Here is a 72089-nt window from a genome sequence, read left to right on the forward strand (position 1 = left end):
GAGGTGGAGCAGTGGCTAACACACTGGACTCGCATTCGGGAGGATGACGGTTCAATCCCGCGTCCGGTCATCCTGATTTAGGTTTTCCGTGATTTCCGTGAATCGCTCCAGGCAAATGCCGCCATGGTTCCTTTGAAAGGGCACGGCCGACTTCCTTCCCCATCCTTCCATAATCCGATGAGACCTATGACCTCGCTGTCTGGTCTCGTTCCCCAAAGAACCCAACCCAACCCAAAGGGAAATACGTTTGACGACAGGGTCTATGGCGGGTTGCCTGAATTTGCGCTCGAAACGGCCGGATTGGCTAACTCTGATGCTAAGTAACTGAGAAAGAGGGCAAATTTTCGAATTATTTTCTTAGTAACTATTTCTCAGTATAAACTACGCTGCAACACGGTTACAAACTTTCCATACTGTATCCGGCCACCGTGTACGTGTATACTAAACAATAATGGTCCCCTAACGCTTTGCTAAGGTATGTATTAAGTTCAATCTGCGTGTGAAAGTGATCCTGAAGAAGATCCCAGCAAACTGTTCGAAACGTCGATCGTTCAAAAGAAATATGACGCGGCCGAACCACCCCAAAGATTTCAAGGTCATTGGTTTGATATTCCTTAGCATGTTATTTCGTTCATTAGGTGACTTTACATCTCAGCTACTACGGCTACACTGGAGTGTTACTCACCGGGCAGGGGCGCGGGTGCGGCGACCCTGGCGGGCGCGGGAGGCGGTGGTGCGCCGCCGGAGCGGGAGACGACGGCGTTGAAGCCGGCGCCGGGCGCGGCCGAGTACTGCACGGTGCGGACGGCGCCGTCCGGCTCGACGACGCTGTAGCTGCCCTGCACGGCGTCGCCGCTGCGGCTCTCCTGCTGCTGCTTGGCGTCGCCCGTCAGCGCGTCGCTCACGCTGTAGCTGAAGCTGTACTGCGGATTCGGGTCGTAGTCCGCGTCAGCCCTGGCCGCCGCCAGCGCTCCTGTCGGCAACGGCGGTGGTTATTCGATGCCATTCACTGCACGTGCCGGTAATCAACTACCGCTGTTGTTGCTGCCGAAGTGCCTGTTGACCAGCCCTCCAGAACACAACAGCGGATCAAAAAAATAACTATTACAAGGAGGGAAGGAAGCTGAGCCTGTGACGTACTTCGCTATAATTGAGCACTTTATGCACTGACTGACAAAAGACTGTTGCAGTCGCAAATGGAGGAGGAAACGAAATGGAACTGTACGGGATAAGCTTCTCAAATAATTGAGATTAGCTACTTTCGCTCTTCGTATAACTGCTAATCTTGGAAACAAACTTATCAACTTCCTGACAATATTTGCATATTTCCATTCATTAAAGTCGTGCGGAAAAATTTCCTTGAATAACTCATCACTTACAAAGGTAGCATAGACTTTATAAAGCGAGCAGTAAGAATTTATTGTATGATTATATGATAGCGGAACAAACACTGGTAGCAGTTACTTCTGTAAAATATCTGGAAGTATGCGTACAGAACGATTTGAAGTGAAATGATCATATAAAATTAATTGTTGGTAAGGCGGGTGTCAGGTTGAGATTCATTGGGGGAGTCCTTAGAAAATGTAGTCCATCAATAAAGGAGGTGGTTTACAAAACACTCGTTCGACCTATACTTGAGTAGTGCTCATCAGTGTGGGATCCGTACCAGGTCGGGTTAACAGAGGAGACAGAGAAGATCCAAAGAAGAGCGGCGCGTTTCGTCACAGGGTTATTTGGTAAGCGTGATAGTGTAACGGAGATGTCTAGCAAACTCAAGTGGCAGACTGCATGAGAGGCGCTCTGCATCTCGGTGTAGCTTGCTCGCCAGGTTTCGAGAGGGTGCGTTTCTGAATGAGGTATCGAATATATTGCTTCCCCCTACTTATACCTCCCGAGGAGATCACGAATGTAAAATTAGAGAGATTCGAGCGCGCATGGAGCCTATCCGGCAGTCGTTCCTCCCGCGAACCATACGCGACTGGAACAGGAAAGGGAGGTAATGACAGTGGCACGTAAAGTGCCCTCCGCCACACACCGTTGGGTGGCTTGAGGAGTATAAATGCAGATGTAGATGTATGTGGTCTTCACCCACGGTCTTCATGTAGGTACCTCTTCAAGAGCTGGGCATTTTAACTCTGCATATATATACACTCCTGGAAATGGAAAAAAGAACACATTGACACCGGTGTGTCAGACCCACCATACTTGCTCCGGACACTGCGAGAGGGCTGTACAAGCAATGATCACACGCACGGCACAGCGGACACACCAGGAACCGCGGTGTTGGCCGTCGAATGGCGCTAGCTGCGCAGCATTTGTGCACCGCCGCCGTCAGTGTCAGCCAGTTTGCCGTGGCATACGGAGCTCCATCGCAGTCTTTAACACTGGTAGCATGCCGCGACAGCGTGGACGTGAACCGTATGTGCAGTTAACGGACTTTGAGCGAGGGCGTATAGTGGGCATGCAGGAGACCGGGTGGACGTACCGCCGAATTGCTCAACACGTGGGGCGTGAGGTCTCCACAGTACATCGATGTTGTCGCCAGTGGTCGGCGGAAGGTGCACGTGCCCGTCGACGTGGGACCGGACCGCAGCGACGCACGGATGCACGCCAAGACCGTAGGATCCTACGCAGTGCCGTAGGGGACCGCACCGCCACTTCCCAGCAAATTAGGGACACTGTTGCTCCTGGGGTATCGGCGAGGACCATTCGCAACCGTCTCCATGAAGCTGGGCTACGGTCCCGCACACCGTTAGGCCGTCTTCCGCTCACGCCCCAACATCGTGCAGCCCGCCTCCAGTGGTGTCGCGACAGGCGTGAATGGAGGGACGAATGGAGACGTGTCGTCTTCAGCGATGAGAGTCGCTTCTGCCTTGGTGCCAATGATGGTCGTATGCGTGTTTGGCGCCGTGCAGGTGAGCGCCACAATCAGGACTGCATACGACCGAGGCACACAGGGCCAACACCCGGCATCATGGTGTGGGGAGCGATCTCCTACACTGGCCGTACACCACTGGTGATCGTCGAGGGGACACTGAATAGTGCACGGTACATCCAAACCGTCATCGAACCCATCGTTCTACCATTCCTAGACCGGCAAGGGAACTTGCTGTTCCAACAGGACAATGCACGTCCGCATGTATCCCGTGCCACCCAACGTGCTCTAGAAGGTGTAAGTCAACTACCCTGGCCAGCAAGATCTCCGGATCTGTCCCCCATTGAGCATGTTTGGGACTGGATGAAGCGTCGTCTCACGCGGTCTGCACGTCCAGCACGAACGCTGGTCCAACTGAGGCGCCAGGTGGAAATGGCATGGCAAGCCGTTCCACAGGAATACATCCAGCATCTCTACGATCGTCTCCATGGGAGAATAGCAGCCTGCATTGCTGCGAAAGGTGGTTATACACTGTACTAGTGCCGACATTGTGCATGCTCTGTTGCCTGTGTCTATGTGCCTGTGGTTCTGTCAGTGTGATCATGTGATGTATCTGACCCCAGGAATGTGTCAATAAAGTTTCCCGTTCCTGGGACAATGAATTCACGTTCTTATTTCAATTTCCAGGAGTATATATATATATAATTTCACTAGCATATATATAATTTCACTAGCATATATATATATATATATATATATATATATTTATTTATTTATATATATATTTATATATTTGCTAGTGAAATTCGTGATAAATAATCTATCACAATATGACAAGAACAGTGGTGTTGATACCTTCAACACGAGAGGGGAGAAGTACCTTCATTACTCATCCTTAAAGTTATTATTTAAAGAGCACAGGGGAGTTCAAAAGGCCGGAATTAAAATTTTTGATCATTTGCCCAAAAAAGTAAAATGTCTCCTGTAAACTGTCTCATTCCACATCATTTCGTTAAAAGAATCATTCAAATGATCTATGGAACATGTAACTAACTAACTTTCCCAAAATTCTCTAAAATAATCTTTAAAAAATCGTTTAAAATTTCTTTTGAAAATGAATAAAAAAATTTTAAGGTCGTATTAGGTGTATAGACGTCCCTTATCAAACAAGACAGCCAGTTTCATATCATTGTAGGCACATCTTCAGGAGAAAAAGATTTTCATAGGATAAGGCTCGAGAAAATGTGCGATGGTGCAAAGTTCAGTTTGTAAACCGATTATTTGCGTACACTCTTAAAATTTTGGTCATCGAGTCATCAAACTGTAAATTATAATCATAAGGTGAGCGAGAGCAAATCGCAAAGCTGTCTTATAATACATTCACGCTCTAAAAAGCGGACTCGCGTGTCCTTAAAATGCAGTCCCATAAAAAGAGGAGTGCAGTTAGCACGTACAAGGTTTCGGTCAGGTAGATAAAACCATAGTTCCTGTCGATCACCAATAAACGTATGCTTAGACACCGTGTGGGTGGAGAGGCTTTCTGGTGTTATTTCAGTGATTGTAGAATCGAGCCAAATTTACGAAGAAGTAGGCAGTACGCGCCTACTCATCAGTTTGATGTTACACTCCTTCTGGTCTGGATACAAGTACTGGCTCGCTGGAGAAGGTTGCCACAAGGCCATTGTAACGTCTACTGACGTGAAATGATCGATACAAAAACTGAGTAAATCAGTCTGTTGAAAATGACCACGGCATACGGTGGTTTACACGTTTTTCTTTCGAAAGCAAAGAATTCATAACGAACACTCGAAATCTCAAGTAGCACAAGATACGTTACTATCAAGAGAATGAATAAATGTGTGTGCTTACAGGAAATAATACAGGGAAACGATCAAGATAAAGAAGCAAAGAAAGACTGACCCCAGAAAATACAACTGCTTTATCAGTAAACGAAGGATATTTTCAACAAAAATCACTCTCGGGAAAATCAAAAGTAGAATAGTGTAAGTAGGCTGTTTAGGTTTTTATGTTGGTAACGCCACGTAGCACTATAAAATCACTGACTGTGCTATGTGCAGTCTGTGGCTGGTTTGCATTGTTGCAATTTTCTACTGTAGTGTTGGGCAGTTGACTTTCATAAAAGTGAAGCGGAATGTGTGCTTCTCAAAAAAAGGGAGAAGAAATGGAGATGGACAAAAAGGGAAGGAAGGTACCTTGCAAAATACTTAGTCCAATAAAAGAAGAAGTATGTGGATGAGAAGAAGTAATGAGAAAATCCACTCTCAAACTGGAAAACTATATTATGTCAGGGAAAGGTGAAGTACTTTTTGTGGGTACTTGGTTCGAGGGAACCGGGGAAGACTGACTAAGGAATAATATTTGGCCACTTCGACAAAAATCTCAAAACGCAAATCAATTGGTCCAGGTAAATGGAAAACGACTTAGCAGCAATTACAGACACAAAAGCAGAAATTCTGGAGAGGGCAACGTTTATAAACAAGATTAGAAAGTTCAGGGGTTTGGGCGAGAAAAAGCACATCACTGTGAAGACAAGTGAAAGAAGGAAAGAAGGAAAGAACAGAGTGAGTTAATGAAGAAACACTGTAAGGGCTAAAAATCATAAAAAAAGACAAAATCATTAAGAATTTACTTTACAAGCCCCACAGATGAGCGAAATCGAAGAAAAAAGAAAGAAGAAGAAGAAGAAACGAAAGTAAACTTTACGTAATGGCGAAATTTTGTTGATATCTGGGTCATTAACTGAATGTATTTGTAACTCATTAATTAAGGTTCCCATCAGCTCTGCGCATGCTACTTTTATTAGTAACCATTTTCGAACATTTTTTCATTATCAAACCATTACCTCTGTTTGTAATGTTTCACTGTAGATAATAAATTCCTTTTTACATCAGATCAATGTAACAATTCATATTTGACTGCGTTACTATAGTCTTGGTACATCCGGCATTCAATGGGCATCTTTAGCTGTTTATACATAAAAATTTTATGTGTAAACAACTAAAGATGCCTACCGGATTTTGAGTATACCAAGACAATCGTAATACAGTCAAATAACATTTGCTACACTGATCTCATGTAAAAAAGGAATTGTGTTATGTTATTATCATAATATTATTATAATAAAAACGTTATATGCAGCTCAAATGCGAGCCTCAATAAATTATTGACAAAGTTAACTTTGTTGTAGGGCTTGTGAAGAAGAGTAGTTATCAGTGGTGTCAGCTTGCAGACGAGTGCTGCTGCCTTACCTGGAAGCGCCGGGGCCGAGTGGACAGCGGGAGCCGCCGAGTAGGAGACGGCCGGGGAGCCGAGGAAGCCCGCGCTGGCCACGCCCACCGCCACACACACGCACAGCAGCACCGCCTGCGGGGAACAGAGCTTCTATCATTATGTGAACAACGCAAAAGCAGAGCTGTAAACCTGACCTCTATCGTCACTACAGTTTATACTTGGTATTTCATGGACGGCACACGCGCTTGCTGCGGCGTTGACAGTGTGACAGGTCGCGTACCGGTTTCAACAGAGAATAAACTAGACGATAGTTTAGCTGTTTCGGTACATCGTTCACACCGTTGAAAAAAGCGAGACACACTCAGGAAACAAATGAAATGTTATGATTAGGCCACTCTCTGTCCTTCAGTGCCATCGTGGAGCAAGGTGTGCACTCGAGCCTCTGTAGATTTTGGATAACGGGACAGATATACTAGTCGGCAGTCGGCAATAAGGAGTTAGGCATGCCCCTATTCAGCAACATCTTTATTCTGCTACAAATCTTCATTACTGCCGATTGTTCACATATTGTTATTCATCCGCGGAAATAATGTCTTCGCTACAAACTTCAGAGTTTCGTAGGAAACTTGGAGAAATTCCTTCGCTTGTGATAGGTCAAAATAGTTCGCCAGACGGGAATCTATGTGCGAGCTTTCACGAACAGTGCGGTACAAATATCACTACCCTAGCATGCTATACAGACCGTCAGAGAGACTCAGCTTGTTTGAAGTGTTTCCAGATTTCTCTAAAACTGCCCAGACGTTTGTTCATGAGACTGTAAGCCAGGTATAACTGATATCGCGAGGAATGAGGAGCCTGTGCAGACCCAGCGATATACATGAGATATAAGCCTAATGCCTTTGATGCAGTGTATTTTAGATAGATTGAAATTCGCATTCTAAAATTTACACTAAACAGGAATTATTAACCCAGAACTCCCCACTGGCCGACCGAGTGCAAAGTATTGTGCTAACCAAGTACCTCGCTAAGTTACAGTGGGAAAGGGCTGGAGTGTTCGGAACGTATGTACAAGGGCAAGTCAGAAAGTAATGAGGCCCATTTTTCTCCTTCCTTCGTTAACTTGGTAATATAGTAACCACGAATTTGGCACACTTCCGAAAACCTTCTTTTGCAGCCCATTCCAGCAGCAAGAATCCAACATCAACAGATGCCGGCTGTATACGACTAGAAACTGGCCGACAATGACGTACGTATAAGACAGCGTTCTGTGATTGAATTCCTTCGCGAATAAGGTGAAATGTCCATTCGCATTCATAAAGGGCTCGAAAGGTATGTGGAGATGCTACGGTGGACGTCAGCACCGTTAAACTATGCGGTCATCACTTCAGAGAAGCAACAGCGCAGGCACAACTGGCTGATGCACCGAGGAGCAGCCAGCCAGCGACTGCAGAAACTTTACACATCTAACGTGTCGACGAGATCATCTGCCATTTCGACATCAGACTTCCATCTTTTCGACCAACTCAAAGAAGGTCATCGGCTACATCAGTTTTAAGACGCACTGAGCTTGAAATAGTCTGTGCGCCACTGGATAAGGAAACAGGATCATAACTTTTACCACACAGGTGTACAAGGTACAACAAAACCGTGGACAAAGTTCGCGATAATATTGAAAAGTTACAAAGCAGTCGTAAAGGCTGTAGCTTTTATCTTATGTATAAGATGTCAGTTTCTCTTGGAAAATAAAAATAAAAAGATAGAAGGCATTTCTCTCTGATTGACAGTCGCATATCAAGCATGTACTGAGTTAGGCTTCCGGTCACTCTATATTGGGGTTTAGAGGATACTCACAGCGAAAGATAAAATTAGATATCCTATCCGGCACACACTTTCAAGGTTTCATATGTAATCAACGCACTGAATTGTACTTCGAGAATGAAATTCGATCTCATAAGTAAAGTATCTCTATTAAACGGTAAGCGCTACTACGCATGTTCTGTTAGCTAATAACGATCAAATACCGTGCCACACATCACGAACATTCTTTCCGATTCAGAATATTTTAATCTATAATAAGGTAATTTTAGTTTCGAAAAAAAAATTCTTTTTCGTCATCAGCCTTTTGACTGGTTTGACGCGGTCCACTATGAAATCCTGTACTGTAAGAACCTTTTCTCTCAGTGTAGCACTTTCAACCTACGTCCTGTGTCCTCGATTATTTCCTGAATGTATTTCAATCTATGCCTTCCTCTGCTGTTTTTACCCTCTACAGCTCCCTCATGTAGCATGGAAGTTATTCCCTTATGTCTTAACACATGTTCTATCATTCTCTCCCTTTTTCTTGTCAGAGTTTCCCATACTCTCGCTTCCTCGACTCATTGTTTACCTTATCAGTCCCTCTAACTTTCAACATTATTCTGTAGAACCACATCTCAAATGCTTCTATTCTCTTCTGGTCCGGTTGTCTCACAGTCCATGTTTCACAATCATACAATGTTGTGCTCCAAACGTACATTCTCAGAAATTTCTTCCCCAAATTAATGCCTATGTTTGGTATCAGTAGCCTTCTCTTGGCCGTGATAACCCGACATGGAGTGTAAAATAGCTCCCCGATACTTCTGTTTCGAAATTAGAATATCGCCTGCACATTTCCACATATGAACCTAATACATAATACTTGGAAAACAGCAAAGATTACGCAAAAAATTGTACGTAATACGCGAAGAGAATACCTCACCGAAAGCGAGTCCGTTGTTTTAAGTATTGAAAACTCCAAGTAATGTAGGGTAGGGACATGTTTGGTTCACAAACCGTCTCCACTGACATAGGCAGAAAGTCGCCAATCACTTTTCAGTGCGAAGACTGTGACGAGGATAAAACGAAAGAGTATGTATTACAACGTATGAGGATGAAAGACAAAATCTGATAATTATCCAGTCTACATTTTTAAGTAGATAAATCTAATGTGGCTGGAGATATCGCTCACGCAAAATTTCAGTTTACAAGGGAATTTGATGTGCTTCTCAGCCCTAATTTTCATCTATGACATATAGCACATTTTTATGAGCGTCCTAATGTAGCCAAGATGACTACTTTATCCTTATATTGAAGCATCGATCTTGGAGAAACGATATCTGAAGTTGCGTACGCATATTCATTTTTCTTAGCTGTAGGCCTACGCACACTCACGGTAGACAGGTAATGTCTATCTAATGTTTCTACAGTGAGGTATTCATTTCTAAACAGTGATGACTTTAGCACACATTTAGTGAAGAGAAAGACTTCAGAAACTATTATATCCCCTTGTACCCCGGTTTTGCGCCACAGAATTGTATGGGAGTCAACCAAAGACTGCGGAAAAAATTGAAAAGAGGGGAATCCAAGCGGTTGAGATGTGATGCTATAGAAGGATATTGCAAACTAGGTGCACTTATAGGGAATGAGGAAGCTCTCCACAGAATCGGCACAGAAAGGATCATATGGAAATACAGGGAATAAAAAGGATCAGGATCATAGGATATCCGTTAAGACATCAGGGAATAGCTTCCATGTTACTGTAGAGACTTGTAGCGAAAGGGAGAGATCTGAGTACATCCAGCATATAATTGAGAATGTAGCGGGCAAGTACTGTCTGAGACGAAGAGGTTGGCACAAGAAAGGAATTCGTAGTAAGCCACATCGATCCAGCCAGAAGACTAATGACTAAAAAGACTTCCGTTAAAAACTGCAAACGGTACGCATTTCCTCCAATTCAGTATTAAGGGACATTCTCTCGTAAGAATCTGTTTAATCGAAGGAATTGTGATCAAGTTACTAAGACAGCGAAAAGTAGCCTAACCTGCTTATTTCTCTCTCTATCGTTGTTTTCAGCTGAGCTATTTTCTATCCCAAAGATTCTGGTACCGAAATCTTATCGTTGAGATTCATAACGCAGCGCCTCGCTCACCTGAGAAGCCATGATGCGAGTTCTCTTCAGTTGACCGAGATGGGAGGGACTGACGACTCCAGACGAAGCGCTGGCCCCTTATATAGTCCACCAGAGCCACTCCCACGCGACTGACCACTGCCACATGTGATCCGAGAGCGCCCGCTCTGGAGCACAGTCTCACCTTGAGAAATACGCAGAATGACGAAACCCACCCGTCCAGTTTCTGGCAGTGGCATCAGACGCACCTCCAAATCTTCCTTCCCAAGTCGGCCTCTGCGCTGCATTACGACTTTACTTCGCCAATACGTCAGCTTAATGATCAAAGAGAATATGATGTCTGCCTCATTCAGTGCGAAATCTTTGGCAACCAGGCAGCCAGTCAGTGACAAAAATCTGCTACTAGCAACATGCTGAAACGTGAAATAAATCGTTAACAGTTTAAAACTTGCAGACTTAAGTTGGATTAAGTTTTTTTTTTTAAAAAAAAAAGGACATGATGGTCACTTTCGAATACAAAAAGTTTTCGTTTTGAAAACACAATATTACATTTTTAGCTTTTAGCTATTTTCAAGTAGAAGACAGCGATAATTTTGTGCCTTAGCGCGCATCACAATTTTAAAATATTAGACGTATTCTGAAGCACGTAAAAGATAAAAGCCGAAATTCCAACATTAAACTTTAAAAATAAATAAGTGTAACATGAACATTAAATAAATTTTCAACTGCCAATATCGCTAAAATTAATTATTCTTGCAGATCACCGCTTTTGGCAGTTCTCTATTACCATCTTCGGAGCTAATATTATATCATTACGTAATCTTCTCTTGCATTACAGTAAGTAGTACTTTACAATGTACGTCCAAGTTGTATAGCACCACTTACTGAACTGAAGAAGATGATTATGTAATGATGTAAAAATAGACCAGAAGATGGCAACACACAATTGCCGAAATCGGTAATCTACACTCCTGGAAATTGAAATAAGAACACCGTGAATTCATTGTCCCAGGAAGGGGAAACTTTATTGACACATTACTGGGGTCAGATACATCACATGATCACACTGACAGACCCACAGGCACATGGACACAGGCAACAGAGCATGCACAATGTCGGCACTAGTATAGTGTATATCCACCTTTCGCAGCAATGCAGGCTGCTATTCTCCCATGGAGACGATCGTAGAGATGCTGGATGTAGTCCTGTGGAACGGCTTGCCATGCCATTTCCACCTGGCGCCTCAGTTGGACCAGCGTTCGTGCTGGACGTGCAGACCGCGTGAGACGACGCTTCATCCAGTCCCAAACATGCTCAATGGGGGACAGATCCGGAGATCTTGCTGGCCAGGGTAGTTGACTTACACCTTCTAGAGCACGTTGGGTGGCACGGGATACATGCGGACGTGCATTGTCCTGTTGGAACAGCAAGTTCCCTTGCCGGTCTAGGAATGGTAGAACGATGGGTTCGATGACGGTTTGGATGTACCGTGCACTATTCAGTGTCCCCTCGACGATCACCAGTGGTGTACGGCCAGTGTAGGAGATCGCTCCCCACACCTTGATGCCGGGTGTTGGCCCTGTGTGCCTCGGTCGTATGCAGTCCTGATTGTGGCGCTCACCTGCACGGCGCCAAACACGCATACGACCATCATTGGCACCAAGGCAGAAGCGACTCTCATCGCTGAAGACGACACGTCTCCATTCGTCCCTCCATTCACGCCTGTCGCGACACCACTGGAGGCGGGCTGCACGATGTTGGGGCGTGAGCGGAAGACGGCCTAACGGTGTGCGGGACCGTAGCCCAGCTTCATGGAGACGGTTGCGAATGGTCCTCGCCGATACCCCAGGAGCAACAGTGTCCCTAATTTGCTGGGAAGTGGCGGTGCGGTCCCCTACGGCACTGCGTAGGATCCTACGGTCTTGGCGTGCATCCGTGCGTCGCTGCGGTCCGGTCCCACGTCGACGGGCACGTGCACCTTCCGCCGACCACTGGCGACAACATCGATGTACTGTGGAGACCTCACGCCCCACGTGTTGAGCAATTCGGCGGTACGTCCACCCGGCCTCCCGCATGCCCACTATACGCCCTCGCTCAAAGTCCGTCAGCTGCACATACGGTTCACGTCCACGCTGTCGCGGCATGCTACCAGTGTTAAAGACTGCGATGGAGCTCCGTATGCCACGGCAAACTGGCTGACACTGACGGCGGCGGTGCACAAATACTGCGCAGCTAGCGCCATTCGACGGCCAACACCGCGGTTCCTGGTGTGTCCGCTGTGCCGCACGTGTGATCATTGCTTGTACAGCCCTCTCGCAGTGTCCGGAGCAATTATGGTGGGTCTGACACACCGGTGTCAATGTGTTCTTTTTTCCATTTCCAGGAGTGTATATGAATAAATGAATTTAGCGATCTTGACAGCTGAAAATGTATTCGCTGTTGATAATACGAGGGCTGTTCGAAAAGTAAGATCCGATCGGTAGTAAAATGGAAATTACAGCGAAAATCAAAAATGCTTTATTAACTGCAGTTAGCTACATCTCCAGCTACTTCTCCACAGCCGCGAGGGATTAGCCGAGAGGTCTGAGGCCCTGCAGTCACGGACTGTGCGGCTGGTCCCAGCGAAGGTTCGAGCCCTCCCTCGGGCATGGGTGTGGGTGTTTGTCCTTAGGATAATTTAGGATCCACTGCAAGTACTATGCCAGATAGACGAGAGGTGAGAAAACTTAGATTTCATGGCCGAGCGGCTGCTCATAAACCAAACATCACGTCGGTAAATGCCAAACGTCACCTTGCTTGGTCTAAGGAGCGTAAACATCGGACGATTAAACAGTAGAGTGACGAATCACGGTACACAATGTGGCGATCCGATGCAGGGTCGGGCTATGGGGAATGCCCAGTGAACTGCATCTGCCAGCGTGTGTAGTGCCAACAATAAAATACAGAGGCGGTGGTGTTATCCTGTGGACGTGGTTTCCATGGAGGGAGCTTCCACACTTTGTAGTTTTGCGTGGCACTATCACAGCACAAGCCTACATTCATGTTTTAATCACCTTATTTCTTCCCACTGTTGAAGATCTATTCGGGGATGGCGATTGCAGCTTTCATCACGATCGAGCACCTGTTCATAATGCACGACCTGTGGCGAAGTGGTTACACGACAATAACGTCCTTGTAAATTGCCCCTAAAGGCGGAAGAACCAGCAATGATCAACGACATGAGGATGCAGAAGGCAATGTGAACCACTGCATTAAAGACACGTAACGTGTATCCACAGGACATGTGGTCTCTAATTGAAGAAATGTCATGATGATCTCTCCATTGGCAAAATATTCCGGAATAGTCCCCCATTCGGATCTCCGGGAGGGGACTGCCAAGGGGGAGGTTACCATGAGAAAAAGACTGAATAATCAACGAAAGGATAACGTTCTACGAGTCGGGGCATGGAATGTCAGAAACTTGAAGGTGGTAGGGAAACTAGAAAATCTGAAAAGGGAAACGCAAAGGCTCAATCTAGATATAGTAGGGGTCAGTGAAGTGAAGTGGAAGGAAGACAAGGATTTCTGGTCAGATGAGTATCGGGTAATATCAACAGCAGCAGAAAATGGTATAACAGGTGTAGGATTCGTTATGAACAGGAAGGTAGGGCAGAGGGTGTGTTACTGTGAACAGTTCAGTGACCGGGTTGTTGTAATCAGAATCGACAGCAGACCAACACCGACAACGATAGTTCAGGTATACATGCCGACGTCGCAAGCTGAAGATGAACAGATAGAGAAAGTGTATGAGGATATTGAAAGGGTAATGCAGTATGTAAAGGGGGACGAAAATCTAATAGTCATGGGCGACTGGAATGCAGTTGTAGGGGAAGGAGTAGAAGAAAAGGTTACAGGAGAATATGGGCTTGGGACAAGGAATGAAAGAGGAGAAAGACTAATTGAGTTCTGTAACAAGTTTCAGCTAGTAATAGCGAATATCCTGTTCAAGAATCACAAGAGGAGGAGGTATACTTGGAAAAGGCCGGGAGATACGGGAAGATTTCAGTTAGATTACATCATGGTCAGACAGAGATTCCGAAATCAGATACTTTATTGTAAGGCGTACCCAGGAGCAGATATAGACTCAGATCACAATATAGTAGTGATGAAGAGTAAGATGAAGTTCAAGACATTAGTCAGGAAGAATCAATACGCAAAGAAGTGGGATACGGAAGTACTAAGGAATGACGAGATACATTTGAAGTTCTCTAACACTATAGATACAGAAATAAGGAATAGCGCAGTGGGCAGTACAGTTGAAGAGGAATGGACACCTCTAAAAAGGGCCATCACAGAAGTTGGGAAGGAAAACATAGGTTCAAAGAAGGTAGCTGCAAAGAAACCATGGGTAACAGAAGAAATACTTCAGTTGATTGATGAAAGGGGGAAGTACAAACATGTTCCGGGAAAATCAGGAATACAGAAATACAAGTCGCTGAGGAATGAAATAAATAGGAGGTGCAAGGAAGCTAAGACGAAATGGCTGCAGGAAAAATGTGAAGACATCGATGAAGATATGATTGTCGGAAGGACAGATACAGCACACAGGAAAGTCAAAACAACCTTTGGTGACATTAAAAGCAACGGTGGTAACATTAAGAGTGCAACGGGAATTCCACTGTTAAATGCAGAGGAGGGAGCTGATAGGTGAAAAGAATACATTGAAAGGCTCTATGAGTGTGAAGATTTGTCTGATGTTATGTGATAGAAGAAGAAACAGGAGTCGATTTAGAAGAGATAGGGGATCCAGTATTAGAATCGGAATTTAAAAGAGCTTTGGAGGACTTACGGTCAAATAAGGCAGAAGGGATAGATAACATTCCATCAGAATTTCTAAAATCATTGGGGGAAGTGGCAACAAAACGACTATTCACGTTGGTGTGTAGAATATATGAGTCTGGCGATATACCATCTGACTTCCGGAAAAGCATCATCCACACAATTCCGAAGACGGCAAGAGCTGACAAGTGCGAGATTTATCGCACTATCAGCTTAATAGCTCATGCATCGAAGCTGCTTACAAAAATAATATACAGAAGAATGCAAAAGAAAATTGAGAATGCGCTAGGTGACGATCAGTTTGGCTTTAGGAAAAGTAAACGGACGAGAGAGGCAATTCTGACGTTACGGCTAATAATGGAAACAAGACTAAAGAAAAATCAAGACACTTTCATAGGAATTGTCGACCTGGAAAAAGCGTTCGACAATATAAAATGGTGCAAGCTGTTCAAGATTCTAAAAAAAGTAGGGGTAAGCTATAGGGAGATTGGTTCAAATGGCTCTGAGCACTATGCGACTTAACTTCTCGGGTCATCAGTCGCCTAGAACTTATAACTAATTAAACCTAAGGACATCACACACATCCATGCCCGAGGCAGGATTCGAACCTGCGACCGTAGCGGTCGCTCGGTTCCAGACTGTAGCGCCCAGAGCCGCATGGCCACTCCGGCCGGCTAGCTATAGGGAGAGACCAACAAGAGGGAATAATAAGAATGGAAGATCAAGAACGATGTGCTCGTATTAAGAAGCGTGTAAGACAAGGCTGCAGCCTTTCGCCCCTACTCTTCAATCTGTACATCGAGGAAGCAATGATGGAAAAAAAAGAAAGGTTCAGGAGTGGAATTAAAATACAAGGTGAAAGGTATATCAATGATACGATTCGCTGATGACATTGGTATCCTGAGTGAAAGTGAAGAAGAATTAAATGATCTGCTCAACGGAATGAACAGTATAATGAGTACACAGTATGGTTTGAGAGTAAATCGGAGAAAGACGAAGGTAATGAGAAGTAGTAGAAATGAGAACAGCGAGAAACTTAACATCAGGATTGATGGTCACGAAGTCAGTGAAGTTAAGGAATTCTGCTACCTATGCAGTAAAATAACAAATGACGGACGCAGCAAGGAGGACATCAAAAGCAGACTCGCTATGGCAAAAAAGGCATTTCTGGCCAAGATAAGTCTACTAATATCAAATACCGGCCTTAATTTGAGGAAGAAATTTCTGAGGATGTACGTCTGGAATACAGCATTGTATGGTAGTGAAACATGGACTGTGGGAAAACTGGAACAGAAGAGAATCGAAGCATTTGAGATGTGGTGCTATAGACGAATGTTGAAAATTAGGTGGACTGATAAGGTAAGGAATGAGGAGGTTCTACGCAGAATCGGAGAGGAAAGGAATATGTGGAAAACACTGATAAGGAGAAGGGACAGGATGATAGGACATCTGCTAAGACATGAGGGAATGACTTCCAAGGTACTAGAGGGAGCTATAGAGGGCAAAAACTGTAGAGGAAGACAGAGATTGGAATACGTCAAGCAAATAATTGAGGACGTAGGTTGCAAGTGCTACTCTGAGATGAAGAGGTTAGCACAGGAAAGGAATTCGTGACGGGCCGCATCAAACCAGTCAGTAGACTGATGACCAAAAAAAAAAATGGAGTGGCCTGCTGAGAGTCCTGACCTGAATCCTACTGAACACCTTTGGGATGTTTTGGAAGGTCGACTTCGTGCCAGGCTTCACCGACCAACACCGATACCTCTCCTCGGTGCAGCAATTCACGAAGAATCGCCTGCGATTCCCCAAGAAACCTTCCATCACCTGATTGGTCGTATACCTGTACGAGTAGAAGCTGTCATCAAGGCTAAGGGTGGGCCAACACCATACTGAATTCCAGCATTACCGATGGAGGGCGCCACGAACTTGTAAGTCATTTTTCAGCCAGGTGTCCGGATACGTTTGATCATATAGTGTATGGGACAATACTTTCTGAGCAGCCCTCGTATTACAAATGGCCCATACGCTAACGATGTCAGAAGTGTGTAATAAATGTAACAGTTGACGGCTACCATGATGTCATTTCAAACGTTCTCTTGTACCCCACCCAAGATGAATTATATGTCATATGTTGCTACGAATAAATACACAATTTATACTGTATCGCCAATAATCTTTGAATCCATATCGGTTTTCAGTGCCAATCAGATTTTATTTGGAAATTTGGTAAGTTCACTTACGAATTCAACAGCAAAAAAATTCAGGTTGACATACAAGAAGCTTCCCTTCAGCCTTGACTCCTCTACAGCGTTCGCTAATGCTAAGTCATTCTGCGACAGATCATTTCTTCCGAAGGGGTTAGTGCAGCAAGATACATAATGCGACACTTGTAAAGTTTAGAGAATTGATTGACTAAAGTTTTAAGTCGAGAGGAGAGATGTGTTTAGATGGCTTAATTAGGCTCGTATTGAGGACTAATATTTCAGTTAGCACTTTGTAGTAATTTATCCTTCAGACCCCTTTATGGCTCCAATTTCTGAAACTTTGCCCACACATGGGATTCTGACAATTTTCTGTAGGTTGGTCACTTACAAAATGATGTATTATTGATTTGATTTTAATTATTCGATTGATTTTAATAATGGTTGTTATAGCCAGTGCTGCAACCGCATTGACGAACAGAAATTGTGTCACAACAACAAGAATTATTTTCGTATTATTGTTAATACCATATTTTATCAAACACTGGCGAAAAGTTCGATTAATAGCAAGACCACTGTTACGGAAAACGGGCCTAGAAAGATAGAAAGTTGCACATTGTCATAGACGATTACTGTCACTAGAAGAATGAGTGAAATCGAACTAGATAACTTTCTTCATCACCGATTTAGTAGATGTGTCAGAAGCAAAATACACTCCTGGAAATGGAAAAAAGAACACATTGACACCGGTGTGTCAGACCCACCATACTTGCTCCGGACACTGCGAGAGGGCTGTACAAGCAATGATCACACGCACGGCACAGCGGACACACCAGGAACCGCGGTGTTGGCCGTCGAATGGCGCTAGCTGCGCAGCATTTGTGCACCGCCGCCGTCAGTGTCAGCCAGTTTGCCGTGGCATACGGAGCTCCATCGCAGTCTTTAACACTGGTAGCATGCCGCGACAGCGTGGACATGAACCGTATGTGCAGTTGACGGACTTTGAGCGAGGGCGTATAGTGGGCATGCGGGAGGCCGGGTGGACGTACCGCCGAATTGCTCAACACGTGGGGCGTGAGGTCTCCACAGTACATCGATGTTGTCGCCAGTGGTCGGCGGAAGGTGCACGTGCCCGTCGACCCGGGACCGGACCGCAGCGACGCACGGATGCACGCCAAGACCGTAGGATCCTACGCAGTGCCGTAGGGGACCGCACCGCCACTTCCCAGCAAATTAGGGACACTGTTGCTCCTGGGGTATCGGCGAGGACCATTCGCAACCGTCTCCATGAAGCTGGGCTACGGTCCCGCACACCGTTAGGCCGTCTTCCGCTCACGCCCCAACATCGTGCAGCCCGCCTCCAGTGGTGTCGCGACAGGCGTGAATGGAGGGACGAATGGAGACGTGTCGTCTGCAGCGATGAGATTCGCTTCTGCCTTGGTGCCAATGATGGTCGTACGCGTGTTTGGCGCCGTGCAGGTGAGCGCCACAATCAGGACTGCATACGACCGAGGCACACAGGGCCAACACCCGGCATCATGGTGTGGGGAGCGATCTCCTACACTGGCCGTACACCACTGGTGATCGTCGAGGGGACACTGAATAGTGCACGGTACATCCAAACCGTCATCGAACCCATCGTTCTACCATTCCTAGACTGGCAAGGGAACTTGCTGTTCCAACAGGACAATGCTCGTCCGCATGTATCCCGTGCCACCCAACGTGCTCTAAAAGGTGTAAGTCAACTACCCTGGCCAGCAAGATCTCCGGATCTGTCCCCCATTGAACATGTTTGGGACTGGATGAAGCGTCGTCTCACGCGGTCTGCACGTCCAGCACGAACGCTGGTCCAAATGAGGCGCCAGGTGGAAATGGCATGGCAAGCCGTTCCACAGGACTACATCCAGCATCTCTACGATCGTCTCCATGGGAGAATAGCAGCCTGCATTGCTGCGAAAGGTGGATATACACTATACTAGTGCCGACATTGTGCATGCTCTGTTGCCTGTGTCTATGTGCCTGTGGTTCTGTCAATGTGATCATGTGATGTATCTGACCCCAGGAATGAGTCAATAAAGTTTCCCCTTCCTGGGACAATGAATTCACGGTGTTCTTATTTCAATTTCCAGGAGTGTAAATATTCCCTTTCGCTCTCCATAGAGAATGACCTTGTCTCGTATCATTTTATTGTATTTTACGTTTCATTTGCTGTGCCCAAGCACAAAAGTTCATCATGCTCATCTACAGAAATGACAGTTATATAGTTATACACTAGAGGATGCTGCGGGAAAGCAATAGGATATACGTGCGGTGGTATATTACATCGACAACTGATTGAAGCCATGGTTGCTCCAAACGGAGTGCAAACGGAACACTGCATCACCTTACTCGTTTTATATTTTGGACCTGCAAACACAAATGTAGGCCTATTTATATTGGAATTACTTCATGTCCTTGTGAGATTCCTTCCGAAAGTAATGGCACTGGATATGCTAAGATCTACTTTCTTTTCTCCATTCAGGAACAATTCCAGCCAACGGAACAATATTACTTGACTGAGCCTCAGAAAGGTGGCGGAGTAGATTATCAAGATGGAAAAGTTTGATTTATCAATAAGTACTGTGTACATCTCAGTTAAATATAGGCAGTGTTCATCATATTTGGGCCGGTTGTTACTAATAGAGCACCTGATTGAACTAATGAAGTAATTTACTGCCGATGTTTTCGGTGATTCCAGTGAACATTTGGAAGAGTGTGCTGAACTAACTGCGCAGCAGTAAGGTCATCTACACTTTGGGACGCAGGTTGAGGCGCTGCTGCAAGTGTTTACGCGACTGGAGTTTCTACACAACAGCGCGAGTTATGTACAGGGCAGGGAGACTCCTCGGCCTTTTTTCCTTTATTTCTTTTTGTAATCCTCTCTTGTACAGAGTATTTCATTTCGGAGTGGCACTTGCAACTTACCTCCTCTGTTATTTGCTGGATGTATTCCAATTTCTATCTTCCCCTACAGCTTTTTACCTCTACAGTTCCCTCTAGTAACAAAGACGTTAATCCCTCATGCTTTAACACATGTCATGTCAAAATGTCCCTTCTTTTTGTCAATGTTTTCCATTTCTTCCTTTCCTCGTCGATTCGGCGGATGACCTCGTGATTCCTTGTAACTCAACATGATTTTCAAAATTTTCTGTAGTAGTTTTTCCACCATCCATGATTCGCTACCGTACAATACAGTTTTCCATAAGTACATTCTCAGAATTTTTTTCCTCAAATCATGGTCTATGTTTGATACCAGCAGACTTATCTTGGCCAGGAATGCCTTCTCTGTTTGTGCTAGTGCGGTTGTTATGTCCTCCTTACTCCGTCCTTCATGGGGTATGTTGCTTCCAAGGCAACAGATTTCCCTAACTTCGTCTACTTTGATTTGATTTAAGTTTTGATCTTAATTTTCTCGCTATTCTCATTCCTCCAACTTCTCTTTATCTTTATCTTTTTTCCCGTTTACTTTCAATCCATATTTTGTACTTATTAGTTGGCTCGTTCCCTTCTACAGATCCTGTAATTCTTCTTCACTTTCGCTGAGGACAACAGTTTCATCACCGAATTTATCATTGATGTCTTTTCTCTCCGAATTTTCATCCCAGTCTTGAACATTTCTTTTACTTCCGTCATTGCTTCTTCGATGTATAGATTGAAAAGAAATGGCGAAAGACTGTATCCCTGTCTTACAATGCTTTTAATCTGGGCAATTCGTTCTTGACCCTCCAGTCTTATTGTTCCCCCATTGTTCTTGTACATATTGTATACCGCTCGATATTTCACATAGTTCACTCCTATTTTTCATGCGCCATTTCACATTATCGAATGCGTTTTCTATATCTACAAAATCTATGAGCGCATCTTGATTTTTCTTCAGTCTTGCTTCCAATTTTAAACACAAAATCATAACTGCCTCTCTGATGCCTTTATCTTTCTTAAAGTCAAACTGATCGTCATCTAACGCATCCTCAATTTCTTTCCATTATACCGTATACTCGTGTGATTCTTGTCAGCAGCTTGAATGCATGAGATGTTGAAGCGTTGTGTTTGTGAGATATTTGTTGCGTCTATCTGCCCTTGCTAGCTGGGGAACTGTCTGGATACTATTTTTCCGATAGTCTGATGGTACCTACGTCGCCAGTCTTACGTATTCTACACACCAACTTGAATAGTCGTTTGGATGCCATTTCGCCCCGTGATTTTAGGGACTCCGAATGGACTATTATCTATCCCTTCTATCTTACTTGATCTCGTCTTCAAGAGCTTTTTTAAACTCTGATTAATACACGATCCCCTAGGTCTTTCACATCTACTTCAGTTTCTCCCTCTGTCACGTCATCAGACAAGTCTTAGCCCTCATAGAGGCCTTACATGAACTCTTCCCACCTACCCGCTCTCTCCTCTGCATTTAGCAGCGGTATTCCATTTGCACCCTTAATGTTACCATCCTTGCTTTTCGTTTCACCGACGGCTGTTTTGACTTTTCTACAACCTGGGCCAGTCCATTCGACGATCTTTCCTTCTTCGATTTCTTCACATTTTTCATTCAGCTATTTGGCCTTGACTGCTGTGTACTTCCTGTTACTTCATTCCTATCTATGCAGCTGCCTTCTTTAGAGTTTCTGACTCTTCTTCAACTGCCTATTTGGATATCCCTTTAGTCGATTTTCACATCTTAGCGAACTTCAAATGCGTCTCATCATTCCTCAAAACATCAGCATTCCACTTTTTCCACACTGATTTTTGTGTACGATTCTCTTCAACTTCAGTCTACTGTTCATCACTATTAAATTATGATCTGAGTCTATATCTGCTCCTAGGTACGTTGTACAATCCAGTGTCTGATTTCTGAATTTCTGTCTGACCCTGATATAACCTAGCGACAATATTACCTTGTCCTCTGGTGTTTTCCAAGTATACGTCCTCCTCTTGTGATTCTAAAACGGAGTATTCGCTGTTACTAGCTAAAATTTTTTTGCAGAACTCAGTTTCTCTCCTCTCTCAGTCCTACTGCCCATCCCATGTTTTGCAGTAACCATTTCTTCTATTCCTTCCCCTACAACCGTGTTCCAAACCCCGTGATTATTAAATTTCTCACCTCCCTTCATATACTGAATTTCCCGTTCCATATACTCATATACGTTCTCTACCCCCTTGCCTTCTGCTTGCGAAGTCAGCATATACAGGGTGATCCATTGATCGTGACCGGGCCAAATATCTCACGAAATAAGCGTCAAACGAGAAAACTACAAAGAACGAAATTTGTCTAGCTTGAAGAGGAAAACCAGATGGCGCTATGGTTGGCCCGCTAGATGGCACTGCCATAGGTCAAAAGGATATCAACTGCGTTTTTTAAAAATAGGAACCCCCATTTTTTATTACATATTCGGGTTGTACGTAAAGAAATATGAATGTTTTAGTTGGACCACTTTCTGGCTTTGTGATAGATGGCGCTGTAATAGTCACAAATATATGGCTCACAATTTTAGACGATCAATTGGTAACAGGCAGGTTTTTTTTAAATTTAAATACAGAACGTAGGTACGTTTGAATATTTTATTTCGGTTGTTCCAATGTGAAACATGTACCTTTGTGAACTTATCATTTCTGAGAACGCATGCTGTTACAGAGTGATTACCTGTAAATACGACATTAATGCAATAAAGGCTCAAAATGATGTCCGTCAACCCCAATGCATTTGGCAATACGTGTAACAACATTCCTCTCAACAGCGAGTAGTTCGCATTCCGTAATGTTCGCACATGCATTGACAATGCGCTGACGCATGTTGTCAGGCGTTGTCGGTGGATCACGATAGAAAATATCCTTCAACTTTAAAGCAGTTACAAAGATAACTATTTACTTTCGATGTGTAACTTAAAATTCATCCCAATTTTATATATTAATCCATGAACTTGTAGTGTTGTGAAATTGGAGGAATCTTTTTGAAACCACGCTGTGTTTGTTTTTAAGACCGTGCATGTGGTACGCACTCTCAGTTCAGCCCCGAGATGGACGTGCCGTACGCCTTCTGCGAATCCACCTGAGATCCGGACGTGCCAGTGAGATCAAGCGCATGGGCTGGGGCAGGAGTGTCGGAGGTCCCAGGCGACGCCGCCGGGCGGACCGCCGTCTCAGGGGTGCCGTGCCACGGTGACCTAGGCCAGCAGCCTGCCGTCTGTCGCGGAAGTTGCTGTTCCCACCTGTTTACAGGCCAACCCCACGCCGTCAGCGCAAACTTCTTCGTTTCATGCATATGGTGCGTTGCTTGTTACGGTACTCCGTCTCTTGTATGACCTTCCTGCATTCCTGCTTCAAACCCATCTATAACTGAAAGCCTTCTCCAGGAGTCCTTATTCTTTCATAGGGTTTACATGTCCATTCGATTTCTCGTATATGTTTATCATTTCTTTTACGATCATCTCTAGATCATTTTCCCGTTCTTCTTAGAAACGTCACTTCTTAAGCCTATATTCTACATCCTTTGTTGTGTCACCCATGCTTGGCTTCCATAACCAAAGCCGTTCTCACACGTGACGCGCTCCTTACAGAGAAGCAAGCAAGACGCGGTTTCCGTCATCATTGCTGCAAGCTCTGAAACTGCCTTCTACATCTTACGAAACGTGCTCCTCGTCGATATTTGCGACCTCAGCACTCTTCAGTGGCAGTCAGCGCAATTAGATCACACAGTTTCACGCGTAAAATAGCTGCGTAGCGGTTCTCGAAGAACTCGGAGGAAATTGCGGAGAAGATTCTGGACTCGAGTAATGCTGTACAACAATCTGACATACCTACTAGTAGAACTTATTCGTTAACTCAACTGAATCTTCATCCCAATTGCGGTTTCAAACTGAATACGGTTAAAATATAGTGTCTAATGTCAGTTTTCGCGTCCTTAATACCCATATTTTCGATATTGCATTGACTACCATCACTCTGGTGTAATGTACTTCATGATATAGATTTCAAGATTGAAATTCGTTTAGTAATTTAGTTTGCATGCTGAGGAGTAATTTCTAAGCTGCTCGTCATCATTGAAAAAGATGTTTACTGGTGAACTACAAACGAAGCAGTCCATATAGCCAAGATATAGGTATATAATATATCTTATACGATGTTTCGCAATAGAAAAAATTCGAGAGTGTAACGTGTATTTAGACACAGACTGGCATTTACATTAAGAGTTCTGGCCACTGGGGAAACATTCCAGCCGTTCGCTTTCGCAACAACAATTGCAGCAAGCACACACATCAACAAAGTTTTGCATCACCTCGGTTCCGGGAGTTCCGGAACTTCTTCAGAAAATTGGAATAGAGATCAACATAAATATCATTTCCGCCCTCTTTATTGCTCATGAAAACCATACATTGCATGTTGCACCACCATACAGCGAGACCTTCAGAAGTGGTGGGCCAGATTCCTGTACACTCCGGTACCTCTAATACCCAGTAGCACGTCTTGTTGCATTGATGCATGCCTGTATTCGTCGTGGCATACTGTCCACAAGTTCATCAAGGCACTGTTGGTCAGGCTGTCCCACTCCTCAATGGCGATTCGGCGTAGATCCCTCACAGTGGTTGGTGGGTCACGTCGTCCATAAATAGGAGTATTCAATCCATCCCAGGCATGTTCGATAGGGTTCATGTCTGGAGAACATGCTGGCCACTCTATTCGAGCGACGTCGTTATCCTGAAGGAAGTCATTCAAAAATGTGCACGATGGGGGCGCGAATTGTCGTGCATGAAGACGAATTCCTCGCTAATATGCTGCCCATATGGTTGCACTACCGGTCGGAGGATGGCATTCACGTATCGTACAGCCGTTACGGCGACTTCCATGACCACCAGCGGCGTACGTCGGCCCCACATAATGCCACCCCAAAACAGCAGGGAACCTCCACCTTGCTTCATTCGCTAAACAGTGTGTCTAAGGCGTTCAGCCTGACCGTGTTGCCTTCAAACACGTCTCCTACGATTGTCTGGTTGAAGACATATGCGACACTCATGGGTGGAGAGAACTTGATGCCAATACTGAACGGTCCATTCGGCATGTTGTTGGGCCCATTTGTACAGCGATGGTGTCGTGGTTGCAAAGATGGACCTCACCATGGACGTCGTGAGTAAAGTTGCGCAACGTGCAGTCTATTGGGCACAGTTTGAGTCGTAACACGACGTGCTGTGGCTCCACGAAAAGCATTATTCAACATGGTGGCGTTGCTGTCAGGGTTCCTCCGATCCATAATCCGTAGGTAGCGGTCGTCCACTGCACTAGTACCCTTGGGCGGCCTGAACGAGGCATTCCATCGACAGTTGCTGTCTCTCTGTATCTCCTCCATGTACGAAGAACACCGCTTTGGTTCACCCCGAGACACATGGACACTTCCCTTGTCGAGAGCCATTCCTGGTACAAAATAACGATGCGGACTCGAGCGAACCGCGTTATTGAGCGTCTAGGCATGGTTGAAATACAGACAACACGAGCCGTGCACCTCCTTCCTGGTGGAATGACTGGAACTGATCGGCTATCAGACCCCCTCCGTCTAATAGGCGCTGCTCATGCATGGTTGTTTACATCTTTGGGCGGGTTTAATGACATCTCTGAACAGTCAAAGGGAATGTGTTTGTGATACAATATCCACAGTCAACATCTATCTTCAGGAGTTCTGGGAAACAAGGTAATGCAAAACTTTTTTTGATGTGTACATTACTTATAGTAAATAACGTCGTCTGTTGCAGATAATACTTTCGTTAAATTAGAAAGACCCAAAATCTTTCGGAAGACTAAAGGTGAAAAAAAAAAAGAAATGTGGTAGCGCCCGACAACGTTAACTTAGCCACAGCTTCAACATGGTTGCGAGGACTGCGTATGTGGTATACAATGGCTAAAGTCTGTATCTGAACTGTCGTTATTTGATAGCTAACAATGACAAATTCCATTAAAACGACGCGTTTTTGATAAAGCATCGCCGGCCGTTATGGCCGAGCGGTTCTAGGCGCTTCAGTCTGGAACCGCGCGACCGCTACGGTCGCAGGTTCGAATTCTGCCTCGGGCATGGATGTGTGTGATGTCCTTAGGTTAGTTAGGTTTAAGTAGTTGTAAGTTCTAGGGGACTGATGATCTCAGATGTTAAGTCCCATAGTGTTCAGAGCCATTTGATAGAGCATCATTGTGCAATAGCACTTAAATGGTATACTTTTATAGCACACAAGTTATAACAGTAAAAACATCAAATAAAGGAAGACTTTATCTACCAATATGTAGTTATATGCCACTTTATTATAACAAATCGTACATAAAATGACGCTTTTCGAGAGATACATGATTTTTTTATGCTCTGAAACAGCATATGCTCATACCATGTACAGTACGATATAGAAAACCCACCAATTACGTAGTTTAACTCTCTACAACGTGGCGGCTTCTAAGTTCTGCTTGTGAAGTAAACCGATTTTGCATCTCACTAGCCACGTTCCTTTTCACGAGACAAAAATCTGACGTGTCAGATTCTTCATTTCACGCTAGGCAGTGTAACGGAACATGGAATCCCAAGCTGTGAAGTCACCAGCTCCTCGTCCACATACGCTTTCACATCCCACAGCTTAAGGGGTTGTACTGTTAGTGTTTTGTATTTTCTGTTTCTTTTTCCAATCGTTCCACAGATTGTTCTCATCATAGTTACGCTTTCACATCCCACAGCGTAAGGGGTGGTGCTGTTAGTGTTTTGTATTTTCTGTTTCTTTTTCCAATCGTTCCACAGATTGTTCTCATCATAGTTGTATTTATATGTTATATATTTAAAATGTTTAACTTGCTCCAAGATATTATTCAAACTACTTTTGATTTCAACGGTTGTATTTCCTGAAATGCCATCACATTCGTTCTATCTACAGATAACTTTAGGATGTTTTCTGAGGCTATCTGCTGCAGTTTATTGGCCTTTACTTCACGATCATCTTCATTCTCTTCCATCAGCGTTAGGTCATATAGAAATAAGATTGCATTTAGTGATAATTATTCATCTATATGAAAAAACGAAAATAAGTTACAAACTACGGCATGCCCACACTTTATTCAACATGTGAAGGTCACTAAAGATGGTCAGATTTATGTTATGTAATGTTCAATATGCCTGTCAACTTTGGCGATGATGTGGTGCAGACGAATAACGAAATTCTGCTTGACCCGCTGAAGTGGACCATCGATGCTGTCGATGACCCCCTGAATGGCTGTTTCCAGCTCAGCAATGGTTTTGGGATTATTTCTATACACCTTGTCTTTAATATAGGCCCACAAAAAGGACTCGCATGTTTTCAGGTCCGGAGAATATGGCGGCCAATGCAGGCCCATGCCATTGGCCCCTGGGTGCCCCAGAACCAGAATACAGTCCCCAAAGTGCTCCTCCAGGACATCAAACATTCTCCTGCGTCGATGGGTTCGAGCTCCGCCTTGCATGAAAGGCACCTTGTTAAAATCGCGGTCAATTTGGATGAAAAGGGTGAAATCATCTTCCAAAACCTTCATGTACAGCTATGTAGTCACCGTGCCATCAGGGAATATCGCACCGATTATTCTGTGCCAGGACATTGTACACCACACAGCCACCAGTTGAGAGTGAAGAGACTTCTCAGTCGCAAAATGCGGATTCTCAGTCCCACAAATGCGCTAATTTTGCTTATTGACCATCCAAACGAAAGTGGCCTTCGTCGTTACACCAAACCACACAGGGCATACTAACTCCCATCTTAACCCGCTGTCAACCGTGCAATTTGAACGTCCTAACGCTAACGGTTCAGAAGTTGTGACAATTTTATTTCGTATAGTTCAGTAACTTTCACTAAGTATATACTGAACAGTGTCTGGCAAATGCAACATCCTTGCCACACCCCTTTTTCGTGTTCAATGGCTTTGTGATTATGTTTCCCATATGTGTAATAATTTCAATGTTTGTGGTTGGAACCTTAATAGCATTTAGGAGATGAGATGGATAACTTTGTTCAGTCATTATATTCCATAACATTTATCTGCGCAAACTCCCCTTGCGTATATGAAACTCTATATAAGTTTCTCAGTAAAATCGTGATTCCTTAAAAGTGATATAGGTCACATACGATACACTTGTTAAGTCTTCCACCCGCAGGCTGCGCTTGTTATGGTAATCATTTCTTGGCTTACCTTGTTGAATCGGCGCATAGGGTTTCCTTCTACCTCACTCAGGTGTTCAGGGTAGCTAAGACGAAATGGCTGCATGAAAAATGTAAGGAAATCGAAAAGGAAATAGTTGTCGGAACGACTGGCTCTGCATACAGGAAAGTCAAAACAAACTTCGTTGACATTAAAACCAAAGATGGTAACATTAAGAGTACAACGGGTACTCCACTGCTAAGTGCAGAAGAGACGGCGGATGGATGGAAATAGTACACTGAAGGTCTCTATGAGAGGGAAATATGTCTTATGTGATGGAAGAAGAAACAGGAGTCGATTTAGAAGAGATAGGGGATCCAGTATTAGAATAAGAATTTAAAAGGACTTTGGAAGACTTAAGATCAAATAAGGCAGAAGGAATAGATAACATCCATCAGAATTTAAAAAATCATTGGCGAAAGTGGCAACAAAACGACTACTCACGTTGGTGTGTAAGATGTATGAATCCGGCGACATACCAGCTGACTTTCGGAAAAATATTATCCACACGATTCTAGAGACTGCAAGAGCTGACAAGTGCGAGAATTATCGCACAATCAGCTTAACATTTCATGCAACCAAGTTGTTAACAAGAACAATATACAGAAGAATGGAAAAGAAAATTGAGGATGTATTAGTTGAAGATCAGTTTGGCTTTAGGGAAGGTAAAGGCGCCAGAGAGACAATTGTGACGTTGCGGTTGATAAAGGAAGTAAGACTAAAGAAAAATCAAAACACGTTCATACGATTTGTCGAACTGGGAAAAGCGTTCGGCAATGTAAAATGATGCAAAATGTTCGAAATTCTGAGAAAAATGAGGGTGAGCGATAGGGAGAGATGCGTAACATACAAAATGTACAAGAGCCAACAGGGAATAAGAATAGCCCACGACCAAGAAAGAAGTGCTCAAATTAAAGAGGGTGTAAGACAGGGATGTAGTGTTTCGCCACTGCTGTTCGATCTGCATACCGAAGAACAATGATGGAAATAAAGGAAAGGTTCAGAAGCGGGATTAAAATTCAAGGTGAAAGAATATCAATGATACGATTCTCTGCTATCCCGAGTGGAAGTGAAGAAGAACTACATGAGCTGCTGAACGGAATGAACAGTCTAATGAGTGCAGAATATGGACTGACAGTAAGTCGAAGAAAGTTGAAAGTAATGAGAAGTAGCGCAAATGAGAACAGAGAGAAACTTAACATCAGGACTGATGGTCACGAAGTGCATGAAGTTAAGGTCGTCTGCTACGTAGGCAGCATAATAACCAGTGACGGACGGAGTAAGGAGGACATCAAAAGCAGAGTACCACTGGCAAAAAGATCATTTTTGGCTAACAGCAGTCTGCTAGTATCAAACATAGGCCTTGATTTAAGGAAGAAATTTCCGAGAATGTACGTCTAGATCACAGTATTATATGGTAGTGAAACATGGACTGTGGGATAGGTTCAGATGGCTCTGAGCACTATACTACTTAACATCGCAGATCATCAGTCCCCTAGAACCTAGAACTACTTAAACCTAACTAACCTAAGGACAACACACACATCCATGCCCGAGGCAGGATTCTAACCTGCGACCGTAGCGGTCGCGCGGTTCCACACTGAAGCGCCTAGAACCGCTCTCGGCCCCAGCGGCCGGCTATGGGGTAGGACCATGGCATTGTGCTATATGCACTTTATTATTGACACTCGCAAATAATGCGATAGGCATAGTCTTCTGAAGAAAGGCCGTAAGACCCGTTTCACACTGGGACACAGGTGACTGTCACCGGCGACGGTCACCGATATAGATACATTCGTTTGAACTGGAGCATTCACACTGGCACACTACACTGCATCACCGGGCCACTGTGACGCAGCGGTGACTCACCCTCGCCACATGTGACGGATACGGTCACTATGTTCACAGCAGCCACCGTCGAACACGCATCAGTTTGAATTGGAGTGATCGCACTGGGAAACAGACCACAGACACAGCGCTGCAGATTTGCCAACAGACAGCCAGTCAGTCATTTCTGAGTCAGTGTTGCGAAACATTCATTGTATATAGTACTGCACACCTTGTAGCCATGAGTTTGGATTTCAATAACACGAAAGATTTTATAAGTGAAGTAGAAAGTCGTCCTGCCATTTGAGGTGTCAAAAGCGATGAGTATAGCAACAAAGTGGTGAAAACGAATGCATGGCAAGAAATTATAACGAAGTTTGTGCCTGATTTCAATGAGAAGAGCGCTGGTAAGTTGTATGCTCTTTTTTCAAATTTAATACCTTATTTTTCGGACCATAAAGGACTAGCGAAATTTAGTTGCCACCCCTGTACGAGGCTAGGAGGGTAGTAACCTTCAAGCACATTTGCATCTATCACCCCTTTCCTTTTGCGTTAACGAGTATCAAGTGTACCGTTACGCAGTCGTAATGCGATAATAAGGGATAAAATGGATGAGCGTGGAAACCATGAACTCACCCCTACAGTGTGAATGAAGAGAAAATCTAAAAGATACTTATATTTCAAAATTTTCGTATCAAAATTAATGATGTGTCTTATCGTCGTCTTAAGGCGCTCCGCCTTATGCTCCGAAAAATACAGTTAAAATATTATTCTTAATTACAGTTATTTACGCATATGTGGCTACTACAATAATTAATTTTATTTATTAACCACGATATTATTGACGTACAAGTTCCTGACACTCGATAATTTTAATTGTAGGTTCCAGTCAGTTCAGTGAATGCAACAATATTACTTGTTACTGTTAACATAGTAATAATTGCACAGTGCACATCACAAATACAATGCCAGATGGGCAATGAGGTCTAACCACATTAACGTTCACGTAACATCTCCAGCAATTAGAGTTTTTGCATCTTCCAAGGCACTTCACCTTCAGAGCTAATGAAGTAGTATGCAAAGTCATCTCTGATACCGTTCGCAATATTTCCTCCACAGACTAAGCAAGGAAGGTGACATGTCTTATAATCCCTGAATAGATAACGTATCCTCAAACTCTGTTCCATCGCGATCGCGCACAAAGTTATGGAGGAGGCAGCCTGTCTTTACAATAGACAGTGCTAAATCTAACATAGAGTGGTCCATGGAAATTGCGTCACTTGTTTGCAATAATTCCAAAACTTCACTCGATGTACCTTCTTGCTCTAGACAGTCTATAGTTGAACACACGTTTTTTAACGTCTAAATACTTTCCTCCGAAAGGGCGTAGAATAAATTTTGACAACCCGAAACCTTCGTCACCTACTAACATGGATGGCGTAGGTCTTTCAAAAGTTTGGGTGTAGAGAAATCTAGCGTACCATCTTGTATTTTTTTATTTAACACTGAATTGCGAAACACAGTAGAGTCGGACGATTTACCATATGCTCCATCGTCAATAAACAAGAATTTGTACGTCGAATCACAAACAAACAACAACAGAATGGAAAAATAGTTCTTATAATTATAGTAGAGTGAACCACTGGAAGTGGGTTTTATAATTCTGATGTGCTTTCCGTCCACTGCATCCACACAATGAGGAAAGTTGACCCTCTTATGGAAGCCTTCAGCTGAGGTAAGCCATAGCTCTTGCGAGAGGCGGGGAAAACTTTTTGACTTCATTTTACGCCCTATGACAAAGCAAAAGTCTCGTATAATATATAAGATAGTTGATACACCAATTCTGTACTGAAAGTGTAAGTCTATCATGGATGATCCGGCCCCCAATTATCTGTAACTAAAAGATAAAGCGTATGAAGCAAAACTACAAAAGTATACGGTTTACAGACACGCATTCACACACACGCAAAGCCGGACGCTGAGGCCGAGCGGTTCTAGGCGCTTCAGTCCAGAACCGCGCTGCTGCTACGGCCGCAGGTTCGAATCCTCCCTAGGGCAGGGCTGTGCGTGATGTCCTTAGTTAGGTTTCAAAGTTATAAGTGTAGGGGACTGATGACCTCAGATGTTAAATCCCATGGTGTTTAGAGCCATTTGAAGCATTTGAACACACACGCGCACGTAAACACTAAGGATAATATTACAATACTATGGTGGTTTTTATTTGTTGCAGGTACAATCCTTCAAAGGAAATGGAAGAGCTTAAGGCCCAGTTACACTAGAGTGTTATTAAGTCAAAAGACCGAATAGAGTGGTTCTGCAGCAACTTGTAGGAAGAAGTACACTACTTCGATCAGCTGCGATTCTTAACAGCTAACTGTAAGACCACTACCTCTAGTATTGAGAATGATAATGATAGTGACAGATATGAATTTGATGGAGGAGAAAATTTAGACTAGGAGGCACGTGAAAAAACTACTATGCGACCGCAAATAAGGCCACGTGAAGAGAAGAGTCTTGAAGAAGAGGATGATATGCTGTATAACATTTTGAAGGAAACGTACGCTACAAAACACAACTCAACACAAGAAGCAGACGAAGGTAGGTTGTTCATGCAGTCTTTAGTGCCTGAATTTAAAAAAAATTCCCAGTCACGCAAGACTGAAAGTGAAATCTGATTTGATGAATGTCATTATTAATGCCCAACGATCCAGGTTGCTCGATCATTTACCATCTGTGTGTTCGTGTTCGCCAATGGCCTCTGAGTATAGTGACGAATCCTTAATATACTTTTCAACAACATAGGCAGAGCAACAATGAAAGTAGACTATCCATGAAAGTTTTACAATAATTTGTAATGTATGCTAATACCAGCTGAAATCTGTGAAATATGCTTTCAACAAAGTAATTTAATATTACAGTACCTACCTTAATGTGAGAGCAAGTTTTTCCTCTGCTGGGACAGCCTTCCGCAGTATGGTGTCTATTCCAGTGATTTCTTCTTTCACTTCTCCTAGCAGTTCATCAAATGAAGTTTTCGACATTGGAAAATACTGAAAAATGAAATAACTTCTTCTCATCTTGCTCAGATCGACATAAAGAGTATACAACAATCCTTTCTCCAGCCAATCACGTAGCAAAAATGGTTCAAATGGCTCTGAGCACTATGGGACTTAACATCTTAGGTCATCAGTCCCCTAGAACTTAGAACTACTTAAACCTAACTAACCTAAGGACATCACACAACACCCAGCCATCACGAGGCAGAGAAAATCCCTGACCCCGCCGGGAATCAAACGCGGGAACCCGGGCGTGGGAAGCGAGAACGCTACCGCACGACCACGAGATGCGGGCAATCACGTAGCAGTGGATGTATCTGTAATGAACTTCTTGTCTTCATTCTCCTCCTCCTCCTCCTGCTTATAAGTACTGACAAAAGTTCCTCCTCGCTCGAGTCCACTTTACTAACTAATCAGTTGGCAGTACCTGCGGTGTCGGACACCGGTGATCCAGAAGTGTTCACCATAATTACCGGTGACCGTCACTGGCGACCGACACCAGTGTTCCAGTCTGAAATGGGCCTAAATGCCCGACACCGGTCAAGAAATTAAATTTCTTATATGCAACTGGGTGCTTATTATTTTATTTATTAATTTTTATTGTGTTATTATAATAAGCAAATATGCACAATTTAAAATTATATAAAACAGAGTGTTACAAAAAAATGTGATTCAAAGCATAAACTAAAATAACTTTCTATATTACTTTCGTTACTACAGTGAAAATGTTTTTCCCTTAACTCTAGTTTTCTTGTCCATTGAACTGGCGTTTTCTATCTCCAAAAATGCTGTCTAAAATATCTGCATCAGACTCTTACTACATTTCTAATTCCTCAATGAAAGCAGTGTTCCGGGAATCAGCCAATCTCTTTCCTTCCTCGCTGCTTGCAATTCAGTTCTTCTGCCTTCGATGTGATGCTGCGTGGTACGTCACACTGAGCCTGGCGCTCGCCAGTTAGCAGGGGGAAGTTTTACGAAAACACTGCGTAAATAAATATTTTGCTTCCGTGGGGATCCACAGCCTCCAAGTGTTCAATAAAAGAATACACTGTCCGTTGTATACTTTATTGTGCTTTATTAAGTCGTACTGTTCAGTAAATTTTGGCCGTGAGCCATTATCAAGCACATTAACGCAGTCACATTGCAGTGCCCTGTAAATCTGGTTACGTTAATGTGCTTGCTAATGGCTCTCGACCGAAATTACCTAATAGCATGATTTTAATGAAATACAATACAGCCTAAGATGGACAACGTATTCTTTTATTAAACTTTGCAAATAGTTTGCACCTTGATGCGCGTTCAAGATCGTTGCGAGCGTTTTGCAGGCACCACCAGTGACGAAGCTAAACTCTCTCCCCTTTTCCCTTCACCGAGGATTAAGCCGATGGTCATTCCTTTGACCCTTGTAAGCGCATGATATCTAGCGAGAGGAAGGTAATAGTCAGCCGGACACAGAAGGAGCCGACGTTTAATCTCGTCATGTGTGACACGGAGGTACCAAGCTAAGATCTTCTGCGTCAATCGCCAAACGCCAGACAACGACACGAATGTGAAGCTATGTTCATCGTTGTCCAGAAGGCGGCAGTCGGAGCAAAGTTGGGACTCCGTTAATCCGTTCTCGTGGAGCCGGCGTCTCGTCGCATATTTTTTTCTTGGTAACTTGACTCCACGCTGTGCGCACGGCAGCTGGTAGAAAGTGGTGGTGTATCGATTTCCACACTCGTGGTACCCTTAGACCACCGGTGCCCCTATAGCCGTGCGTAATTGCGAAAGCTTTGCTGGTATAGGATTTTGTGTACGAATTGACCTCTCGATTAACTCCCGTAAAAGTTGTTTGAGGTTCATGTCGGGCGATACGCGTGGTCTGGCCATTCACTCGAATCGTCCAGACTGTTCTTCAAACCAACCGCGAACAATCGTGGCTCTGTGTCACGGCGCATTGTCATTCATAAAAACTCCGTCGTTCTTTGGGAACATGAAGTCCACGACTGGCTGCAAACGGTCTCCAAGTAGTCGAACATAACCATTTCCAGTCCGTGATGGGTTGATTCGGAACAGATACGTAGTCCATTCCGTATAAATACACCTCACACCAATATGGAGCCACTAACAGCTTGCGCAGTACTTTGTTGGTAACTTGGGTCCTCTGCAGTTAGAGAGTCTAAGTCAGTTGTAAATTCCAACAGAAAGAAGAAAGTTCTGCTGCTAGGTAGTTCGCATGGCAGAGAGGTGAGCCAGCAGTTGCAGGAAGTGTTGGGGAGTGAGTAACAGGTCAGCAGCGTTGTGAAACCTAGTGCAGGGTTGGGTCAGATGACTCTTAACATAGGGGAGTTACGCAGGAATTTTACGAAAGAGGATCATGTGGTGATTGTAGGTGGAGCTGAAAATAGTCTTGACCTCTTACCAAATGAAATTGGGATTCATCTGACCAGGTGACGGCTTAAAGTCGTCTAGGGCCCAACCGAAATGGTCGCAAGCCCAGAAGGGGCGCTGCAGGTGACTTCGTGCTGTTAGCAAAGGAACTCGCGTCGGTCGCCTGCAGCACAGCACCTTTCCTGCAAATGCCACGCTGGTAAATACATGGAAGCTAAGAGCATCCTATTCTGCGAAAACAAACGATATCTGCCTGTTGGTTTATTAATTTCGAAGTTTTCGAAATTAACGAGCAATAAATTAAATTTTGTAGTTTTCAATCGTTCATCCGAATATTAGCAGTGTGTTTACATTTCGTAGCGTGCAGTTGCAGCTGCAGCGTTTCTTAAGTTCCGACAAAGTTATATGTGCACTGTTATTTAGGTATTAAGTTCAGTAGTTTTCTCCGGGTCTCATTCTGTTTCCGGCGAAATAACGGTTTAATAAACTATCGGAAACTTTCGCCCACTGTGTTGTTTAGAGTTGTTTGTGCGCTGAAGCCATTTATTAAATTTAGTTCGGTAGTTTTCAGTTGCCGTTTCTTATTGCTTGTAGTGAAATATTTCAGTAAAACTTTGGCTCACTGTGTTTAATTTCATTGAGTGTTCCAGTGGTCACTTGACTTTTTGGTTTTAGATAAGAAATTGTATAAAGTTTTTGTAATATTGGTATTAGTTGTGGTTTAGAAGTATTAATAAAAGTACGAGGGTAAGTCAATTATTATCCACAAAGTAGTTATAAAATTTTATTGTAATCAAATAGGAAAGTTACAAGAACATCTTTTTTTTTTGACATATCTCCTTGCGTTTCAACGCACTTGGTCCATCGTTGTAGAAGTTTCCTGATGCCCTCTTAAAAGAAGGTTCTCGGTTGAGCTGCGACTCAGGAATGCACCGCTTCTTTCACTGTTTCGTCAGAGGCAAATCTACGGTCCCTTAATGCCTGTTTTAGTGGACCAAACAAGTGATAGTCAGAAGGGACAAGATAGGGACTATATGGAGGATGATCCAATACTTCATTTGAGTTTCTGGAGCGTTTCCGCAGTATGGGCAGCAGTATGCGGACGAGCATTGTCGTGCAACAACACAACACTTTTTGACAGAAATCCTCGGCGTTTGCTTCAAATTGCAGGCTTTAGCCTGGCAGTAAGCATCTCACTGTAGCGTGCACTGATTATTGTTGTGCCCCTTTCCCCGTAATGTTCCAGGACTGGACCTTGTGCGTCCCAAAAAACCGTAAGCGTCAGTTTCCCTGCGGACGAATTTGGATTTTTCCATTCCATACTCTGCCGGCTCGTAATGATGGATCCATGTTTCGTCACCAGCAATGATCCTGTCTAAGAAGTTGTCCCCTTTGTTACCATAGCGATCCATTTTCTTTTTCTTTTTTCAGATGTCCAAGCGCGTTTGCTTATGCAACTGTGTGTGTTGTTTTGGGACCCATCTTGTACAAACTTTATGAAACCCAAGTCTGTTGTGGATGATTTCGTAGGTAGATCTGTGAGTAATTTGCAGACGATGTGCCATTTCGTCCATAGTTAATCATCTGTCTAAGAGTATCATTTCACATTAACGCTCAATGGTTTCTTCATTTGTGGCGGTAAACGGTCGTCCGGCTACTTCATCGTGCGACCATTTCGTAATTTTGCAATCCATTCGTAGACACTCCGTTGTGGCAAAACACTGTTCCCGTACTGTATCGAAAGTCTTCGATGAATTTTGTCCCTTGATACGACTTCCGACCGCAAAAAACGGATCACTGAACGTTGCTCTTGTTTGGTGCAAACAGACAGCGGAGCAGCCATGATTAACAGCACGGCAGGGATAACCTAGCAGCTTGAAAATTGCAAAGATATGACAACAAATAAACAAAGCATGCGTCATCATCGTAAAACGACAGTACTACCAAAATAAACAAAAATATAACTAAATTACAGATAATAATTGGCTTACCCTCGTAGTTGTTTTCTTAGTAGAGAGCGAAATTCGAGATCACTATTTTCAGTTGTTTACGAGGTGCATTCAAGTTCTAAGGCCTCCGATTTTTTTTCTAATTAACTACTCACGCGAAATCGATGAAACTGGCGTTACTTCTCGACGTAATCGCCCTGCAGACGTATACATTTTTCACAACGCTGACGCCATGATTCCATGGCAGCGTCGAAGGCTTAAGGCTTCTTTAGGAGTCTGTTTTGACCACTGGAAAATCGCTGAGGCAATAGCAGCACGGCTGGTGAATGTGCGACCACGGAGAGTGTCTTTCATTGTTGGAAAAAGCCAAAAGTCACTAGGAGCCAGGTCAGGTGAGTAGGGAGCATGAGGAATCACTTCAAAGTTGTTATCACGAAGAAACTGTTGCGTAACGTTAGCTCGATGTGCGGGTGCGTTGTCTTGGTGAAATAGCACACGCGCAGCCCTTCCCGGATGTTTCTGTTGCAGTTTGGAAGGAATTTGTTCTTCAAAACATTTTCGTAGGATGCACCTGTTACCGTAGTGCCCTTTGGAACGCAATGGGTAAGGATTACGCCTTCGCCGTCCCAGAACATGGACACCATCATTTTTTCATCACTGGCGGTTACCCGAAATTTTTTTGGTGGCGGTGAATCTGTGTGCTTCCATTGAGCTGACTGGCGCTTTGTTTCTGGATTGAAAAATGGCATCCACGTCTCATCCATTGTCACAACCGACGAAAAGAAACTCCCATTCATGCTGTCGTTGCGCGTCAACATTGCTTGGCAACATGCCACACGAGCAGTCATGTGGTCGTCCGTCAGCATTCGTGGCACCCACCTGGATGACACTTTTCGCATTTTCAGGTCGTCATGCAGGATTGTGTGCACAGAACCCACAGAAATGCCAACTCTGGAGGCGATCTGTTCAATAGTCATTCGGCGATCCCCCAAAACAATTCTCTCCACTTTCTCGATCATGTCATCAGACCTGCTTGTGCGAGCCCGAGGTTGTTTCGGTTTGTTGTCACACAATGTTCTGCCTTCATTAAACTGTCGTACCTACGAATGCACTTTCGACACATCCATAACTCCATCACCACATGTCTCCTTCAACTGTCGATGAATTTCAATTGGTTTCACACCACGCAAATTCAGAAAACGTATGAATGCACGCTGTTCAAGTAAAGAAAACGTCGCCATTTTAAGTATTTAAAACAGTTCTCATTCTCGCCGCTGGCGGTAAAATTCCATCTGCCGTACGGTGCTGCCATCTCTGGGACGTATTGACAATGAACGCGGCCTCATTTTAAAACAATGCGCATGTATCTATCTCTTTCCAGTCTGGAGAAAAAATAATCGGAGGCCTTAGAACTTGAATGCACCTCGTATATAGTTCTACTGTTGTAACTGAACTTAGGTAACGTAGACGTTTAGTTTTTTTCAGCAACTTGAAATTTCTCCATGACTGAGAAGTGTGAGCTTTGTCGTATGTTTGTGAGTAACGGTTACGGTGTGAGATTTGTTCAAAGTATTTGCATTGGGGGAATGCAGAGGGGAAGCCACTGGACATTCTAGCGAGATCTTCTCCTGGAAATGCAGAATCTGTAGCAGAAATAAGTTGATAGAGGAGCAGGAGCGTAAGATCTGTGCCCTTCGGGTGCAATTACAAGACGCAAAGGAGGATCTAGATAGGTTGACGAGAGTAGAGGGGTAGTTGGTAAGAGGGCAGTTAGGAGGAGGAGATGTTAAGTTGTACTTTGCGTATAACCATTAGACTTGACCAACTGTCAGATTGTGTGGAGAGGAGCCTCTTGTAGTTGTAGGTGTAGGAAACATGCAGCAGTCCTCTGCAGTTAGAGAGCCTAAGTCAGTTGTAAATTCCAACAGAAAGAAGAAAGTTCTGCTGCCAGGTAGTTCGCATGGCAGAGAGGTGGGCCAGCAGTTGCAGGAAGTGCTGGGGAGTGAGTACCAGGTCAGCAGCGTCGTGAAACCTAGTGCAGGGTTGGCTCAGGTGACTCTTAACATAGGGGAGTTACGTAGGAATTTTACGAAAGAGGATCATGTGGTGACTGTGGGTGGAGGTGAAAATAGTCTTGATAGGAACGGGAGTGACCTGGTAAACATAGCTACTCAAACTGGTGGCACAAACGTGCACTTCGTGCAGCTGTTTCAACGTCATGATCGGCCTCATCTTAATGCTGCTGCTCGGCGTGTTGACATGAAGCTGGAGAAGGCACTGATGGCGGAATGCATGACTCACGTTGCAGCGGTGCCAGTTGAATCTATCACTAGGTCGTGTTTCACTAAGGCATGGCCTGCACCTCTGTAGGTAAGGGAAGGGGAGGCCGACAAAGCCTGTAGTGTAGTGGGCGGTGGTGGGATCGCTCATGGGAAAATTTCTGTAGTAGTTGCTGTTAGAGCTGCACCTTTTATAGACAGAAGCCAGCTGACAGGTATCTCTGCTTAAAGGCAGTCCGTCTAACAAAGGAATCACCTTTAGAGGAAGTCAGGTATCCAAGTAGTGAAAGAGTTAGCATATTTCATCAAAATATAAGAGGTATTTGAGATAAAGTTAGTGAACTACTTATATGTGATGATTCTGACATTATTAGTATATCAGAGCACTACTTAAATAAATGCCGGCCGAAGTGGCCGTGCAGTTAAAGGCGCTGCAGTCTGGAACCGCAAGACCGCTACGGTCGCAGGTTCGAATCCTCCCTCGGGCATGGATGTTTGTGATGTCCTTAGGTTAGTTAGGTTTAACTAGTTCTAAGTTCTAGGGGACTAATGACCTCAGCAGTTGAGTCCCATAGTGCTCAGAGCCATTTGAACCATTTTGAACTTAAATAATTTGACAATTCACAGGCTTCCTTTTCCAGGATACATATTAGCTAGCTGTTTTCAAGGAATCCTTTGCGAAGTGGGGGAATGGCCGTGTACATAAAAAACAGTATTCCATTAGTCCTTAATGTATCACTGCACAGAAGTGAATGGATATTTGAATGTTGTGCAGGGGCAGTTTAATTTAGTGAAACTAAACTTTTAATTGCTGTTGTTTATAGGTCCCCCAACTCTCAATACCGAGCATTTCTGCTCGAGCTAGATAGGGTTCTTGGTTCACCTTTTACGAAGTACCAACAATTAGTTATACGTCGGGATTTCAATATTAATTTTGTATGTGATTGTGAAAGAAAAAAGATGTTGTAAGATCTCCTAAATTCATTTTATCTGATGCAGACTGTGTTTTTCCAACCAGGATGCATGGGAACAGTAGCACAGCCACAGACAATATTTTTATTCACTCTTCATTACTAGTTGGGCATTCTGTTAGTTAAAGGGTGAACGGCCTTTCAGACTGTGATGCACAGATTTTAACACTAAAAGCTTTTAGTATTCAAACAAATGGTATATGTAATTACGAACTGCCTAGAAAAGCTAACCCAACGGCAATAGAGAGCTTTTTAAGCCTCGTTAAGCAACAAGCGCGGCGGGGTGTTTATACTGCCGATAACATAGATGACAAATACAATACTTTGCTTAACATATTTCTCACACTCTTTGAAAGTTGTTTTCTATTAGAAGGTTCTAAACAGGGTAGTAGTAGTAAAAGGCAGCCTGGGTGGCTGACTAGTGGGATAAGGATATCAGATAGAACAAAATGGGAATTATATCAAAATGTTAGAAGTAGTCACAATCAAGGAACAGTAGCGCACTACAAACAGTATTTTTTAAGGTGCTTAAAAATGTTATTGGAGGGCAAAAAGCATGTGGTACGCAAATAGAATAGCTAATTCACAGGATAAAATTAAAACTATATGGTCAGTTGTGAAGGAAGTGTCTGATCAGCAGCACAAGGTCGACAATATAAAGTCATTTCGTAATAAAAACATTTCTGTTATTGATAAGTCAGATATATGTACAGCATTTAAGGGCCACTTTATGAACATTTCTGGTGAATTCAATAAAAATTTACTTTCTACAGGGAATCATATAACTCTCTTGGAAAATGCCTTTCCGAGGTTAACGTGTGAAATACTCCTCTGCGATAATGACAAAGGGGATATTGGATCAATAATTAAATCACTGAAGACTAAGGACTACCACGGATATTATAGAGTGCCTAACAGAATATTAAAATACTCTGCGGCACATGTTAGCCCTGTACTGAGCCATATTTGTAATTTTTCCTTTAAGAATGTCAGTTTCCTGAAGATTAAAGTACTCAATTGTCAAGCCGCTTTATGAAAAGGGAGAAAGGAATAACGTAGACAATTTTAGACCTATTTCTATGCCATCAGTTTTTGCTAAAGTTATTGAAAAGGATGCGTATGTAAGGACAATTCATCATTTTATTTCACATAGTATGCTATCAAAGGTACAGTTCTGTTTAGAAGTGGTTTAACAACTGGAAATGCTATAGTCTCTTTTCTCTGTAGGTTACTGGATGGATTAAACAAAAGGTTTCAAATGCTGGGCATATTTTCTGCTTCAACTAAGGCATTTGATTGTGTTAATAACAAAATGTTGCTAGAGATGTTGGACCATTATGGAAGACGGGGAATAGCTCACAATCGTTCCACCACTTATTTAGCAACAGATAGCAAAAGGTCATTATCCACAGTGTTGAGAATGGATATGATGTGGGGTCTGAGTGGGGTACAGTCAAATGGAGGGTGCCCCAGGGGTCAGTGCTTAGGTCACATCTGTTTCTTATTCATATAAATGGTATACCCTCTAGTATTACAGGTGATTCTAAAATGTTTCTGTTTGCTGATGACACCAGTTTGGTAGTAAAGGATGCTGTGTGCAGCACTGGCTCTGTTTCAAACAATGTAGCTCACGGCATAAGTTCATGGCTTGTAGAAAATAAACTAAAGCTAAATCACTGTAAAGAGTCAGTTTTTACAGTTTCTAACACACAGTTCAACAAAATGTTTTAATTTCAAACAATGGGCCTATGATTAGTGAAACTGAACAGTTCAAATTTCTAGGTCTTCAGATAGATAGCCCACAATCAGGATCTTGTTCAAAGAATTAATGCTACCATTTTTACTATTCGAACGATATCTGAACGAAGTCATAGTTCGACAAGAAAAGTCGCTACTTTGTTTATTTTCATTTGCTTATGGTGTAAGGTATTATATTTTGCGGTAACTGTTCCCATTCTCGAAGGAATTGGCTCAGAAAAAGGCGGTTTGGGGAATTATTGGTGTAAGTTCGTGAACCTCTCGTCGACCCCTGTTCATTAGTCTGGGTATTCTGACATTGGTCGCTCAATATACATATTCTTTAATGTCTTTTCTTGTCAACAATATCAGCTTATTCCCAAGAATCAGCAGCTTTCACTCAGTTAATACTAAGCAGAAATCCAATCTGCAACTGCCGGCCGCGGTGGTCTAGCGGTTCTAGGCGCGCAGTCCGGAACCGCGCGACCGCTACGGTCGCAGGTTCGAATCCTGCCTCGGGCATGGATGTGCGTGATGTCCTTAGGTTAGTTAGGTTTAAGTAGTTCTAAGGTCTAGGGGACTGATGACCTCAGATGTTTAGTCCCTTAGTGCTCAGAGCCAATCTGCAACTGGATCGCACTACCTTGACTCATGTGCAGAAAGGTGTGCAGCATACTGTTGCATTCATTTTCAATAAACTATCACAAGAATTCAAAAATCCTATCAGAAATCCACGCGCTATCAAATTGAAACTGAAGAGTTTCCTCATGGATCACTCCTCCTATTCTGTCGAGGAGTTCCTTGAAAAATTAAACTGATTCCTGTGTTATATTGTTGATTCCGTTTACATAAACTTGTGGCTTGTCTTTTTTTGTTCATAAACATTTTGTTGTATCTGTTATTACTTTGACGTTGCAGTTTTATGTTGTAATTTAATTTGTACTGATACGTTCCATAACCTTGGAGATTTGCTTGTGAATTTGGTCCTACCGAACTAGACATGTAAAATAAAATTAAAAAATAATGTTATGTGTGGTGTATCTATTCATTTAGCTCTAAAAGTGGCGTTTATCATTTTTTTCTCAATTATCAGTTCTTTCAATCACATATGTAGTACAGCATAAATTGACGAAGGTTCTTTGTTACGACTGTACTGGCCACTACTCATATAAGTTTGAATAGTGTGGCTCGAAGACCACGTGCATTGAGACCAGCCACATCTCCGGGCCACTCAGTTAAGCTGAGTGTATCATTTATATATATATATATATATATATATATATATATATATGTATATATATATATATGGCTGGTCTCAATGTTCGGCTACGTTTTTCGTAATAGGGTGCCAGCTCACACATGTCATAAACTCAATTTTTAAGCTGAAATAAAATATAACAAAACAATGCAGACAGATATTGCGGTGAAATTTAAAATAGTGTGTCACTCACGTTGATTTATGATTTGAACAAGTAGTTTATTTTTCTTCAATATATTCACGAAAGACTTGAAATGCAGTCTGAGGGACTCTTACGTAAGGGCAGCCATTAATAACTGATACTACAACAGTTCACTATGAAATTCATACGTCGCGATCACGACACTCGACAGCCTGTTCACAGTTTACAAAATACACTGTTGTCTGCTGTCCTAATCCACTATATTGCGCCCAGTTTGATCGTTTTCGAACGTCGCAACATACATACTTTTCGCCGAACGTAGCTACCAATCCCTTACTACTCCAAGATGGGCGGCACGTCCGGCTCCTAGCGTCGCTCAGAACCAACTCCCCTGTCATCAAAGATAGCCGCCCTATCCACCCACGAAACGCCTACCTAAACCAACACAATGTTTGACAAAAATTACGAATATTCTAAAACGAAACACAAAAACAAATATGACATATTGAAAAATATGGAAATTTTCTGGGTACCTGGCAATAACAATGTAAGGTCCAATTTTTTCTATCTGTCATAGTTTTTTTTTTCAAATAATGTTCTTGTGGCGTGATTTTGTTTTTCTCAGACATTTGATACTAAATATAAATAAACAAATAAAAATATATACTTAATTATCCATCTGCCTCTTTAAACTTTAGAATACTGCCTCTAGTTTCGTCTCTTTAAATTTATTTATTACCAAAAGCACAATTTCTCTCAGTCGAATCCCATATTCCAACCTCTCATTCAAAAATGGTACATATTCACCTAAATCGGCAATAATTGCTCGATGCAGCTCTACCAGGCGCATCCGCAAACTCTTTGTTCATATTAATCGGCCAAAGTATTGCTGAGATATTAGCTTTTGAACTTTCATAAATTTGCAGTTTTTAAGACGACCATAGCTTTGAACTATTGTGCATTTTTGTGGCGCGTCTAGATAATTTAGCCTTAGATATTTTTCTGACCATGAGTACCAAGTCGCACCTCCGTGTCACTTTTAGTTTTGTTTTTATCAACTTTTCTCTGAAATATAAATTTCTCCTGCCCGCATCTCGTGGTCGTGCGGTAGCGTTCTCGCTTCCCACGCCCGGGTTCCCGGGTTCGATTCCCGGCGGGGTCAGGGATTTTCTCTGCCTCGTGATGGCTGGGTGTTGTGTGCTGTCCTTAGGTTAGTTAGGTTTAAGTAGTTCTAAGTTCTAGGGGACTGATGACCATAGATGTTAAGTCCCATAGTGCTCAGAGCCATTTGAACCATAAATTTCTCCAAGTGCGCAAACACGGCCATACGCGCCCCTACCGAACGTCCGCTCGGGTTTTTCCAAGGCCTCATACCGCTAGATATTCGCCACGGCCCCGAAACAACCGCCAGCCACGTGCTCTGCGGTGGGAAACTGCCGTTCTAAATTCCCGCCACAGCTTGTACGCTCACATTGTACACCCATTGATGGACAAATCGAAAAAAAATCTACAGGCAATGGTGAGCATGAACGTAGATTTGGAGGCTAGTATACAATCCTTGAGATCGCCCAGGTATTCAGGATGACCGTTTGAATTTAGTTTCACATGAGTGCATCAATTAATCACGTGTCTCCCATTTACGCACTACAGACACATTTCGTTTAGATATTGTTGTGGTCTTCTGCCCGAAGAATGGTTTGATGTAGCTATCTACGCTAGTCTTCCTTGTGCAGGCCTCTCTGCGTAACTACATCCATTTGAATCCCCATTGGTCTCCCGTTTGCTACAGCCCTCCCCCCCCCCCCCCCCCCACCTTCAACCTCCTGACCCCAACCCACATGCACAAACAATCCCCTCCATTGCCAAATTGACAGTTCGTTGATGCCTGAGGATGGGCCCTGTCAACGTATCACTTCTTTCTGTCAAGTGATGCCATAGACCACTTCTCCTCAGTTCGACGCACCTCACCTTCATTTGGTATTCAATCTGCCCATCAAATCTGCATTTTTCATTAGCACCACATATCAACTGTTGGTATTATTATCTTCCATAGAAGGCTACACTCCACACAAATACTTCCAGGAAAGGCTTGCTAACACGTACATTAATCTTCAGTGTTAAGAAATTTCACTTTTTCAGAAACACTTTACTGTTCCTCCTGAAAAGCTAAAGAGGAACGTAAAAACTGTTACGTCTATGCAGTGTAATAGACCTGCGAGCGCTAGGCGCTCTGAGATAGAACGATTACATGATTGTTTGCGAAACTGTTCTTATCTGCGTGGTAGTTGTTCATGTAATTATTCTATCGAGAGACTAATTGTTAAAGGCTGATGTATTGAGAATACTGACGGATTTGTAAAATAAGTCCGTACTGTGAACAGATTATTCGTGATTTCCCAGAGCAAAATTAGAGATCTGTATTCATACTATATGAAAATATACAGTGATAAAATTTATTTAAGGTACGTTGTACATAATTTATGAAATACGCCAGTTACCATGAACCATAGCCTTCCTTCAGGGTCGCAAGGATCAGAAAATGATGGATGTGTACATAGGATCTGTAGTCTTTGAATACCCCTGTTTGGGAAAATCTTCTTTTATTCAATATTTGCATTTTAATTGCAATACAAAGATACCGACAGGTGTCACCCACCCCTCTGTGAGACTACAATACAGGCACTATATAGCTTCCTTGCCATCCGCAAATGTTTATGAAAGTGCTTTACCAAATTCATACGGTAACAATTAATAATGATTTAGGTTGAAGCTTCTCTAGCAGCCTAGGCGACAAAATTACCCAATACTAGTAAGAACACTTAATTACCCCAAAAAGTTATCATCGACCTTGCGGAAGGTAAGATTCAAAACAAGAATAATTCGTTACAATTCTCACTGGCCACAATTAATAATAGAATTTGGCGCACAATTAATTTCAAGTGTACTGTTGGCTCCCTTAATACAAACTTTTACACAATAACTATCATAACAATTGTCAAATACAATCTAAATATTTGTTGAAGTATTGGTAGTGAAGAGGGAGTACACACATTGTAACACTTTTATTTTTGTTGCAAACTACATTTTATAATCTCTTTTGTTCTACCAAGGTCAGTTATTCTTTTACTCAAAGTGCAAGTAGCAAGACTCATATACTATTTTTAGTAGTAATAGGGCTAATTTTATTCGCTCAGTATCACTTGATTTAATTTCACAGCTTACACTTGTTTCACTCTGATGGGTGTTCGTTTTACAGTCTCTTTTCAAGATATTATCCTTATAGTTCAACGATCTTCCAAGTGCTCTGCCGTCTGGGACAGAATCACAATGTCAGCAGCAAAGCCGCGCGGGGTAGTCGTGCCGTCTTGGGCGCCTTGCTATGGTTCACACGGCTCCCCCCACCCCTCCCCCTCGGAGGTTCGAGTCCTCCTTTGGGCATCGCTTTGTGTGATGTCCTTAGCGTAAGTTAGTATAAGTTAGATTAGTTAGTGTGTAAGTCTAGGGTCCGATGACCTCCGCAGTTTGGTCCCATAGAACTTATCACAAATTTCCAAGTTTTCTTCGGCAAGTATTAAGATTACTTCCTAAAATTAAATTATATTTTCCCATTTTATCTCCTCTGATACAAAAGGCCAGAAAAGTAGCTCCATCATAGGATTCTAGGGTTCGACTTTCTTTTAAAAAAAAAATCGTTCAAATGGCTCTAAGCACTATGGGACTTAACATGTGAGGTCATCAGTCCCTTAGACTTAGAACTACTTAAAACTAACTAACCTAAGGACATCACACACATCCATGCCCGAGGCAGGATTCGAACCTGCGACCGTAGCAGCAGCACGGTTCCGGACTAAAGCGCCAGTAACAGCTCGGTCACAGTGGCCGGCTATCTGACTACTGTACATCTTGAAAACAGGCTTTCGTTCCCAGTAGTTTATTCTGATAAACATATTAAATCAACTGTACAGATATTTATGTTGTAGTATTCGATAATGCTTAATAAACGTGTCGCTATTCTTCGTCTTCTTCTTCTTCGGCGTTTATTCCCAACCTGATATACTTCTGTAATGATGAGAAAACGCTGTCCTGTAATCTGGTGATTATTTTAATTTTAGGTCTTCGGTTTCTTCTGGTCGCAAACGTTAGTTAACGCTGGGGAGAAAACTGGTGTCTGCCATCCGAATATGATCAGTGCAAATTTTGCTCTGTGCATTCGTATATTAACTAGAGATGCAGTTTGGGACACGTTCGACACTTCTCTACACGAATGTGGAAGACCAAACAGAACGCATACCAATTTTCCTGCCTCGTAACATAACAACGAGAAAGTCGTGCAGTGTTAACAACACTCGACTGGCATTCGGGAGGACAGCGGTTCAGTCTCAGTCCTGCCAACGAGAGTTTTTTTTACTGTGATTCTCTAAATCTCTTAAGTCGAATGTTGGGATTGTTTCTTTAAAAGGGCGCAGTCAATTGTCTTTCCTATCCTTCCCTAATCCGAGCCTCTGCGTCTTACCTTATGACCGCGACGTCGACTGTACGTTAAATCCTTATCTCTATTTCTTTGTAAGTCATTAATTTTTTTACTTTTTTATTGAACAAAAGTGAAGCACAAGTATATAATTTTTCGACATAGTCTTCCTGTAGTTTAACGCACTTCTTCCAGCGTGTAGCAAGTGTACAGATCCCTCCGAATATATATATATATATAGGTCTCATGCACTGGTTGCTGCGCCTCTTGATCCGATCGAAATTTCCTTCCTCCATTCGCCTCTCTGTATAATCCAGACCTGTGGTAATCAATCGGTGCGAGGACTGGTGAGCATGACGGATGTAGCAGAGAATCAAAGTGCGGGTCATCAATGGTTGCAAGTGTTGTACCGTTAGTACGACGCCGAGCTTTATCACGTTGCAAAGTGACATCTGTAGTCAGAAGTCAACATCGCTTTGATCTTATTGCAAGACGAAGCTGATTTTTTAACATATTGTAATATCAAGCACTGGTGATGGTGTTTCCCCTAGTCGTGCAGTGCTCCAACACAACACCTCTTTCATCCGCACCGAGAGTTTGCAAAATCTTCCATGCAGATGGCTGCGTCCAGAATAGCTGGGTTTTGGTGATGAGGAATAGTGCCATTTCTAACTTGGTTTCTTTGTTCCGCGTTTGTCGTAGTGTACCCCAGATTTCATTTATTGTAACGATTCTTACGAAGAAGCCTTCACTTTCTGTTTCAAGCACAAAAAAAGCTTTTTCCAATTAGTCGTATTTTCAGTTCTGGAGTGAGCTCCCGAGGCAGGCGTCTTGCACACACTCAGCGAAACTTACGCACATCATGAATGACGTGATGTTCTGAGTCATGATTAACGTTAAGATTTCGGCTAATTTCCATCTCAATGGCTTCAAATACTGCAGTGGACTCTGGTGTCCCAATGGTGTCTACCTGACCCGGGCGGTGAGCTTCTGTCACAGACGTTTTGCCATTTTCGAAAATTCTATTCGACTCATACACCGCAGAGATACACGTGCGTCATCATACTGGACCTTATTCCGCCAAACGCTTTCAATATATTTCGTGCCTCCACTGCTCAGAAAACGTATGACAGAACGTTGTTCATCCTTGGTGCATGTTGCAGGCGGGGCAGGCATTTTGAACTGGTTTTGTGGCCGCGTCTCGCAGGTCTGTGGCACGCTACCGTCTGTAGGGCACTCCTTACATCACTGCTAACATACGAGTACATAACAATGGCGCGAAATGTCGATTTTTAGTTACATTCTTAAGGTTTTCTTTTCACTCCCTCTCGTATTTATGTTGGTTTTTCATCTTTTCTTATTGTACAAGTTTCACAGAGAAAACAGTTAAAGAGTGATAAAGATAAATTTGTTGCCTTCGAACAAGTTTGCAAAAAAATGGCTCTGAGCACTATGCGACTTAACTTCTGAGGTCATCAGTCGCCTAGAACTTAGAACTAATTAAACCTAACTAACCTAAGGACATCACACACATCTAAGCCCGAGGCAGAATTCGAACCTGCGACCGTAGCGGTCGCCCGGCTCCAGACTGCAGCGCCCAGAACCGCACGGCCACTCCGGCCGGCGAACACGTTTACAATAAAGTAAATATAGTACATAAATTATTAAATACATAAATTTTTGGGCCTCAAAATTCAAGCTGTAACTGTATTATCAGGAGACCTATGAACAAGTTAAATAATATTCTATGTCTCTTCCAGCCGGTCGCTGTGGCCGTGCGGTTCTAGGCGCTTCAGTTTGGAACGGCTACGGTCACAGGTTCGAATCCTGCCTCGGGCATGGATGTGTGTGATGTCCTTAGGTTAGTTAGGTTTAAGTAGTTCTAGGGGACTGATGACCATAGATGTTGTCCCATAGTGCTCAGAGCCATGTCTCTTCCAAAGAAATGTGAGCTGTAACCTTCAATAGTCCTACCACTGAAAGTTCCAGAGGACAAGCCAGTTTACCTTGCTCAGGACTGCATTCTAATATAACGCGCTTCTATTTACGTCGCTGCGCTGCAGGGTGCAACGGTCAAATGTAGCAATATGTCGAACGGACCGGGCTTAATCCTCAAGGCTCCCAAATGAGAATCTTTCCACTGCTCAAGTTTCACCTGTTGCCTCATTTATTATCGGTTCAACAGTGGATTCCGGCCGAATGTGGAGGCTGAAACTTACGCAACGCCGTCGGTATGTCAGGATGAACCGAAAATAAAGAAAGTGGAAAAAGTTCACGCGGTGAAGGAGGACCGGCCGGTTTCGCCGTCGTCTGGTGTGGAACTCGTCCAACTGGAGCAGACGCCCACCGCCTGATTAACGGTTATGAGCCGCGGCTGTGACCTCAGCTTGCGGAGGCTCGCAGGCTCTGGTGAGCTGATCGTCCGCAGCACACACACACACACACACACACACACACAGCTGTGGGACTGTAGCTGGCCCGCAGACCAGACCTGAGTCCCGCCATCAGTGAAGAGTTCAGGGCAGGACCGCAGCTAACGAAGACCTTCGCGCTACAGTTTTTCGTAGCCTTTCTCGCCCATGCGATACACCTCTCGCGACACACGCGAACAGCAAGATGGCGTAATGTTCTGGATCAGAAAAAGAGTGCGAAAGTTTTGTTTTTCCGTGTATAAAAGCAACCACATACCAACCAACGAGCGTGAGTACACGAATAGCTAGGTAACAGCTCAGTACACACCAAATAACTGGTTTCCACAACGCTACAACAGCCCCAAGTATATGTTGCTGACATACGAAGTTCACCTTTTAGTATTTGCTTACTAACAGCCGCTCACATGGTTGCAGATGTCATGATGTTCGCTAAGTAAAGAAACGGCAACAGAAAAATAGAAGCGCACAGAAAATATGTCGCAGACAGCGACAATAATTACTTAAAACATGCTGTAACATACAATAAATAAGGTAGTATAAAAGTGTCCATAGAAAACTATATTTCAAAAAGCGAATAGTAAAAATGTAATAATGTGCTACTGTGTTTGTATAACCATGCTATTTTCTGCATGTTTTAGATTAAAAATCCCCAACGATGATGGTGATATTTGTCGCCGAAACTAGTTTGGGAGAATAAAGAAACCAGTAACAAGGTGTTTTGGATCAAGGCGGACTCAATTTTCTGATATTACTGTTTTTCTATGCAAACACGGACCAAATGGAAGAGTTCCAAGATAAAATCATTGTTGGGACGATACAGCTTCAAACTGCTTCAAACAGCTTTCTCGTCTGACATCCTGAGTGGTAGATAGATGACACATTTATTGGTGTCCAAGAAGCTGTGCACTCAGTAAATACGACACCAACGTTCATTAACAACAGTACTACCATACGGACTATCGAAGGAAATTTTTCATGGGTTTATCTCTTGGGAGGGGGGACTTGCACCATGCTTGGATGGATAGTCAGCTATAGAAGTCCAAGTAACTGCGATGGTGTGCAAAAGTCAAGGACGAACACAGCTTTCACATGATGTGTCATTACCAAGTAACATAGCTCGATGACACTTGCTACAGTATAGTACGGAAGATAACTGAAAGAAATATGTATTGAATCCAAAAGATATGACACTTTTATTCAGTGGCAAAACTATTTTGCATTGTCTGTGTTTTTACGGTGTACTGTGCAATGTCCTGCCGACATGCATGCATGTATGAAAGAGAAGAAATGTATTCCCAATTCGATTAGACTTCAGCTGAACAATTTGCTAGTCACGTATGTAAATCTGTGCTGGGCGGGACTCTAACCGGGATTTCCCGCTTTACACGAGCGACCGCCTTAAATACTTCAGCTATCCAAGAAAGCCTTCTGAACTGACCCAAACCTTTATATACAGGGTGAGTCACCTAACATTACCGCTGGATATATTTCGTAAGCCACATCAAATACTGACGAATCTATTCCAAAGACCGAACGTGAGGAGAGGGGCTAGTGTAATTGGTTAATACAAACCATAAAAAAATGCACGGAAGTATGTTTTTTAACACAAACCTACGTTTTTTAAATGAAACCACGTTAGTTTTGTTAGCACATCTGAACATATAAACAAATACGTAATCAGTGCCGTTTGTTGCATTGTAAAATAATAATTACATCCGGAGATATTGTAACCTATAGTTGACGCTTGAGTACCACTCCTCCGCTGTTCGATCGTGTGTATCGGAGAGCACCGAATTACGTAGGGATCCAAAGGGAACGGTGATGGACCTTAGGTACAGAAGAGACTGGAACAGCATATTACGTCCACAGGCTAACACCTTTTTATTGGACTTTTTCACTGACGCACATGTACATTACCATGAGGGGTCTGGTACACGTACACACGTGGTTTCCGTTTTCAGTTACGGAGTGGAATAGAGTGTGTCCCGACATGTCAGGCCAATAGATGTTCAATGTGGTGGCCAGCATTTGCTGCACACAATTGCAATCTCTGGCGTAATGAATGTCGTACACGCCGCAGTACATCTGGTGTAATGTCGCCGCAGGCTGCCAAAATACGTTGTTTCATATCCTCTGGGGTTGTAGGCACATCACGGTACACATTCTCCTTTAACGTACCCCACAGAAAGAAGTCCAGAGGTGTAAGATCAGGAGAACGGGCTGGCCAATTTATGCGTCCTCCACGTCCTGTGAAACGCATAAATTGGGGATGGGTCGAGTATCTGAACTTCGCTACTCTTCGGTATGATTGCAATATCTGTTACGGCTGCCACACTCTGCCAGTAGCACAAGCTTCCCGTCAGGATGGAAAATGTTGTATGTACTAGGAATACTTTCTTTTCTGCTTATCCACATTCTGCATCCTCGTTGACTATGTGTTACTATGTGTGATTCTGAGAAAGTTTGTGAGCCTAGATTGTATTCCCGAGCAGAAAGGCCGGCCAGTGTGGCCGAGCGGTTCTGGCGCTTCAGTCTGGAACCTCGCGACCGCTACGGTCGCAGGTTTGAATTCTGCCTCGGGAATGGATGTGTGTGATGTCCTTAGGTTAGTTAGGTTTAAGTAGTTCTAAGTTCTAGGGGACTGATGACTTCAGATGTTAAGTCCCATAGTGCTCAGAGCCATTTGAACCATTTTTTCGAGCAGAAAGAATAAGATCTACATCTTCATATAAATAAATACTCCGCTAGATAGCGTATGGTGCATGGCGCACGATAACTTGTACCACCACTAGCAATTCTACTGATATCAGTAGAATTTTTTCTGTAGTCAGCTGCAAATGCCGTTACCCTTTCTTCAGTGGTGCCTCGTGGAAGAAAGAACGTCGTCTCCCTTCCAGGGATTTCCATTTAAGTTCACGAAGCATTTCTGTAACAGTTGCGTGGTGATCGAACCTACAGGTAACAAACCTAGTGGCACGCCTTTGAACAGCTTCGATATCTTCCTTTAGTCCGACCTGGTGGGGATCCCACACTCTCAATACGAATCAACAATGGACTGCACTAGTGTTCTGTATTCTGTCTCCTTTATAGATGAGCTACATTGATTTAAAATTCTCCCAATGAACCGAAGTCGATCATTCGCCTTCCCTTTCATGCAACTCTGCAGCGTTAGACTTAGATACTTAATCGACGTTACTACCTTAAGCAGCACACTGTCAATGCCGTATTCGAACACTACGACATTCTTTTTCTACTCATCTCCTTTGACTTACATTTTTCGAGATTTATAACAAGCTGACACTCGTTACACCACCTAGAAATTTCGTCTAAGTCATCGTATATTCTCCTACAGTCACTTAACGACGATACCTTCCCATGCACCACAACATCGTCAGCAAACAGCCGCAGGTTGCTGCTCCCTCTGTCAGTCAAATCACAGATGTGGTCAAAAACAGTCTGAGAATCTTGTAAGGGTATTGCAGGGTATGTTGTGCTGAGAAATAATCATTAAGAAAACAAATCGATACGCTGCGACGTTTCCGAGTTAATTAGTATTGATATTAGGCAACCAAGCCATTGCGTGAGCAAATTCAAGCGGCCCGCCGGGTACGATTAGTGTCAGCTGTAGGTGACAGCGCACAAGACTACTCAGCCTTTGGCTCGGGTTCGATCCTTATTACCAGCCCACGCTCTCTTGTTCGGTTTTACGAAACCAAACGAAACACGACGACTTGCATTTGCGCCCGTAACGGCCTGATTGGCTACTCGTTAACTCGGAAACGGCGTAATGTATCGACTTTTCTTCTTAATAATTATTTATCTGCATAACCTACTCTCTAACGCCCTTACAACCTTCTCAGACTGTTTCTAACCATCCTGGGTAGAGAGTAAGAGCGGTCCTATCACACTTCCCTGGGCTCTCTTGACGACACTCTTGTCTCTAACTCGGCGTCGAGGACAACGTACTGGATGGGTCCTATTGCTTACGAAGTCTTCCAGCCACTCGCAATCTGGGAATCTCATCCGTATGCTCGTACCTTCGTTAACAGTCTACAATGGGGAGTCGTGTCAAACGCTTTCTGGAAATCTAGGAACGTGAAATCTGCGAGCTTCCCTTCGTCCATCGTCCATCGGATGTCATGAGAGAAAAGAGCTAGTTGAGTTTCACATGATTGGTGCTTTCTAAATCAGTGCTGATTTGTGAACAGAATCTTTAACGTCTCAAGAAAAGTTACTATATTCGAACTCAGAATATGTTCAAGAATTCTGCAGTGAACCAGTGTTGAGGATATTGGTCGATAATTATGTGAATCAGATCTTTTACCCTTCTTATGTACAGGAGTCACTGTGAGCGTGTGGGTGCTATTCTGTCATTCTGCGCAACGGATAAATCTGAGATGTACCCTTTGCCCTGTGGCTCCTGCAAGATGCAGTTTCCACCCCAACACAACTACAGAAGTCAGAGAGACGTTCCTAACGTTCTAAAGAGAAATGCCCGAAAAACTTTCAGCAATAAATATCCTCTGGAGTCGTACGATGTAAGGAAATGACACAAAAATTCACAACATTTCTTACGTAACTAGTGGGATACTTGGGTACTCGAGTAGTGCTAGTTAGTGTAAGAAAAACATGAAACTAACGAAAATTATTATTTATTTTGCAAAAATGCTGATAAATCACAATGGCACTTTTAGTTATGAACTGAACAAGTTATTTCCTGGCTCTTTTCGGAATGTGAAGTTACCTCATAAGGATACGATTCGATAATGAAATTTCTGTACAAACTTTAAGATTGTTATTGACTTGGCAGAATGGCTGAGAGCCGTGCCTACTCAGCTTGAATAATTATCCATTAGAATGTTGCTAGGTGCGGTCGAGGTTGTTGCGTGTGAAATCCAGTGAAGTGTATTGTTGTGGAGGAAATATGGGGCTCGCAAGAGCTGTAGTGCACAATACTGTAAGCTGCGATGACTGCTGTCTGCGCCGCTCGCTGCTGACATATAAGATAACTCTCGTTCTATGTGGATTGACCTTTGCCAATCAAACTCTCCCTACACCTTGATGAAGTCAAGGACTCCTATTCGCCTCTGTTCTAACTATTGGCGTGGTGCACCGGTCAGATAACCAGTCCAACGCGATGCCATTCAAAAATTCGCTCACAGGCGTTTAACTATAACTCTCTCCATTCACACCGCACAATAAGTGTGGTGGCGAACACAGTGAACAGCGCTTAATCACAATGACTCAATATAGAGTCTCACTTTGATTCGCTCTCGGCAGAGGTGCTCTCCCAGTGAAGTATTGAGGAAAGACTTGTTCCTCGCTCTTTGAGTACACGTACTAGCGCACACGCTCTCGTTACATGTTCTCGCTCCAAGAGCGACAACGGAAAAGCCCCTCTCCACGCCAGACGTGAAGGGGTATATCTTTCGGTGTCTTCCATTACTCCGTCAGTTGAAGGCGTCAGGAATATCGTCTGCAAATCAGCATTGCTCTTCTAAAACGGGAGAATGACGTTTCGTTTAAGGTGGCCAATACGGAAATCTGTAGCATCGGCGTTTGGCGTTTACTGTCTCCCTGTGAAAACCTCTGAAACTGCGTGCTATGTTTGTAAAGAATGCGTAGGCTGGGCGCTCCCACACAATGTAGCGGGATTTGCTTTTAAGGCAAACACGGGGTCGTTCTCCCCTTTCACTCGGGCAAACGCTGTCCGCTCCACGGGCAGTCGCCATCCGACGTAGATAGGTTGAATTGTCCTCTGAAGGGACCGGCCTCTGGGCATGCGGTCCGCCTCTCCCGAACTAAAAGCTCTTGTGACCGTCGTCTCTTGAATGTGTGTGTGTATGCCAGGCTTGAGTATCTCAACCCCGGTGTTCACTTGTTATTTGCGTATCGTTTGCATGAATTCATACAACATTGACTTTATCTTATCGAGTCTGGGTTCGAATGAAGTGTCTTGATGTGCGGAATATGATTTTGAGGGCAGAATATGTAAGCAATGAAGGTCAAGAGACCACGACGTCTTACATCACCAATGCTTTTTTTCCAGGCGCTGGAAAGGAGATTCACAATAAATGCAAGCTAACAGAGAACCCCTTGAGTGCGAGATTGCTAGTTCAATTTTTAGTAAGGCACTTTTGAAAGCCTTGTGTTACAAATTATGACCGGAAAAATATTAGCTGCTAATGACTCACCCTGTGCATCAGGCCTGCAACACAAAACGAGTGTCCAGGAGGTGCAGAGATCAACTTTCTATGGAATGTATGTATTACATTTCACAAAAGGTCATCATCGACCTTCGAACTATTAACGTGCGCCATGGACACCAAATGAAAAATGGCCCAAAGGTCCACACCATCAACATTGAAGGCGAACTCATTGGGAATTACAACTGTTCAGGACATTCAGCTAGGTATCCACTCTTGAAGAATGTATATAGAATCATATTGGTGTAACGGGATGATGAGAACTGATGGAATATGATGGCAAGCAAGCAAATGCGGAACAGTCTGTCTTGGAGCTTGTCGCGAAACGGGCTGTCTTTTAAGGCGTTTCAGTATCACTTTCACTTATAAAGTACGTACTTCAACACTGTACTGTACTCCTTATGCACATTTCCCGCACAGTCGAGTATATACGATACCACACATTCCAGTGACTCTTCTTGTATCTTAATACTTATCTGCAGCTTCTTTCTCACTCTGCGAAATTCCTTGGGTTCCTTTTTGCCGAAACATCAACTTCGGTAATTGCTGTTGCAGATATAATGCAATGTTTGCTTCGTTTATCGTCGCCATTGCTATGCCAACACTACTAGCGTTGTAGCACTGTTGTAAGTTACTCGTCTAATTAGCAGTTCAGTTAGGCTCCGTAGCCTCATGCTATGCTGACCAATGGATACCTCCACTCCCGGGCCCTGTTGCCAATATCGTGGTTGCACGGTAAACAATATGTGGGGCGTCAAATGCTATAAACATCACTGGCCTTTTGCGACCTCGCCTCATGTGGTTCCTTGTAACTAAGGGACCAATGTCGCAGAGTACTTTCTGTTAAACCGAACTGGTATTCCTTGTGGACCTGTCGACCTATTTGATTTCAGGTTTTTCACTTGCCTCTCTACGTCAAGTGAGTCTAATCTAAAGACTGTCGTAGACCAGACTGTCAGCATAAACAAATCACCTGAGTTGCTTGTCTGCAGCGTGCAGTGAACTGGTGTCAGCGAAAGTCTCAGAACATGAATTCATTTCAAACGAAATTCTGAGAGCGGTCTGAAATTGCTTATGGTTAGAGTCGCTGCCTATTGATAGATTCGGTAACTACAAGAAAAGAATCAATATTTATTTAGTCATGATACATAATGGTGTAAGGACTGCGACTGTAAATCTGCTTCTGATGATTGTATACTCATATTCTGTGCAGTGAATACGTATACTCACATATTTTTAGTTAACTGCTATTGCGCAAATGAATATACTTCTCAACTTGTATTCTCCACTCACCCTACCGCCGCCCCAACTGAACCCAGGCTTATTGTGCGGTTCGGCCCCCAGTGGACAACCCCCGCTGGGGAACCGTGGAGAAAGTGTCTGCGCAGCAATCGCCGACGTATTGTAACTGAAGCGGAATAAGGGGAACCAGCTCGCATATGCTGAGACAGATAGAAAACCTCCTTAAAAACCATCCACAGACTGGCTGGCACACCGGACCTCGACACTAATCCGCCGGGCGGATTTGTGCCGGAGACCGGCACGCTTTCCCGCCCAAAAGCAGTGCGCTAGACTGCACGGCTAATCGAGCGGGCTACGTCTTAACTTACCTGCCTTAAAATTCGCATGCAACGTATATTAGCGTCTGAATGACTGTACCCTACAGACTGTATCGAAATATATACTTCATTCAGAACAAAGGCACATAAAATTAAAATTTGTCAGTACAAGGCGAGTACTCCGAATGTTCGAATAAATATGACTGGTGAAAATGCTTTTCAAGCTTAATATCAGAAAAGCAAAAATCTGAAGCGGAGCTAAGACAGAATGTTAAAATTTATAGGCTGTAGTGGAGTCTGTCTGGTCGTTTCGGAACTTCAGCAGATACTGTCATAGCACGAACAACAAACAACTAATAAGAACACTTATAACACGCTCCGTTCGATTCCTATGCATTCTTTCTGTCACTCTAAGGATGAATCTTTCGTTCAGAAGAGTCACTTCAAACGTGGTGTCGTGTAAACTCACATCACCGGATATTGTTGCACATCGACGCTCCTAATGCTGGCTGTGATAGCTCGACTGCGCTATAAAGTTAGTTTAATGGCGGGTCTTTCTCAGACAAATTGTAGGCTCCCGGCGTGCGACTTTAATGTCAGGAAATTTCCGCTTCTAGACATAAAACGGAGCCTTTTACTGTCCACTACATTAATTCGACCACTATGTCGCCACTCTGTTTTATTTCAGATCAGTTTAATGTCTGGTAGGTACTTCTTACTATCGCCGAAGTATTGTTCGCCATCTACTGCGAGTAATGGGAAGAGGGTTGTTTTATGTTGCGTTAGTTCCGTATCGAAAGAAAGCTGATATTGCCGCCAGTAAAAACGTAGAAAACAGACAAACTTTCCTAATTCAATAGAGACCGTTAATCATCGAAGTCAACAAAAGCTGAATAACTACAATCGAAAAAGGAAACAGGATTAAGCAAAGCTGGATCTGTTGTGAACGAATGGAATATTAATGCCAGCCACTATGATTTTACTTCTCACTAGGCCTCTGAGTGTTTGAAGTACAAATACCACAACAAGTTGCGCTACTAGTTTCTCATTGCTTATTGTTATTAATGAGCGTTTGAGACCTATAATAATTTGACACAGCTTGTAGAAAACGATATAACATGTTATATCGCTTTGTACGAGCTGTGTCATTCAGCCCTTCCTGTATTTTCCATAACGACTTTTTTATGCTTCAAACTGTACTGTTAAGCTCTGATGTAGACAAAATGTTACTTTTATCTGTCGCTGTTAAACAAAATATTACGTTTTACATTATGTACTGAACAATATTCATTATAGTTTTCGTCTGTATACACTTGAATGTTAAGTAGCCAAGTTGTACATGCGGCTACTAGATGGCACTCTCGATGCAACGTCATGTTCACCTGCCGCACTTGTTAACACGGGCGCCTCAGACCGTTGCAACTTGTGGCTGTACAGGTACGAGCAGCCCATAGTGGCTTGCTTTCACGCATTCCTTTACATACATATTGTGACTAAAGCCCTTCTAGCCTGTTAATTATGTTATATGTGACATGTAAGTAATGCCTCTGTCTTTTATTGTTAGTCATTACTTACACTTTTATGTAAGTAATTTCTTTTCCTATAAATTTGTAACTATGTTATAGGTCATTTTAATTCATTTAATTCTGATGAAGGCACTCTTAGAAGTGTTGAAACCTGGTCAATTAGACTAAAAATAATTGTGACCGAGGGCTTGTTTGTTTAAATTTTAATAAAATTAAAATATATGTACACTTTAACTGGCAGTCCGTAGCTAGTATAGCTAAAATGTAACTCCAGTTTGCCACATTCTCTTCTCTTGACACAAAAAATGGTTCAAATTGCTCTGAGCACTATGGGACTTAACTTCTTAGGTCATCTGTCCCCTAGAATTTAGAACTACTTAAACCTAACTAACCTAAGTACATCACACACATCCATGCGGGAGGCAGGATTCAAACCTGTGACCGTAGCGGTCGCGCGGTTCCAGACTGTAGCGCCTAGAGCCGCTTGGCCACCCCGGCCGGCTCTCTTAACACATTTTAGTGCTTTTGCTGCCGATTGATAAATTATATCTAAAATGGACGCATCATAAGCCAATTTAAAACTGCTCATGGAAGCCTGAGAATGTTGTTATGTTCAGCAGTAGAGTTGTGGAAGAAATCAACAAAAGCGACAAAAAATTTCAAACATCGGTCATAAGTTCAAAACTCATGTCCTTTGGATGCAAATCTGTACAAACCTTAAAGAATGTTGAGGATTTCATGGCCACTTTTTGAACTACTACCAAGGACCTCCTCAACGACCGTTCGGCGAAAGTCGCTTCATGCGAGGCTTCGCGGCAGACGCCTGCTTCATGCACCCACGCCGAGTCCTGTTCATCGGCGACGAAGGCTTTAATTTGCACGTAACTGGACATCCACTGAGTGGTTAGAGCTGGCCTTTTCAGATGGATCACGTTTTATGCTTCATCGGACTGATGATGGAACATTGCGACCCTAGGAAATGATTCGTGCCAGTCCCTGTGTGATCTCGTCTTTCTGGAACGCACAAGGAATCAACCAACACAAGCAGGAATCTATCTTTGGGGATTTTCTTTTCATCGGCACGATGGCATCTACCAGCAGGACAGTGCAACGCGACATGCAGTTCGCAGTGTCCGAATGTGGCTCGGATAGCACCGGGATGAGTTTATTGTACTCTCCTGGCCACCACCCAACTCCCCGGATTTAAACTCAAATCGAGAATCTGTGGGACCACCTCGGTCGGGCTGTACACCCCCCAGGTCCTCAACCGAGAAAACCAGAGCAGCTGGCTACGCCACTGGAAACATAATGGCTCCACATCCCTTTCCAGAACCTGAATAACTCTCTTTCTGCACGTCAGGCAGCGATCCGCGCTGCAGAAATAAAACATTTTCTGTAACTTCGGACATCCGTCTAAATTAGCAAGTTTTGTGAAGAAAAGAAATGTACAACACTGTGGCCGCTGAGACAATCGGTAATCTAGCAGTTGTCCGTCTTACTCACAGGTTTCTCGACGGATTAGATGGCCACTCTGAGTAGCCGCAGTAAACATGCAGGTCGCAGGTTAGTATTTCTTACTTTTACGTTTGTACCGGTTTAGTGCTAACATTGTAATACAGCTTCTTTTTTCCTCTTTCTCGAAAATGCACATAACATAGGACCTTGGCACACATTGTTGACTATGGGGCTCTGCAGCAGCCGACCCCACGTTCTTCCAGCGACGTCGTCAGTTACAATTACAGTGGGCACAGGAACATCAAGATTAGACCATCGAATAGTGAAAACGTGTCGCCCGGTCGGATGAATTAGTATGTCGTTGAGACAAACACACTCGCAATTCCGCTGAAAGACTTTTTGTCAAAAGTAATAAAATCACTTTGTTATTACACCAGGCGTATCGTCGTCTCTGGATACGCCGTTATCGAGTTCAACGACTAGTTGCTCGACATGCAACACGCCACGGACGCTGGCCATTTTTTTTTCTTTTTTTGGTCATCAGTCCACTGACTGGTTTGATGCGGCCCGCCACGAATTCCTTTCCTGTGCTAACCTCTTCATCTCAGAGTAGCACTTGCAACCTACGTCCTCAATTATTTGCTTGACGTATTCCAATCTCTGTCTTCCTCTACGGTTTTTGCCCTCTACAGCTCCCTCTAGCACCATGGAAGTCATTCCCCTCATGTCTTAGCAGATGTCCTATCATCCTGTCCCTTCTCCTTATAGTGTTTTCCACATATTCCTTTCCGATTCTGCGTAGAACCTCCTCATTCCTTATCAGTCCACCTAGTTTTTAACATTCGTCTGTAGCACCACATCTCAAATGCTTCGATTCTCTTCTGTTCCGGTTTTCCCACAGTCCATGTTTCACTACCATACAATGCTGTACTCCAGACGTACATCCTCAGAAATTTCTTCCTCAAATTAAGGCCGGTATTTGATATTAGTAGACTTCTCTTGGCCAGAAATGCCTTTTTTGCCATAGCGAGTCTGCTTTTGATGTCCTCCTTGCTCCATCCGTCATTGGTTGTTTTACTGCCTAGGCAGCAGAATTCCTTAACTTCATTGACTTCGTGACCATCAATCCTGATGTTAAGTTTCTCGCTGGCCATTATAGGCAGTTTTATGCTGTGGGTGATGTTCACTCGGGTTTCCATAGGACCCATGCTAGTAATTGTAATGCTGGACGAAAACAAAAAAAAAAAAAAAAAAAACTTGAAAAATTGAGTCGGCGTTGTAGTGGATCCTAGAGAGCCTAGATTTACGTCTGGATGAGGTCGAGCGGATACTACAACACACGCAAAGTACTAGATCACCTTACGAAAACTTGAACATTCTGATATACGAGTACTTAACTAGGAAACAATTTATGTTCATAGGCATGTAACTATGCATTTGTTACTGTATTATCCTGCCCATTCGTCTAATATAGGGTGCCTAGGAAACTGTTTTCTCGGATCGCTAGACAACAATTCAAGCAACTACTGTTAATTGAGTTTATTACAGTAAGTTAAATTGACAATACTTAGCTTTCCGTATTCACAAAGATGTGTCGCAAACAAATAACCAATGTCTTTCGGTATGTAGAATTTCAACGCAAGCAAAACAAAACAGTTCAAGTCGCTGCTGTAGCATTTGTATGATAGCTCGTCTCCCGTCTTGGTGTCGTCATAGTCAGCGTACTATTGGCTGGCGTCGTCTCACAGCCCAACGCGTTACGCCATAACAGTTACCGTTGCTGTACTCTATAACTTGATGTAGTACGGATATAGCCTTTTAGCCGGCTGAAATGGTGGCATCACGCGAAGGCAGGTTTGCCGCAGTGACATTTCCTCGAATGAATCTCACTCGGAAAGGAAAGTTCGTTAACATTGCTGAAGATTTCACGTATTGGCAATAATTTCACGTCAAACCAGCCATAACTGATCATTTCTCCCGAATCTGGTGCTTGTAAGTGATTATGAATCTAGATACATCACAGGAATTTCACTGAAAGCAATTCCAAATTATAGACGACCGAGCGGTTCTAGGCGCTTCAGTCCGGAACCGCGTGACTGCTACGGTTGGAGTTTCGAATCCTGCCTTGGGCATGGATGTGTGTGGTGTCCTTAGGTTAGTTAGGTTCAAGTATTTCTAAGTCTAGGGGACTGATGACCTCAGATGTTAAGTCCCATAGTGCTCAGAGCCATTTGAACCATTTGAATTCCAAATTATTTTAACATTCATTTATTTTTTTAAATTCTCTCACCAAACATACAATTAGTAGACGAATAAGGACAATGTTATATCAATATATACTGGAAAACTTCTATGTAGTAATCTTCTACAGATACGGGCACATAAATGAAAAAAAAATTGTAATCGGGTATCGAACACGAGGCACAGAAGTGTGAAACTGCAACGTTACCCACTGTTCCCCCGCTTCGGTTGAACTATGTACTCGCTGAAAGGCACATGAAGTACCTCGAAAACCTGGACCGTCGTTTCCTCAGAAACGGTTCAATATCTACGGATATTCCAAGACACGCGTTCGCTTATTTTGACCCCTCTCCACCGTGTGAAGTTTCTGGGAAATCGTATTATGGGTTTGACACTTGCAGTTTTAATCTGCCAGGAAGTTTCATCCTTCGTTGATCAGGTCCAGCAGCGCGAGCTGTATTACAAGCCAGAACTGTATAGCAAAGCCGGCCGGAGTGGTCGAGCGGTTCTGGGCGCTACAGTCTGGAGCCGCGCGACCGCTACGGTCGCAGGTTCGAATCCTGTCTCGGGTATGGATGTGTGTGATATCCTTAGGTTACCAGAATGAGATTTTCACTCTGCAGCGGAGTGTGCGCTGATATGAAACTTCCTGGCAGATTAAAACTGTGTGCCCGACCGAGACTCGAACTCGGGACCTTTGCCTTTCGCGGGCAAGTGCTATACCATCTGAGCTACCGAAGCACGACTCACGCCCGGTACTCACAGCTTTACTTCTGCCAGTATCTCGTCTCCTACCTTCCAAACTGTACAGAAGCTCTCCTGCGAACCTAAGCCATGTCTCCGCTACATCCTTTCTTTCAGGAGTGCTAGTTCTGCAAGGTTCGCAGGAGAGCTTCTGTAAAGTTTGGAAGGTAGGAGACGAGATACTGGCAGAAGTAAAGCTGTGAGTACCGGGCGTGAGTCGTGCTTCGGTAGCTCAGATGGTAGAGCACTTGCCCGCGAAAGGCAAAGGTCCCGAGTTCGAGTCTCGGTCGGGCACACAGTTTTAATCTGCCAGGAAGTTTCATCCTTAGGTTAGTTAAGTTTAAGTACTCCTAAGTTCTAGGGGACTGATGACCTCAGAAGTTAAGTCCCATAGTGCTCAGAGCCATTTTGTATATCAAAGTTTGGAGTCAACTGTGCATTAAGATATGACTAACATCCTGTACTATATCAAGTGATAAGTCCTAGAGTTCAGCGACAGTAAGAAATGCAAAGCTACATTGCTGTGGATGTAAATTGTTTCCAAGTTAAGTATTTCAAGTTTTACTAAAGTGATCTAAAATTTTGTGTGTGTTTTAGTATCCGCTAGACATCGTTCAAAAGTAAATCTAGGCTTTCTAGCACCCACTACAGTGCGGACTCCATGTCCCAAGTTTATTTCGTGCAGTATTGCAATTACTAACATGGATCCTACGGAAACTCGACTGGAAACCGCTCACAGTATAATAATGCCTCCAATGGCCTGCGTCCGTGGTGCGGCGCATGTTTCGAACAGCCACATCGTTCACCTCGATGGCGGCGTATCCGAAGATGACCGTAGACCCGACGTAATGACAACGTGATTTCGTTATTTTTGATAAAAAGTCTTTCAGCGGTTCTGTGACATTGTTTCGCTCAAGAATGCACTCTTGTCATTAATCCCACAAGCGACACGTTGCCATTGTTCCATGTTCCAATCTCGATGATCCCGTGCCCACTGTAATCGAAACTTACGATGTCGTTGTGTCAACTTGGCTACGCTCGCAGGTTCGAATCCTGCCTCGGGCATGGATGTGTGTGGTGTTCTTAGGTTAGTTAGGTTTAAGTAGTTCTATGTTCTAAGGGACTGATGATCTCAGAAGTTGAGTCCCATAGTGCTCAGAACCATTTGAAGGGCGCTGGGCATCATCGTCAAAATCGGTAATGTCAATAGACTACCCGATTTGCGGATTCAGGATCAGGCCATCCTGATCAAGACTCCTACCGTTTCCCCTAACAATTGAATAACGAGCTAGTACCTTCCTTCCACTAATGAAGCGATCTGTGAACAAGTTTGATACAGTTCCCCACAATCGTTTAATGAAAAAAATAAGAGCATATGGACTATCAGACCAATTGTGTGATTGGATTGAAGAGTTCCTAGATAACAGAACGCAGCATGTCATTCTCAATGGAGAGAAGTCTTCCGAAGTAAGAGTGATTTCAGGTGTGCCGCAGGAGAGTGTCGTAGGACCGTTTCTATTCACAATATACATAAATGATCTTGTGGATAACATCGGAAGTTCACTTAGGTCTTTTGCGGATGATGTTGTAGTATATCGAGAGGTTGTAACAATGAAAAATTGTACTGAAATGCAGGAGGATCTGCAACGAATTGACGCATGGTGCAGGGAATGATAATTGAATCTCAATGTAGACAAGTGTAATGTGCTGCGAATACATAGAAAGAAAGATTCTTTATCATTTAGCTACAATATAGCAGGTCAGCAACTGGAAGCAGCTAATTTCATAAATTATCTGGGAGTAGGCATGAGGAGTGATTTAAAATGTAATGACCATATAAAATTAATCGTCGGTAAAGCAGATGCCAGATTGAGATTCATTGGAGGAATCCTAAGGAAACGCAATCCGAAAACAAAGGAAGTAGGTCACAGTACACTTGTTCGCCCACTGCTTGAATACTGCTCACCGGTGTGGGATCCGTAACAGATAGGGGTGATAGAAGAGACAGAGAAGATCCAATGGAGAGCAGCGCGCTTCGTTACAGGATCATTTAGTAATCGCGAAAGCGTTACGGAGATGATGGATAAACTCCAGTGGAAGACTCTGCAACAGAGACGATCAGTAGCTAGGTACGGGCTTTTGTTGAGGTTTCGAGAACATATCTTCACCGAGGAGTCAAGCTCTGCAACAGAGACGGTCAGTAGCTCGGTACGGGCTTTTGTTGAGGTTTCGAGAACATACCTTCACCGAGGAGTCAAGCAGTATATTGCTCCATCCTACGTATATCTCGCGAAGAGACCATGAGGATAAAATCAGAGAGATTAGAGCCTACAAGAGGCATACCTACAATCTTTCTTTCCACGAACAATAAGAGACTGGAATAGAAGGGAGAACTGATAGAGGTACTCAAAGTTCCCTCTGCCACACACCGTCAGGTCGTTTGCGGAGTATGGATGTAGGCGTAGATGTAGATGTAGATGTAATGATGTTAGGCTGTAAGCTGCCTACCGCATGAAGGTCTCGCAGTTGTGTCATTGAACTTTTATTCTACACAACCGGGGCTCAAATCCTCAGCCTCCAGATTTATGCTTTCCGCGATTTCCCTAAACTCAGTGTTTCAATGATACCTTCGAAAAATGCACGTCCTAGCTTCTTCTCTATCGCTGTCTTATGTCAGCCTATACTCCATCTCAAAACATGTCGTCTACGTATCGTAAACACCAACCAATTTTCCATGTAAGTTACTTTTCAGCTAAGCGCCTTGGTCAGATTTGCTTTGTTTTGCGATAACAACAAAGGCGGAATCGATGTAAAGAGAGACTCTATTGCAAGTAACTCTATAAAAGATAAATGCGTTCCGTCTGTTGTGAAGCCGCTACTGGAACTGTGTTAATCTCTTGTCCTCCTCCCACCACTTTTTTTCTTGAAAGAGCTGCTCCGGAGACCTGCCGGCAATTACGGTCAATTAAGACTCAACGACTCCGAGGGCTAGTCTTGGACCTGTCTCCATAACTTTAGCGGCCTCTGCGAGAATTCGGGCTGTTAAGATCTCTGACACTGCCCTAGTTTCGTTCCTGCCACTTTAAATGTCATCACTTTCTACGCCCTCTTTGCGATTCCAGCTGGACGCGAATGCCCATTCTGAAAATTTTAGAATTTATAGAAAAATCAAGACGAATGTTATTTGCTATTCTTTCAATTTTAGTAGAACACTATTATCGTTTAATTTGTTTGTAATTCTGTGCCATACTTGTTGTTTACTTTATGAATGTAATGTTGTGAAAGAACTACCTCCTGTTCAGTGAGGGTTTTTTTTTATTTTTACAATGTCAAACTTTCTGGGTCATCAGTCTTCTGACTGGTTTGATGCGGCCAACCACGACTCTTGTGCTAACACCTCAGAGTAGCACTTGCACTTTATGTCCTCAATTATGTGTTGTATACATTGCAGTACCTGTCTTACCCTACAGTTTCTACACTTTACAGCTTCCCCTAGTTCTACGGTGCTGCTGCAAACATAATACTGTTACGTATGCAGGATTATATCATGCACACATATCAAGCAATTCCAAACTTACTGGTTCTTTACAAAATGCGTGTCCATCACACTTGTCGGCAGCGGACTTTCACATTTCTCCTCAAATCTCTCCCTTTCAGCTTTTCTTTCTTCTCCTGGCCGTCCACGAGATTGCCCGCTCTCAGTGTGTTGTTTCCGGGCCAATACTCCACGCCTGCCATTTCTTTCCTCTTTACTTCTCGGTAGTTACAAATCCCTTTTTAAGCAAACTGTTTGTTTGCTGCGTGTTCTACGATCGATGTACGCAAATTTAAATTCTATTCTAAATTTCATGTTTATCTTAGCGCTCCTCACTTTCTAAATGTTTTTTTCTCCATCAGAAGCTTTTAGCTTTCTCTCTCTCTCCCTCCCTCCCACTCTCTCTCTCTCTCTCTCTCTCTCTCTCTCTCTCTCTCTCTCTCTCTCTCTCTTCAATGACTCATTAACTTACAACATTGAAGTATACATATCAAGATTAACTATACATATCAAGATTAATTTACTGTCTTTCTATTTCATTTTTCGTCTCCTGGCGTAGCTGTTGTCAGAAATGAATATTTTAGAGCCTGAAAGTAACAGTGACATTACGTGGTGTCTTTAAAAGTTTAATAAGTTTTTCTAGTTGATTCCCTTTGCGCTGTCCATCTGATAAAATTTGGCGCCTTAAACAGCTTAACCAAACAGTTTGACGTATATTGTGATTTTAAGCAACATGGTTTCTGATAGCAACTTGCTTCATTTTCGCAAAATTCGAGGAGTCATATCATTCGTTCTTTCTCTCAATATTCTATTTTCTTATTGGTGTGCCTTTTTTCTCACAATAATCCATTTTCTTATTGGTGGGCCTTTTTTCATTTTGAGTTTTTTTTAAGTTCTTTTACTGGCCAGCCCTTTCCTCCCAGCCTGGAGCGGTTTACTTCAAAAACTTTTTACTCTTAAAGTCCGAACGTTCCGTAATATGTTTCCTGCAGATATACCTGTTGCCACTGATTGCCTGAATTCTACGCTTCCCGCGGCGAATTACAGGTGTGAAGGCTAACAGGTTGCATCGCTGAACTTGATTTTATGTCGCATTCAAGGTAAACAGCTATGTATTTTTTGCATTCCTCTCGTTTCTTACCATCTGAGTTACCCTTTTCCTTTTCGTGAGTCACAATATATGCTTCCATGAACTGTCAAACAGGAAAGACGTGATATTCTACAGACGCGTCTGTTTTACAGTTCCCTTGACTACCTCTAACATCTCTCTCTGCCTGTCTTTCTATCCACTGTCTTTGGAAATCTCTCTGTTTCTTTTTCATTGTGTTTGAACTTTGCTCTTCCCGTTCATTCTTGTAGCTACCATTGTGTTGCAGTTGTATACACATTACACTCTGAAAGCAGATGGCAGTTATAAGAGTCGAGGGGTATGAAAGGGAAGCAGTGGTTGGGAAGGGAGTGAGACAGGGTTGTAGCCTATCCCCGATGTTATTCAATCTGTATATTGAGCAAGCAATAAAGGAAACAAAAGAAAAGTTCGGAGTAGGTATTAAAATGCATGGAGAAGAAATAAAAACTTTGAGGTTCGCTGATGACATTTTAATTCTGTCAGAGACAGCAAAGGACTTGGAAGAGCAGTTGAACGGAATGGACAGTGTCTTGAAAGGAGGGTATAAGATGAACATCAACAAAAGCAAAACGAGGATAATGGAATGTAGTCTAATTAAGTCGGGTGATGCTGAGGGAATTAGGTTAGGAAATGAGACACTTAAAGTAGTAAAGGAGTTTTGCTATTTGGGGAGCAAAATAACTGATGATGGTCGAAGTACAGAGGATATAAAATGTAGACTGGCAATGGCAAGGAAAGCGTTTCTGAAGAAGAAAAATTTGTTAATATCGAATGTAGACTTAAGTGTCAGGAAGTCGTTTCTGAAAGTATTTGTATGGAGTGTAGCCATGTATGGAAGTGAAACGTGGACGATAAATAGTTTAGACAAGTTTAGAAGAGAATAGAAGCTTTCGAGATGTGGTGCTACAGAAGAATGCTGAAGATTAGATGGGTAGATCACATAACTAATGAGCAGGTATTGAATAGAATTGGGGAGAAGAGGAGTTTGTGGCACAACTTGACTAGAAGAAGGGATCGGTTAGTAGGACATGTTCTGAGACATCGAGGGATCACCAATTTAGTATTGGAGGGCAGCATGGAGGGTAAAAATCGTACAGGGAGACCAAGAGATGAATACACTAAGCAGATTCAGAAGATTGTAGGCTGCAGTAGGTACTGGGAGATGAAGAAGCTTGCACAGGATAGAGTAGCATGGAGAGCTGCATCAAACCAGTTTCAGGACTGAAGACCACAACAACAACATTGCATCGAGCCGACCGCGGTGGCCGAGCGGTTCTAGGCGCTACAGTCTGGAACCGCGCGACCGCTACGGTCGCAGGTTCGAACCCTGCCTCGGGCATGGATGTGTCTGATGTCCTTAGGTTAGTTAGGTTTAAGTAGTTCTCAGTTCTAGGGGACTGATGACAACAGAAGTTTAGTCCCATAGTGCTCAGAGCCATTTGAACCATTTTTATTACATTGATTAAACTCACATTCAGCACGGGAAATGTCCCACAGTATTGTGATGCTCCTGATGTCTTCGTAGCAGGTATTTGGAAATTTGTCAGCTACAGAGTTCAGAAACATGCATCTACGAATAGTATGCTGTACAGGTTTATTCTTAAATAGTGTGTTCCCAAGCAATCATTGTTAATTTTCTACCTTGAAAATTTAGCCCTTTCTGTTCCTGTCCGAAACTAGAGTCATATAAGATGTTAGTTTTGTACTAAACTGACTGACCAAACGACAAGCACAAAACAGTACCACATGAAGTGTAAATGGCTCTGAGCACTATGGAACTTAACTTCTGAGGTCATCAGTCCCCTAGAACTTAGAACTACTTAAACCTAACTAACATAAGGACACCACACAAATCCATTCCCAGGACAGGATTCGAACCTGCGACAGTAGCGGTAGCGCGGTTCAAGACTGTAGGGCCTAGAACCCCTCGGCCACCCAGGCCAGCAATTACTAGTATAACTTCCTGGAATAACTTTCATTGTGTAGAGAATATTTAAGCAAAACACTTATTTGTAGACGAAAAATTGTAGTACAACAACTCCCGTTCCACAAAGCGACATATGGTATAAAATGTGTATCCAATGTACATTACGCAATCAAAAGAATTCGGACGCCCGTATGCACTGCGAAATTGACTAGAAGAGGTTAGGAGAGACTGACACGCCAGTATAAATGGGGGGAAGGGAGTGTTGTGTAGGAATAGATAAGCCGTAACAACAGAACTGATCGACCGGAAGAGCTCAGTGGCTTATAACAGACGCTGGATGTCCCTGAGTAACGAATCCATTAGAAACATTTAAACCCTTCTAAAGCTGCTACAGTCGACTGCTGCTGATGTGAACGTGAAGTGGAAACGCTAAGAAACAATCACACCTAAACTAAGACCAAGCAGCTCTCAATGACAGCAATCGTCGAGCATTGCGGAGGGCAGTTGTAAAACTTTCATGAAATCTCCAGATAAAGAATCACTGGTGAGTTCCAGTGCAGTACCAGCAGTCCAGCTAGCACATTGTGCGTTGGGAGCAATTTCCGGCAATGCTGAGCGATGCTTGAGGTGCTGTAAAAAGTGACACCACTGGACAGTGTATGAGTGGAAACAAGTGATTTGGAGTGGTGAATTTTTGCATACCTTGTGGAAAGCCGATGGATGTGTTTGGGTTTGGTGAATGCTTGGAGAATGTTATCTGTTGTCTTGTGTAGTTCCCACGCTGACATCTAGAGGAAGTGACATAGATCATGGGGTGTTTTTCGTGGTTACGGTTTGCTCTCCTTATTGCCTTTAACAAACCGCTAAATAGGGAAAAATATAAACACATTTTACAGTGTTTTGTCTTGCGTACACTAGAGGAACACTTTTAGAATAATGACTATATGAGCAAGACAACGTACCCTGTCATACAGCATCTTCTGT

At 43.3% G+C, this 72089-nt stretch overlaps 1 protein-coding gene across 1 annotated transcript; it reads right to left on the reverse strand.

Moving 5' to 3' along the window:
- Positions 1–677: 677 nt before the first annotated feature.
- Positions 678–10121, reverse strand: LOC124803353 (cuticle protein 7-like). The gene is made up of 3 exons (XM_047264539.1): positions 10074–10121; positions 6145–6259; positions 678–973 (listed from the first exon to the last, which is right to left on the reverse strand). Exons 1-3 carry the CDS (start codon positions 10083–10085, stop codon positions 678–680), a joined length of 423 nt encoding a protein of 140 aa, XP_047120495.1. The 5' UTR covers positions 10086–10121.
- Between the last annotated feature and the right edge of the window lie 61968 nt (positions 10122–72089).

The sequence above is a fragment of the Schistocerca piceifrons genome, chromosome 6, assembly GCF_021461385.2.
Source record: "Schistocerca piceifrons isolate TAMUIC-IGC-003096 chromosome 6, iqSchPice1.1, whole genome shotgun sequence".
Lineage (NCBI taxonomy): Eukaryota > Metazoa > Arthropoda > Insecta > Orthoptera > Acrididae > Schistocerca > Schistocerca piceifrons.

Coding starts and splice junctions, on each gene's coding strand:
- LOC124803353 (XM_047264539.1), bottom strand. Junction 974..6,144: donor CTCGGCCCCGGCGCTTCCAG/GTAAGGCAGCAG, acceptor CGTTGCCGACAG/GAGCGCTGGCGGCGGCCAGG.